The 72,089-nt window shown below is 36.4% G+C and overlaps 4 protein-coding genes and 1 long non-coding RNA gene across 5 annotated transcripts; 3 read left to right on the plus strand and 2 right to left on the minus strand.

Moving 5' to 3' along the window:
- The first annotated feature begins 8,650 nt into the window (after positions 1-8,650).
- Positions 8,651-15,555, plus strand: LOC110895223 (probable plastidic glucose transporter 1). Its single transcript, XM_022142502.2, has 11 exons — positions 8,651-8,877; positions 8,978-9,083; positions 9,384-9,584; positions 9,877-10,089; positions 10,206-10,299; positions 12,557-12,713; positions 12,809-12,955; positions 13,496-13,569; positions 14,052-14,140; positions 14,250-14,364; positions 15,079-15,555. The coding sequence occupies exons 1-11, from the start codon at positions 8,685-8,687 to the stop codon at positions 15,271-15,273; spliced, it is 1,584 nt and encodes a 527-aa protein (XP_021998194.1). The 5' UTR covers positions 8,651-8,684; the 3' UTR covers positions 15,274-15,555.
- A 1,933-nt stretch (positions 15,556-17,488) lies between these two features.
- Positions 17,489-23,489, plus strand: LOC110895224 (S-adenosylmethionine uptake transporter). Its single transcript, XM_022142504.2, has 10 exons — positions 17,489-17,934; positions 18,016-18,169; positions 19,841-20,015; positions 20,555-20,670; positions 20,817-20,876; positions 20,978-21,107; positions 21,198-21,264; positions 22,212-22,283; positions 22,381-22,446; positions 23,122-23,489. The coding sequence occupies exons 1-10, from the start codon at positions 17,737-17,739 to the stop codon at positions 23,254-23,256; spliced, it is 1,173 nt and encodes a 390-aa protein (XP_021998196.1). The 5' UTR covers positions 17,489-17,736; the 3' UTR covers positions 23,257-23,489.
- Positions 23,490-26,866: 3,377 nt separating this feature from the next.
- On the plus strand, positions 26,867-31,685 carry LOC110895225 (nucleobase-ascorbate transporter 1). Its single transcript, XM_022142505.2, has 14 exons — positions 26,867-27,109; positions 27,901-27,998; positions 28,092-28,268; positions 28,364-28,464; positions 28,596-28,671; positions 28,896-28,955; positions 29,058-29,245; positions 29,765-29,861; positions 29,966-30,052; positions 30,152-30,210; positions 30,289-30,380; positions 30,816-30,893; positions 30,982-31,139; positions 31,224-31,685. The coding sequence occupies exons 1-14, from the start codon at positions 27,034-27,036 to the stop codon at positions 31,434-31,436; spliced, it is 1,560 nt and encodes a 519-aa protein (XP_021998197.1). The 5' UTR covers positions 26,867-27,033; the 3' UTR covers positions 31,437-31,685.
- A 3,768-nt stretch (positions 31,686-35,453) lies between these two features.
- On the minus strand, positions 35,454-41,509 carry LOC118484959. The gene is made up of 6 exons (XR_004875225.1): positions 40,457-41,509; positions 40,253-40,334; positions 40,076-40,120; positions 39,903-39,975; positions 36,487-36,536; positions 35,454-35,657 (listed from the first exon to the last, which is right to left on the minus strand). It is a non-coding gene; the product is annotated as an uncharacterized LOC118484959 (long non-coding RNA).
- Positions 41,510-42,599: 1,090 nt separating this feature from the next.
- Positions 42,600-43,317, minus strand: LOC110893034. The gene is made up of 2 exons (XM_022140157.1): positions 43,146-43,317; positions 42,600-43,078 (listed from the first exon to the last, which is right to left on the minus strand). Exons 1-2 carry the CDS (start codon positions 43,315-43,317, stop codon positions 42,600-42,602), a joined length of 651 nt encoding a protein of 216 aa, XP_021995849.1.
- Positions 43,318-72,089: the final 28,772 nt, after the last annotated feature.

Raw genomic sequence — 72,089 nt, forward strand, 5'->3', positions numbered from 1 at the left:
CATTATTTATATATAATCCATTTTAGTTATAACATTTATAGCATTTTGATAAAATCAGTAACATTATCATAACAATATATATAAGTAAAATCAATATTTATTTTACTCATTTATTTGTCATATATTTTTTTAATATAAAAATATGAAACATAATATTCTTTTTATAAAATGCCTTGTTATTTAATAATCTATAAATTCCCCATATTTAACAAATACTCAAAATTAATAGGGTGGATCTCTTGTGCAACGACACTTGGAACGATCCTCATATTCTCTTTCCAAGAAATACGCAACGCACTCCAAGGTGAGTATACATGACCCATTTTCTATTTTCCACTTTTGGGTGCAATATGTATTCTATATCAAACATCACAATCACATCAAACATTTTTGCACACTCTATCCTTACTCTATGTGATACATTTTAATCATGTTAGACATGTTATGCTAATGTAAACTCTCATGACTATGTGTTCATTAACTTCGTACAAGCCTCCCCTAACAATGGTAGCGCTATAGGTTGAGAAACGCCCCTCCTGTTCTATGAGCAGGTATTGTTAGGTTAAACTATGTCAATCTACTCAAACTCGTTTGGGTACACTTTAATTGCGTTAAACTTTGGTTTGGGCACATAGAGTAACATCGTTTCGAGTATATACTGTTAACATGGTATTGTATTCACATTTGGATATGAGCAACATTTTAAACACGTACTATGCTATGTATGAAAACTTGTATACTCGCCAACATGTTTTTGTTGACTTTATTTTAATACATATTGCAGGTTGAATGTTCAAGAATCAAGAAACAAGCTAGGATGGCTTTAGAAACCCATTTTAGCATTTTAGTTAATGATTGAATTTATGTTTGTTTATTTGAGACAATGTACCTTACCTTAGAAATTAATAAAATGATTTAATATATATTGTCACATTTAGTGTTATGTTGTTTTGAGCAATTTGTACGTCTCATCCCGATGTTTCTGCCATCGGTTGGGGTGTGACAGATTGGTATCAGAGCCATAACTATAGGGAATTAGGTAGGATTGCCTTACTTCTCCATAGTCTATAGTAGGAGTACTCTGATACCAGATTGGTATCAGAGCCATAACTATAGGGAATTAGGAATGCCTTGCCTAGTCTATAGTTTAGGAGCTTTCTCACTATGTGTTGCTTAAAACAACTTCCTTTCTATCTCCTGTGATTCCCTCTATTCACTTGGACTTTTAATATACATGCCTTTCCTAAGGCTAACACAATACACACTTGGAGGCTTTGAAGACACTCTTACAACACAATCGAAATGACTTATCAAGATAGGGGTGATTCCCACACTTGGTGATGATTTTCACTCAGCTATATTTTGATTTTTGCACGAAATCTAACCTCAAGTTAGGAGTGATATCCAAACCTTGTTGGGAGTTTTCCATTTCATATTCTAGTGGACCCTTATCTTTTGATAAGTACCAACCACGTTAGGGTACGATGTTATCAAGTTAGAGGTGATACTCGCATCTTGTTTAACTAGTCCCACTCCTCGATTTTCGCTCTCGCCAAAGTCTCGATTTCTCAATCGATTAAGGATGTGTAGTAACTGGAAGGGTTAGGTACCGGTAGTCGGGACGTCCTGTCTAGGTTTGGCATTCGTATAAATCCATTAAGGACCCGTTGCCTACCTGGGGACCATCGATGAGAGTACTAATACCTATTAGGCCAAAGCACGTCTCCTTAATTCGAGAAGGCCTTCGATTCACTTTGGAAGTGTCATATGTTACGTTTCCGTGGCAATCCATGTTTTATGTTAAATCTCTTTTATGTTATCTCAATTTCTATGTGATTTTACTTTGAACGTCTCATTCATTTCTAGCTAGGAAGTCACAATTTACACTATTGTCGCGTTCTAAAATAAATAATGATACCCTCTCGTGAACAAATTAAATTTATTATGCTTTCACTATACATATTGTACTATGTGAAAATCTATGACATTTCATTCTATGTGAACAATAAGGTGAAATACCATGTGCTATGTGATGCATTCATGAAACCAATTTTCCTAAATAAAAATCCTATGATCAAAGTCTCATTTTATAAACCTTTAGATATAATCTTTTCAAAAGTTTCATCTTGATTTCGAGGACGAAATCTCCTAAAGTAGGGGAGACTGTAACGCCTCGCGTTTTTGAACTTTCTATTTATAGCTTGTCGACTTATACTTTCCTATTTTAGACAATTGTACTCTCGTTTATTCCCAAATTTCATTCCGAGACTTGAATCCTAATGAAAAATGCATGATTTTGTTCATATTTGTGTTTATATGCTATGTTATGTTATTACACGTTGAAACACGTTGAAACTATGTTAAGCACGTAAAAACAGTGAAATTCCATCTAAATCTCAGCTCTTAAATCCATCATTGCCAAGAGATTACCCTAAACCGAACAAAAATCGGGAATTCATACGTTGATTCGGTAAACATCCAGAAATATTGGGCTAAATCAAATAATTATAATATTTATTATCCATTAAAATAAATAAGTATAGTATTTAAAAAAAATATTATTTTATTGAATCTTAGTTAGTTTAAACTAACTTAGTTAACAAAGCCTTTTGTAACTTTGAACTTAACCTGGTTAAGTCTAACCAGGTCAGCAAATACAAAGGAAACCACTAACTGAGTTAGAAAACTCAGTTAGTCTGGTTAAGTCAAAAAAATAACAAAAAAGGGGGTCTCCTGGGTGAGAACCGCCCTCTTTAGGATTCGAACCCGCGCACCTACTGCCAAACAAGAGTGTCTTAACCAGTTTATCCTCCTTTCCGGAGCTGATAAACTTGGTTTCTAATTTTGTTTACACTCACTTTCGAATTCAAAATCTAATCCATATAACCGCCAAAACAAGAAACGTGATTCGGTCAAACCTTCCATCTTTCTTCTCCGGCCAGCTGTTAAATCCCGATCTACCAAAATAACGATATCAATCACAATCATTCCATATATTCGGTTCAATCACCGGTTGGTTTCCTTAATTACCCGACCCAAACCGTTCCTATATAAACCCGACGTCCCTCAACCTTTCGATCACACTCACCACCGAAAACCACCACCACCTTTCTCTCCTCTCACCCATCTCGGAACACCCTCGCCGGAAAGGAAGCTGACGTCGTCGGAGGGACTGACTCGCCGGAGAACGAGGACCGCCGGAAAAACTGCAACTCCGGTTACCCCTTCCCCTTCTTCTCTTCTTATATTTTTTTCTTTTTTTCTTTGTTACTGTAATATTACTATTATTATTAATAATATTATTATTATTATAATTCAGATATAATAATTATTATTAATATTAATTAAACAAGTTTAATAAACAATCATATTTATTATTATATTTTTTTTTTCTGAATTATTGTTCAAATAAAATCAGATTTGTTATTTTTTAAATCAGAAATATTAATTAAATCAGAATTTATATTTTTAGAATTATTATTATTAAATCAGTTATATTTAACAATATTACTATAATAATTCCGATTATTAATGTTAATATTAATATTATTAAAACAGATTTATTTATATTTTAAATCTGAAATATTATTAAAAATCAGAATTATTAATTAGCATAATTTTTATTTTTATTATTTAAATCTGAATTATAATTCTTTAATTATTCAGAATTATTCTTTCATTTTCAAAAATCAGAATTTTTATTTTCACAATTAACATTTTAAATATATATATATATATGTATATATATAAAAGCAGAATTTTGCTTTATATATTTTCAGAATTTTTATGTAACAAATATATTTTATTTAGACTATAAATATTATCAGATTTATTATTATTTATCTATAATATTTATATATATGTATTAGAAATCATTATTTATATATAATCCATTTTAGTTATAACATTTATAACATTTTGATAAAATCAGTAACATTATCATAACAATATATATAAGTAAAATCAATATTTATTTTACTCATTTATTTGTCATATATTTTTTTAATATAAAAATATGAAACATAATATTCTTTTTATAAAATGCCTTGTTATTTAATAATCTATAAATTCCCCATATTTAACAAATACTCAAAATTAATAGGGTAGATCTCTTGTGCAACGACACTTGGAACGATCCTCATATTCTCTTTCCAAGAAATACGCAACGCACTCCAAGGTGAGTATACATGACCCATTTTCTATTTTCCACTTTTGGGTGCAATATGTATTCTATATCAAACATCACAATCACATCAAACATTTTTGCACACTCTATCCTTACTCTATGTGATACATTTTAATCATGTTAGACATGTTATGCTAATGTAAACTCTCATGACTATGTGTTCATTAACTTCGTACAAGCCTCCCCTAACAATGGTAGCGCTATAGGTTGAGAAACGCCCTTCCTGTTCTATGAGCAGGTATTGTTAGGTTAAACTATGTCAACCTACTCAAACTCGTTTGGGTACACTTTAATTGCGTTAAACTTTGGTTTGGGCACATAGAGTAACATCGTTTCGAGTATATACTGTTAACATGGTATTGTATTCACATTTGGATATGAGCAACATTTTAAACACGTACTATGCTATGTATGAAAACTTGTATACTCGCCAACATGTTTTTGTTGACTTTATTTTAATATATATTGCAGGTTGAATGTTCAAGAATCAAGAAACAAGCTAGGATGGCTTTAGAAACCCATTTTAGCATTTTAGTTAATGATTGAATTTATGTTTGTTTATTTGAGACAATGTACCTTACCTTAGAAATTAATAAAATGATTTAATATATATTGTCACATTTAGTGTTATGTTGTTTTGAGCAATTTGTACGTCTCATCCCGATGTTTCCGCCATCGGTTGGGGTGTGACAACAACAGAATATTATGAGTGGCATACTTCGTCCGCAACTTTCTCACCTCCTTCATTTTCCTGCTCCAATTTGTTAAAGGGCGACAACAGAATATGAGGGCCGTTCAAAGTGTTAGATGGCGACAACAGAATGTGAGTGGCATTCTTCTCTTTCTTCATCCCATTCATCGTTCGTTTCTTCGTCTACTTTCTTTCGCTTTTTCGGTATCTTACCGGTTTGCGATCTTGTTACTCTCTTTGTTGCTGCAAATAAAACAGGTTTAACACATGTTACTTAATTTCATTAAAATAAAACAGGTTACCTAATATGTTTTTGATAAAATAAAGTCAGGTTTAATATATGTTACCTATTTTTATAAAAATAAGACAAGTTTAACACTTGTTAGATAACTTGGAAAAAATATGAGAGCTTAACACATGTTAACTAATCTGATAAAAATAATACAGGTTTAACACGTGTTACATAATTTGATAAAAATAAGATAGGTGTAACACATGTTACACTAACATGTTTACCTGATAGGAGAGGTTTAACACATGGTAATAAGACGGGTTTAACACACGTTTACATCATTTGATAAAAATGAGACAGGTTTAACACATGTTACACTAATATGTTTACCTAATCAGGGAGGTTTAACACATGGTACCCTAATAAGAAGGTTTAACATATGTTACGCTAATATGTTTATATGCTTTTGAGTCCGTTGACTTGTACCCTAATATCAGACAGGTTTAACACATGTTACGCTAATATATTTATATGCTTTTAAGCCCTTAGACTTGTACCCTAATATCAAAGGTTTACCTAATTTGTTTTTGACAGAAAACAAGGCAGGTCTAACACATGTTACCTAATATGTTTTCGATAAAAATATAAGACATGTTTAACACATGTTTTTGACAGAAAACAAGACGGGTTTAACACATGTTACAAATCAATAGTTTTAACGTGCAGTTGGCAAGTTGGCAATCCAAAAATAATAATAATAAATAACCCGAGGCTGTTTCTACTCAAAATAATTAACACTTTCTAGTCACATTCAAAACAAAAATCACCATCGATCGAACCAAAAAACACGTACCGATTGGAAAAAAAACATAAAAACCAACATTAACACTTTTTAGTCTCATTCAAAACAAAAATCACCACCGATCAAATCACACACCGATCGGACCAAAACACCTACCGATCGGAAAAAACAGAAAACCCAACATTTATCTAATCAAAACACCTACCGATCGGAAAAAAGCAAAAATCATCACCGATCAAAACACCTCCTGATAAAAAATCGAACCAAACTTACTTGCTTCTGCACTTGCTTCTTGCTTTCTTCCATTTCCGGCAACTTTTACCAAATGATCACAACTGAAATGTTTATCTCATATCTAGTGATTTAGATTCACAGTCGCACCTTGTTTTTATTTTTCTTTTGCAATTCACTGTAGCACCTTTTTCCGGTGCCCCTTTTCTTCTCCGGTCAGATCATCTTCTCCGGTGCTCCTTTTCTTCTCCGGTCAGATCATCTTCTCCGGTGCCCCTTTTCCGGTCAGATCATCTTCTCCGGTGCTCCTTTTCTTCTCCGGTCAGATCATCTTCTCCGGTGCCCCTTTTCCGGTCAGATCATCTTCTCCGATCAGATCATCTTCTCCGGTGCCCCTTTTCTTCTCCGGTCAGATCATCTTCTCCGGTGGGTTTTGGGAAGATCGATTGTTTGAGAGAGAAAGAGATGAATTTGGGTTGAGTCTTTTGAAATGTTTGAAATGAGGTTGGGGTATTTGATTAGTTCTTATAGATATTTGTGCACCTCCTTTAATGCATGTCAAATCACATAATATTATAATATATATAATGTACTACAATTATGGTTAATTTTACCTAAATACCCTTCAAATACTTTTGTTGACCTCATCATTCTATTAAATTTAATTAAAAAAGGCTTCAAAATTTATGAGCCATTGGATGATCTTGATCAATGGTTATAGATTGGGTTTCCTAGGTTTTCTTAGCACAAATAAGTTTTCTATACATCCTTCCCCTATATATATATATATAGGGGGCTGCTAGAATGAAAACCACCTCGAGTTGTAAGAACCGCGAGAACTACACCCCACGGGTGGGCGTTCACCACGATTTTTTTTACAACTAGATGTGTAAATTATAAACACAGCCTAAAAAAAAAATTTAAACGCCGCGGCCGAGGGGGTAGTTTTTTACACCACAAGTTTGGTGTTTTTAATTTTTTTTTCTTTTTTCTTTTTTTTTTCACCAAACTTGTGGTGTAAAAAACTACCCCCCGGCCGCGGCGTTTAAATTTTTTTTTACGGCTGTGTTTATAATTTACACGTCTAGTTGTAAAAAAAAATCGTGGTGAACGCCCACCCGTGGGGTGTAGTTCTCGCGGTTCTTACAACTCGAGGTGGTTTTCATTCTAGCGGCTCCATATATATATATATATATATATATATATATATATCAAACTACAAGCCTAAATACATGTAAATAATAATCACTTTTTTTTTGTAATATATTATATTTATATAAAAATAAAATATATTATAAGTAAAGTAATTCGAGCTAAGCCGAGCCGAGCTACCAAGCGAGCCAAACCGAGCCAATTTGGCTCGTCATGAGCCGAGTCGAGCTAGACTCACTTTCTAACCAAGCCATATTAAGTGAGCTTTTTCCGAGCTAAATTCGAGCGAGCTTTAAACGGGCTACGAACCGCGAGCTTTTTGAACAGCCCTAGTCTCAAAGTGTTATATGTCACCCCAATATATTGGTTTCCATTCTAGAAATGGGAATTTACGAAAATGGTTAAGAATAAAGTTGACTTTCCAAAATAGCCAGTTCATGCGTCATTGGAACAGAGCATCATCACTCTTATGCGTCCTGATTCTTAAATGGACACGTGTGAAAGTTGGGAATTTTATACATGTGGGACCCACCATCTACCACCCCACCCTAGCCCCTACACCCCCACATCACCCCTACACCCTAGCCTCCAGCTCTGTCTCCTGTGTCTCTTTCAGTCCCTGTTAATAAACCCACACATCTTTAAATAATCTCCATGGATAAAGACCCATCTTTCTCACTCACACACATTTTCAACATAGAGACACAAGGAGAGAAATGAAGAAGGCGGAGATGGAGGGTGGCCGGTCGGCCAACTACGACGGTGGCACGACGGATCTCCACCCCCAAATCCCAACCGCCGCCATGGTTGCTAGAAAAACGATCTGAAATCAAGCCCCCTAGTTGCAGGTGTCGGAGACGAAGCTGGAGGCGTCTGCAACTCGCTGGAGACGGAGCCGGAGGCGTCTGCAACTCGCCGGAGACAGAGTCGGAGGTATCTGTAACTTGCCGGAGATGACTGCAACTTTCAGACGCATCCCGGCACTTCCAGACGTATCCCGCGCATCTGAAAATTAAAGACGCAACAAGGGGCTCTGCGGACGAATAAACTACCTTGGGATCTGTGATGCGCTGTTCTAAGAGCGCATGAGATGACCATTTTAGCAAGTGAGTTCGGTCTTTTGGCATTCTTGTAATTTCCCCTTCTAGAAACTCTAGAAACTGACAAGTTGATTATTCCTAATTTAAGGGCATGTTTGGCTAAGCTTTTTGAAACAACTTATTGACTTATTGGCTTTTTGAAAAGTCATAAGCTTCAAAAAGTCTGTTTGGATTGAGGGTGTATGTGAGGAGAAAAATGACTTTTCCAAAAAGTCACTCGATCCTGACTTTTCAAAAAGTCATAAGTCACTCATGAAAAGCTAAGCCAAACATGGCCTAAATTTGATCCGATGCTTGCAACCGCCACCGTAAGCCACCGGTGGATCACTCCATTCTCCGGCATCCGTACGGCTCCGCCATTGACTTCTGCTAACCCCTCACTTTACCGACCACTTCGTCTACCTACCTCCTCACCGCAGATCGATTTCAAGGCTTATTGCACCAACAAATCACAGCTTCCTGAAGTCATCAATTCTACTTCAGGTTTCATCTTCCGTTTGATTCAAATGCGTTAGGTTTTTAATCACAACACTTCATATCTTTGTATTACATCGACAGATAACGGTTATCTCGTTTTTTTTAGTAACGAAAGAAGAGATTAATCAAAACGACGACGTCGGATGGCTACCTGCATTTCCTCATATACTAGTTGCTTCCATGTCGAATTTCCTTTTCGGTTTTCATATAGGGTAAATTGCTTTCAACTTATGAATATTGTGTGAAGATCTGTGATCAATTGCACATGAACAATAATTATTGTGCTACTTCACTTTGTTGTAGTGTAAAAGTACTCTAGTTCAAAAACTATAGCATGATATATTTGTACGATTCTCACGTTAAGAGCTGTTTGTATTTGATCCTAACATGCAATAGATAATTGATTGAATTTGGAACACAGGCCAACATTTTCAAATACTAGATCTATTTTTCTTGTCTGGAATTGTAATTCTAGGGCAAAATTTTGAATATAGTTTAACTGTGTGATGCAGTTTGATGAATGGTCCAATATTGTCTATTGCCAAAGAGCTAGGGTTTGAAGGGAATTCGATTCTTGAAGGGTTTGTGGTGAGCATATTTATTGCGGGTGCGTTTTTGGGAAGTGCAGGTGCAGGTTATGTGGTTGATAAACTTGGTTTTAGGAGAACACTTCAGGTCGACACATTACCGCTGATTCTTGGTGCCATTTTAAGGTATCTTTGGCTTGATTTTATACCGCTTGTTGTGAAATAACAAATTGTTAACAGTCCATTTTAGTGTTTCTAGTGTTATGTTTGTTATATGATTGCAGTTACATGTGTGCACACTACTTTAATGTAATAACACGGTATGATATATTTTACCCTACAGAGTACAGTCGAAGGAAAAACAAACGGACCTCTGCTAACTTATAGCTTAATCGAACAAGTGAAAAAAACTTCACTGCATAATGTCACTCAATTTCAGTTAAGCTTACTTGATACGGTTAAATGATCCTTTTGACAGTGCACAAGCCAACTCTTTGGACCAGCTATTGTGGGGACGGTTTTTCGTGGGTCTTGGTATTGGAGCAAATGCGGTTCTTGTCCCTATTTATATATCAGAGGTCGCACCAACAAAATACCGGGGTTCATTGGGGAGCGTGTGTCAAATTGGCACATGTACGGGAATCATAGCCTCACTCTGTTTAGGAGTTTTCTCAGAAAGTGATCCTCATTGGTAAACTCTTCCCTTTTTTTCATGCTTACCTGGAATTGACTTCAATTTTGTTAATCCGTATTATTGGTAAAATCGTGAAAAAAATTTTAACAAGTTATTGAACTTTGTTTTGACAGGTGGAGAACAATGCTTTATATTGCAAGTGTGCCTGGTTTTATTATAGCATCCGGTATGCAGTTTGCTGTAGACAGTCCCCGCTGGCTATGCAAAGTAAGGATCCGAGTATAACTTTGGTAGAACAGTCTGTTGGTTTAATCAAATTAGTCTTTGGGGCTGTTTGTTTACCTCTTAATGAGGCTCTTAATGATTCTGACCTCTTACTGGTTCAACACTTAATGGTTCAGACTGTTTGTTTCGCGAGCAGATGTCTGAATGGTTTAGACATTTGCCTCTGAATGGTTAAGCATTATACAGAGTCTAAATGGTTAAAACCTCTAATCTGAATTGGTCAGACATTTGCCTCTGAACGAGTAAGCATTATACTGGCTCTTAATGGTTCAGACCTCCTCTTACTGGTTCAGCACTTAATGGTTCAGACCTCTTACTGGTTTAACACTTAACCATTCAGATGTTGCCAAACAACCCCTTTATCTCTATTTAATTAATTGATATTGATCCGGATATTCTACTTTTGACTTTCTTCATTAGAACTGTTAGATGAGTCCGTAGAAGTTGTTATGATAATTAGTTTTGGTTATTTCTTTCTAGAATATAGACCTTGCAGTTTACATGTGTGGCTATAAATCATAGGCTCGTGCAACGAATTCCATCCAATTTCCAACCAAACATGTCATCACTTGAACAAAGATTTTAATTCTAACGTATTCTACGATCCAATTCCATTAACTTGCAGCCAACAACATGCACCCCAAATGCCTATATGGTATCTGAGAGCAAGATCGAATCCACAAAGTCATTGAAGAGTTGATTACTAAATACGTTAATTTAGCAGCTTCTGTGAGAGTGGCACTTCTGACTTAACTCCACCAAGATGTGACCCTCGGCGATGTATGCTAGATTTGGAGGCATGCCACTAATGGGTAATAATGCAAAGGTATCCAACAAAAAGAGTGGATCTACATAATCTTACTTTGTTAGATGAAGTTCGAGGCAGAATACCGAGGTCCTAGCCCTTTCCAAGTGTGCAAGAAGCATTCTCAAAAATCTGCCATGATGTAATTCCTGAACAGAAGTCATATATCAGACACAAGGTAATTCTTGCAATCATCCCTGGTGTGACCAATCTAAAATCCAACATCAGAAAGGAAAAGTATTGGAGGCTGCATGGTAAACAAGTCAAGCCATCAGGCCATATTGTGGTCACTGAAAACTATCCGTTTTGACATCAAGTGGATGGGTGATTTACAAACATCCAATCTGCATGAGCAGGAAGTAGCATTTCTGTTGTGTCCCAGACCGGTCACGTAGCTACGGCCTTGGTGTGAAATTCGAAACATGTGAGTGGATTGTTGACTCTGGAGCTATGTACCATGTGTCTAGAGACATCAATGTCTTCAACAAACTCAGTCCCAACAGGACCCCACAGTCGACACTATTGATGAGATTCAATCTATGTAGTTAATATCAGTGGGATATCGGCCCTCTACAAAATATTGGTGTCAAATATCGGTCCGTAATACCGGTTTCGATATTGACCATTATTTTGGATGCCTTGGTTGATGTGGACTCGGAGGAAGATTCATGGCTAATGATTAGATCATGTTTCAAAGATTGGCACTTTTGACTTTTAACTTTTGATATTACCATTAATATTATATATGTTTTACGTTTTATGTATGTATATATATATATATATTAATTCTGCATGATATTAAAATTACCGTTATCCCACCGCAATAACCTATTTCTCAAATATCGGCCCTTGACCGATATTTGATTTTGGACCGCATTAACTGCATAGGATTCAATCAGAGGTAACAGGTATAGGTTCAGTTACTATATCAAAAGATCACTCTTGACTTAGTTCTTTATGTTCCAAATCCCACCTGTAATTTGGTTTTCAGTTAAACTTATAAATGATCTCAACTCCATTATTATTATTCTAACCCCTACATTATATTAATTTCAAGACTCAACTCTTAATCTTTAAGACCGAAACCACAATAGAGCTGCCACCAAGGAACTCGATTAGTGCGGGATCTACTTCCAAGTTCCAACCGACCGTAATACATGTTAAGGACCATATTCATATAGCACTTTAGATTTGAGCACCTAAATTTCTTGTACTTGAAAAGGTTGTTTCCAAATTTGATCATTAAATATTTAATTCTCTTTCAGTGTAAAATCTGTTAGTGTGCAAAACATAGTCGAAAGTCTTATCCTCCTTAACCATGCAAAAAGAACATCTCAGGGTCTAGATATTTCTGCATTTGAATAATTAAATTCTTTAACTTCTTACTACAACAATTTCAGGATGTTGTATTCATTGATTGTGTTGTTTCTGAAGGCTGGGAGGCTTAACGATGCCAAACAAGTTATCGCTAATCTGTGGGGGCCGTCTGAAGTTGAGAAAAGTATCGAAGAATTTCAATCTGTTCTTAAGAATGACGGTGGTGACTTGGACAGCAGTTGGTCCGAACTTCTAGAAGAACCTCATTCTAGAGGTGTGTTATTAGTGACCATGAAATCCTGTTTTAAGGGTGGGTCTGAATCAGATTCACATTCACCTAACTTGTCTCCAATGGTTTGTACTTTGTAGTTGCTTTGATTGGAGGTTCTCTATTTGTACTGCAACAATTTGCTGGCATCAACGCGGTCCTTTATTTTTCCTCGTTGACTTTCAAAGACGCTGGGATTACAAACGGTGCATTGGCAAGCTTATATGTCGGACTTACCAATTTTGCAGGTCTATAATGTGATAGTAGAGTAAAATGTCATTTTTGTCCTTGAGGTTTGGCCAGTTTTGCGACTTTCGTCCAAAGGTTTGTTTTTCCGCTTCTGGATCCAAAAGGTTTGTAATCTTGCCATTTTCATCCGACTCGTTAACTCCATCCATTTTTTCCGTTAAGTTAAGGGTATCTTCGTCTTTTTTTATTTAGTAAGGGTATTTTGAATACTTTTACATTATGCTAAATGCTTGTACAGTTTGTACATCAAGTGAAAAAGACCGAATTGCCTTTTAAGTTAACAAAAAAGACGAAAATAGCCCTGACTTAGCTGAAAAAAATGGATGGAGTTAACGAGCCGGATGAAAATGGCAAGATATCAAATATTTTGGATCCAGATACGGAAAAACAAACCTTTGGACGAAAGTCGCAAAACTGGCCAAACCTCAGGGACGAAAATGACATTTTACTCATGATAATATTAACTAACTACGCAATTCTTGGTTCACACATGCATGAAATCAACTGTATCTAATTTATATTACATTTATGGTGTACAGGTGCACTTTGTGCTTTATACTTGGTTGATAGGGAAGGAAGGCTGAAGCTTATAATCGGAAGTTATCTAGGAATGGTAAGATGTAATAAATTATCTTCTTAAACATAATATTAACGTTTTAATTAAAACTAGTGGGTTACCACCGGCGCTCCACAACGGGTGGCTAAACATGTCATTATAAAATTTGAGGGGCTAAAGTTGTTTTAGTTAAGGGGCTAAACATGTCATGATAAAAGTTGAGGGGCTAAAGTTGTTTGACTTTGATGTAGTTAAGTGGCTAAACATGTCATTATTAAAGTTGAGGGGCTAAAGTTATGTATTATTAAAGTTGAGGGGCTAAAGTTATGTATTATTAAAGTTGAGGGACTAAAGTTGTTTTAGTTAAGGGGCTAAACATGTCATTACCAAAGTTGAGAGGCTAAACATGTCATTATTAAAGTTGAGGGGCTAAAGTTGGTTAATGCCAAAGTTGAGGGGCCAAAGTTGGTTGATGTGATAAAATAGCATATTTATAGTATATATAATGAAATTACTGAAACTGTTGCTTGCCTGTACAGGCAATAGCGATGTTTCTTGTTGTATATGCTATCAGCTTTCCTATAGATGAAGAGCTTCGTAGCAACTTGTCTATTCTCGGGACTATCTTGTAAGCTGAACCTTTGATACTTAAGATCATCACTTACTTTTAGAGTTTATTTGGAAAAATATTACTAAAAATGGCATCTCTAATATTATAAAATATTTATAAATGTAAGGTATATGCTGACTTTTGCAATTGGAGCTGGTCCAGTCACCGGTGTCATCATACCTGAGCTTAGCAGCAGCAGAACACGCGGGAAGATCATGAGCTTCAGTTTTTCAGTTCACTGGGTATCGATCATATTTTTTTTAGATTTCTTGGGAACTAGATATTCGATTTACCTCTGATATCAAATCATAAGGCCACCAGCCTGGTGTAAGCTGCGTTTTATCAGGTCCCACTAATTAGCAGGGTATTGGTGGGTTTTCCATAACGGGTTCTCACGCTTATCAAATAAAAGAAATGAGTATAACCCTGGATCTAAACTTCTATAAAAAAAGAGTAAAATGTCATTTTCGTCCCTGAGGTTTGACCAGTTTTGCGCCTTTCGTCCAAAAGTTTGTTTTTCCGCATCTGGATCCAAAAGGTTTGAAATCTTACCATTTTCATCCGGCTCGGTTAACTCCGTCCATTTTTCTCCGTAAAGTCATGGATATTTCCGTCTTTTTTATAAACTTAAAGGGCAATTCGGTCTTTTTCACCTTATGTACAAGCATTTGGCATAGTGTACAAGTGTTCAAAATACCCTTAACGAAGAAAAAAGACAAAACTACCCTGACTTGACTTAACAAAGAAAAATGGATGGAGTCAACGAGCCGGATGAAAATGACAAGATTCCAAACCTTTTGGATCCAGATACGGAAAAACAAACCTTTGGACGAAACTCGCAAAACTGACCAAACCTCAGGGACGAAAATGACATTTTACTCAAAAAAATTATTGCATATTTTTTTTTTTTGAATGTTGAGATTAACCAGCAATTCTGAGTTGAGATTTTAATTCAGGTGTGTAATTTCTTGGTGGGGCTATTCTTCCTTAAGCTGACTGAGAAATTTGGTGTTGCACCGGTTTATGGGAGCTTTGGTGCAGTTTCTATATTGGCCGCACTATTCTCTTATTCATTCTTAGTTGAAACTAAAGGGCGGTCTCTTGAAGAAATCGAGTTGTCGCTAAACTCTAATTTCGCCAAACGTGATTAGAGTAAGTTCTCTTAACTTAGGTCCAAGGAACCAAATAGCACGTCTGTATAGTTCAATATATAATATTTAAGATAGATTTGCTTCCATATTCATTGTGTAGATGTACATATAAACAATAAAGCCTGTTCTGTTGTGTAGATGTACATATAAACAATAAAGCCTGTTCTGTAGGTTTGACAAGGGCTTTTGTTTGTAAATGTTGCAATTTGATCTCTTATTTATGTTGAGTTCAGACGCATATTGTACCGGGTTATTTGTATATTTCATGTTAAATTTTAATTACATATCATTACAGTATCTGGGATTTGTGATATCTTATATTCTTATGCAATGGAGTCAACAACCTAAGTGAGAGTTGAACAATAGTACTATCACCCTTAAAGAATGATGTGGTTGCAGAGCATTGTGTTGCGACAAATGAGTCGTTGCACTTCTAAATTTGTGCTACGGACACCTAGAATGATCCTGGAACATTCTCACCTGACTACAACGTGAGAGTAAGTAAATTGTTTGTGGTGAGTAAAGCAGAGCAAGTTAATGAGTGAGGGTATTGAATGTACTTACCTTCCAAGAGTTATATTTATGGTCTTGGTTGGAACATTATAGTCTTGGTTGTAATATTTATGACAAGTACTTTTAGCAAACACCAACACCGACACAATCTATTGTCCTTTTAGGATTATATGTGTTTTTGCATTTTGTTTGAATATGGTTACATGTGTACACAAACATTTTACAATGGTAAGTCAAACATGTGAAGTTGGACGCACTGTTTTAACGAGTAACAGACTCTGTTATATACATGCACATCTCGGACTGTTGTATACACATGCACATCAAAACTCACTGTAAATTCAAACCGTTGTAAACTCGGACACACCATTTTACTACGCCGTTATAAAGTTGCATGTAAAACCATTGGAACATTGGATTAAACTTGTAATGTTTGGTGTAGTGGTCATCAAATACATTTGCTTTGCAGACCGTTTCGATTCAAGGCCAGGGATGTTCATGAGTTGGGATTTGGTTTTCTCAATTCATATATTTTCTCGGTCGAAATTGAAAGTGAATTGAATTCGTGGTGCAGTGATAAGCACCGGATTCCCCAGTAGGAAAAGTACCATATGTGACTCTTGATTTCACTACTTCCTACCATACATCTTGAAAGTCATGTGCTAGCGTAAGGTGCAAATTATTTAATCTCACTGGCCAGTAGGGTATTGGCGGGGTCCATGAGTTTTCAAGTAATAGGTTCTCATGATTAAAAAAAGGAACCGGAAACCAAATTTGAATTCGGTTTGGTTTCAAACCGAAAAGCCCTCTTTTTATCAAGAAGGGTGTTCATCACTTTCGCTTTCAGGTTCCTCGGGTTGTTCTGTTCGGTTTTCTTGGTTTTGTAATAGTATGCATACATGAATTTAGTTTCCTCGATTTAATCGAATCAAACTAATTGAAACCAAAACCGATTGCCAAATTCGTTTCAGTTTATAACTACTCTGTTTGTCGTAAAGGATCTAATTACAAGCTGGTAAGCGGGCAACAAGCTGCACAACGACCCCCTTTTGAATGGTACTGAAAACAAAGCTATGGTTCTTCAGCACCAATGAGTTACTGTGCATGACCCAACAGCTTCGGAGGCAAGAGACCCGAATGTATCAAAAGCAAAGGGAATGAAAACGTGTTGATTTTCAGCACAGACTTTCTCATGCTTAGAAACTTTCCCTAATTCGTCTTCAACAGGTGGGCCAACAACGAATTTGTTGTCCCTGAGCCCCACAAGGGAGGACACTCCTGTTAGGTCCACACAAGCATGTTCCCCCGTCCATCCAAACACAAGAATATCTGATGGCCGAAGAGTAGATCCTGCTCGTTTTAACACATCACGGAGGACATCCCTGACTAAATCATGTCTGTATTTAATATTTAACTCCTGTAACCTCCTTGTAATGAGGCGCATGTTCACCAAAATTATCCAAACAAACTTCACGGCAAACAGAACATGGCTCATCAACTGAGAACTTGGGTATCAGTAAACGATACTTAAGAATGGCTCGATACTCCATTGCTCTGACAAGAGGATAGGTCAAACTTCTCTTCCAAACTACGGACGATTTTACTATACTCGCCAAAGGATCATGGGCTTTAGGGGAGGTGCCCTTATTAGCGAACCCATCAAGATCAATATTAGGAAAGGAACCTGTGCAAACAGCCTAATGCACACCCAAAATCAGAATCCAACCCATCAACACCACAATCCTGCAAAATGGACCCGAATAGCCAGCTCAGTTGACCGTTGGCATGTCACCACCACTCACACCTTCCCATCATTGACCGATACTAGTGGTTGTCGTCTTCTCCCTCTCTCTCTCTCCCTCCCTCTGCAAATTAGCACCATCTTTTTTCTTACAAGACTCTCATTCACATAGTCCTGAAGACCTAGGGTTTCTCTTTCATGCAAAACCAATGGATTCCACATCTACTGATGGTAGAGAACACGAACAGGATCGAGAACGAGAACTTTCTCACGTAGTAGAACTTGTAGCATCTCCCGAACCTTCCGATTCAGTTTCAGAAGATCAGATAACGCCTCTCTTGATCCAATCAGATAAGCCTAAAATCAATATATTCACTGTCTCCTACCCTAGGCGTAAGTCTAACAAGGTATTCCTCAAACCCTAGCCTATAGGTCAACTATTTCGGTACTGATTAACTGTTAGTTGATGAGTTAATTGACCAACACAGGACCAGATTGCAAGGTTAGTTGAAACGGAGACGTCGCCGGTTTGGCAGTTTGTTGTTTGGGTTTGGGGTGGATCTAGGTATTCTGGCTTGTTGTGTATGGTATCATCGGCTGTAATATATTGTGTAATGGAAGTTCTTCTGGATGTTTGCTCTGGTTAGTGATTTTCATTTTTGTAAACTGTCTGTTTGCTCATTCATGTCATGTTCCATCTTGAATTAAGTATCTCACACATTTTTTTTCATGCCAAACTGTTGTTATATATTATTCTCTTATCATCCATGTGGCCGTGTTTTCGTTCTTTGTTTACTTATGATGGACCGTTTTATGTACAGTTGTATACTCAGCTATGCAGTTATAGCAGTCCAAAATCGAATAGCGGTCAAGGTCCGCTATATGATATATAGGTTATAGCGATGATATAGCGGTAATTTTTATACCATGCATAATTTATGTATTTTTATATATATATAAATATATCTTTGAAAAATATTAATAGTAATATCAAAATTCATAGTAATATCATTCCATTATCAAAAACCTGTTGCAAATCTAACATAATTTAAGAATTAACACAATCAAACACCTACCTGTGTTACTGTGTTGCCTCATTCTACTGCGTTACTGCTATAACCGCTATATAGGTTTCCAAATAGCGGAACCGCTATAGGCCACCGCTAGTGGCGAAGCTTGACCCGAATGACCGGGGGGGGGGGAGGGGGAGCGAAAAGTTCCGGGGCTCGGGCGCGCCCTCCCGCTCCTTCTATACTTCGCCCCTGGCCACCGCTATTTGGACCGCTACACACCCTGAGGTCCGCTATAGCACCGCTATTGACTGCTTAGATACTCAGTTACCGACATAGTCACACTCCATTAAACTAAACAACATTCCATGTGCTATTTGTCTAATTACTCAAGATTTCATGGGTGAGAGGTACCTGATAGCTTGGTTTAAAAAAGCGCGAAGCACTCCGAAGCGTTTTGGTTCCAAAAGCTTTAAGCGAAGCTTCAAGCGCGAAGCGAGAGCTTCACGTATACGAAGCGCTCAAAATTAAAAAAAAGTATATATATATATATATTGTACACATCAATATGACCTATTCTACTTGTTAATCAATAACAAACACAAAAACATGATTAAAAAACACACCTAACACATAAAAAACATAGTTAAAACATAAATTAAAGTCGAAACACACTTAGGGTAAAGAAACAGGCCTCATTTAACCCTATTTAAAGACCGTTGGGCTTAAAAAATGGCCCAAATGTGACCTGATTGGGCTGAAGCGTCGCTTCAAACCATCATCGCTTCGCGCTTAAAGCTCGCTTCACAGCGCTTCACGTAATGTAACGCTTCAGACCAAAAAAAGCGATGTTTCCAGCGCTTCACGCTTAAAGCTCGCTTTAAGCGCGCTTTTTTAAACACAGCCTGATAGTAGATAATAAATAATGTGGACGTGGTACTGGTAACAGTAAGGCGTAAGTGTGCTAAGAGGTTATTAGCACGGGAGAACAAAAATCTCGAAAAACCAAAAAAGGTTGTGTACATTGATGTATTTTGAAAAGAACATTTATTTTGAAATAGAAGTGCTCTCAACACCAAGGTGATATCTTCATAGCCAAGTTCTAACGTGTCTGAACGCCAAAAGACGTAAACTTGCTAGTTTATTTTTGTCAGTTGTGTGCTAAAATATTATAGTGCTTTAAGTTAATTAAGTATAGCATTTTCTAAAAGCAAAGCCACCCATACTTAAGTATGGTATTAGGTTAGTTTGGCCTCCAGTTGATCCGGCTTATATTTTATATATTTTGTTTTTGTAATGGCAGCTCAATCACTTCCTCTTTTTGAGGTAGCATTTACAAGATGTGTAATTATCTCAATATTATCGTTTATGTGGTTAAGAAGAAGTGGAGAACCAATATTTGGACCTACAAATGTCAGGAATCTTTTAGTTTCAAGGGCTCTTACTGGATGTGTATCTTTGTTAGCTTTCATTTACTGGTAAGTCTTCCTTCTGAACCTGCTGCAGTTGAAACATTAACCCTTAACATTGTGAATAACTGCCCGTTTTACCAATATGTGTTCTTGTTCATGGGTTTATTCTGTTTGTGTCAAATCATTTGTGCCTTTTGGCATTTATGGATCACATTCAAATCTGAAATCTATACGCATATGATTGAATTTCTACATTTCTATGCTCATTGTAATCTATTTTGTGAACGTATCATGTTTGTGTACTTGCCCATTGATGTTTTCTGGATTTTTGCAAATCAAATCAGACTTCTAGTATGCGAGACGTTATTAAAAAATACTAAAAAATTGATCATACATAACAATTTTTATATCGTTAATTCTTAAACAACACACTTATAAAACGTACTTAGCCTTAAACATAAAAAGTAACTAATAAGTTATAACATAGAGATTTTAGTATGGTATTTGCCTTGCTGTGACCTAAGGCTATCCCAAACATGTGTTTAAGCATTCGTCCCAAAGTACGATTACGTCTCTTAATTTCACGGTGAAATGTTTCTTTGCAGTATTCAGAGACTACCTATGTCTCAAGCTATGATATTAAGCTTTACAACTCCACTAATGGCCTCAGTTGCAGCACGCTTCATTTTGAACGAGAATCTGAAAATTGCAGATGTAGCAGGTACGTTAACAATCGTACATATGAAACTATCGTTTCCGTTTGACATTTAGTACTTCTTGTACCAGATAGTTCCATATACTTCATCTATCTTCCATTTCTTGAACAGTTGCAAATAATTATTTTCATGATTGATATCTGATTTTCAGGTATTGCTTTCAGTTTCTTTGGGGTCCTCTTTCTTCTTGGATCACCTACCAGCATACAAGGTACAGAAGTGCAGTAATATATCGATATAGATTAGAGTTGACCTTTTTAACAAGTTTGACCTATGCAAATTTTCTATGATATCTGTTTCTTTTCTGTGCAGGAGTATCAGTGGAAGCTAAAACTAAAGGTGTGCATGTTTTTGCGGTTTTGATTGGTTTAGTGTCGGCATTGGCTGGTGGAGTGAGTTACTGCTATTTAAGAGCAGCAGCAAAGGCTTCTGACCAACCTGTGTAAGTATGGCTTTCTCATTCTGCTGTTTTTTTAATATTTATTTCGCAAGTTAAATATATTTTTTAAAATATTTTCGTTTTTTCTTTCAGGGGCACTATATTTTCGTTTGGCCTACTCTCTACTGCTGCAGTGGCCATATGCATGATAATCTCCCAAGTAAGACCGTAATTTGTTAATATCAGTTCAGCTGAATTTGATTATATTTGAAATTTTGAATGTGGTCGTTGTACCTAATTACCAGACGTAGCCAACGAGATAAACGATACCTTGTTGGCTTATTGTAGTCATCTCCAAATACAAGCATTATTGAATTTTATAAAGACATTATCTATTAATATAACAAAAGGTGTCTTGAGAATAGTACCTAAGAGCTAAGACACAACCTGTATTTTTTATTGTTTTTCTTTGCCAAATTTACAACAATGCCATCCAACCCATTTTTTTGTGTATTCAACCCTTCAACTTTTAGCATTGCCACTTACACCCTCGAGTTTTACGTGCTTATATTTATGTACGTGGGTCAAAATGTCAAATATACGTTTTCATGCTTATTTTTATGTACGTTTGTGGTTGGTCTACGTTTTGTTCGGAAACGAGTCGGGTCAACTATAATACGTTTTCACTAGGTGGTATAAATTCGAGTTACTTTACGTTTCGACTCCGCTGGAACGCGAGGTACCATTCTTTAACGTAAAAAACACTATTTTCTTACGTGCTTGATTTTAAGTACGTTTCGGTATAAATCCAAGTTGGTTCTCGGTAATGAGTCAGGTCAAATATAATACGTTTTCATGCTTATTTTCATGTGCGTTTTCAGTTGGTCTACGTTTTGACGTAAGTTTTGTTCAAAACGAGTCGGGTCAATTATTTTGACTTTCGAGTTACTTTAAGTTTTGACGCGGCAGATCAAAATACTAGTTATTTATATTTACTGGTTTTCTATATATATATAAAGCATGTCTAGTACTCACTCAAATGTCAAATATAGTCAAATCAATCCGTAAAACCAATATATTTTTCATTTTCTATTCATTCCTGGAGATGAAGGTTTATTTGATTATTTCTAGTGTTCATTAATGTATCCATTTAATATTTTTTTTCAGGACTTTGTGCTGCCTAGCTTCTATTCTTTTGTTCTTATGATTTTTCTCAGCATATTGGCCTTTTTTGCTGAGGTGAGCTTCTGAACTTACGCCAAATAATATGCAATTTGTTATTGTCGTCATCTACTAGTCAAATTTTAATCTGAAAAAAAACAATATTTTGCTGCAGTTATTTCTGGCACGTGGGCTTCAGCTTGAGAAAACCAGCAAAGTTGCAAATATTCAATACCTTGAGGTAACATCTCTCGTTGCTTTTTGTTTATACGAGCCATTCTACTCATGTTAGCAAATTTGGTTAACAATTTGAACCCGTGCTAAAAGATACACAGAAATTGTCATAATACACTGGCGACCCCATGACAGCAAGAATATTTTTCAGAGTGATAAAAGATAGTCCCTTAAGGGTTTTTTTTTTTTTTTTTTTTTTTGTACTTTTTACTTTGTCAAGTTTATTAGAATGTCAAAAGCATATGGGAGGCGTTAGGAAATCCTGAAAAATAATGGAAATTGATTTACAAAAAATCTAGAGAACATAAAGAACTTATTCTTAATAGATAAAGGTGCATGTTGTACCCTTTTCTAGTATGCATCTGCCTTTTGTTTGGAGCCAAAACAGTCAGTTTTAGAAAAGTAGCAAATTGATTCTTATTTCATCTTGTGAATTTCTATACTAAATACATATAAAGAAAGGTAGCACCTTCTATAAAAGAAAACGCTTCAGACCGCATTAAGAGACACATCCTAATTTGACAAAAGTTGCATTATACAAGTATATTCATACGCCCCACTAGTGGCATGCGCATATAATGTATATATGTGTGAGCCCTCGCGCGCGCGGGGGGGATGGGATTTACTGAGTATGATGATGATATAGACGGGGTTGAATTGTATCATAATACGTTGCTTGTAGGTTGCATTATACCAGTTATGGGGCATGGGATCATTGCGATACACGCTGTCATTCGGTAAAGTTGTTGGATGTATTCTTGTTTTTGTTTCAGCTTGTTGTACCATGTATTTTGGACCAGAAAAAGAAATGGAGTAAGATGTGCATGGCCTCTTCATGTTTTCAGGCATGCACCCATTTCTGTTTTTGCATTCCAACATGTAATTTTGAAATTGTTTATAATTTTAAATATTATAGTTTTCAACAAACAAAATATCATTCACATACTTGTAAGCTATTGGTTATACTGTTGTCATTTATGTTGGTCACAATTTTATTTCTTTCTTTCAGTTTAACATGTATATTAAATTGAAGAAATGTGATGTAATTGATATGGTTATGTAAGTGGTAATTGTTTTTGTTAAGTTATGTAAATATAAAAACATAAAAAATCATTAAACTAACCCGTGATTCAGTCATGAATACCTAGATAAATTCACTTGTAATTGAGCTCGAGCTAGTTTGCTACGTAAGCTTCGAGTTCAAGTTTTGAAGAATTACATATAAAATGACCGAATTGCTTCTCGTTCACAATTTAATGCTAGTTTTAATGATTACCGTACACTATAAGTCATAAAAACGAAATCTGATTGACAACAATTTAAATGATGTTATGTATTTTTAGCGGTTTCTTCTCATTTACGGAAGGCAAACATAAGGGTGTAAGGGGCACTCCCCTAAGAGGGGAGTCCCCTCTCTTACGCTTACGCCCCACCAATCTTCGTGTGCCACGTCAACTCCCCTCTTAAACTCCCCTAACACCCTAAATTGATGGCGGCACTCCCCTCTTAGGTGACTTGGTTTTTTATTTTTATTTATTTTTGTTTTTTATTTGTTGAAATTATGCATGTTTATAAAAAAATATTAATAAAAATTAAATAAAATTTAACAAAAGACATTTCAAAGTAGAAAATAAAAATAAAAATTAAATTCAAACTAGAAAATTAAAGTTACATTCAAACTAGAAAATAAAAATTACATTAAAACTAGAAAATAAAAATTTTAGAAATCGCATGGCCACCCGTACTTGTTAGCGATGTCGCGCTTTCGGGTGAGGATGAATGGCAACATATTTGGCGGAGCATCGTCGTGCGGCTTGAGGAACGTTTTCATATCTCGATCGTAATTGTAGTTTTTCATCGTCTCGCGTTGTTCCGATATCAGCTCGCGAGCCTCCGACTCTTTTTTCTTCCTCAATTCGATCGCCTCCAATTCCATCGCGTGCTTCGCTTCTTTCATGGCGGTGTACTCTTTAAATTGTGCCGCCAACTCGGCCGAGCTTCCCTCGGACGATGTCGCTTGACGCTTGTCTCGCCGTTGTGGTCTTTGTGGCGAGGGGTCTTCATTCATATCCGGTATCGAAGGGTCCACGTCAACGGGCTTTCTTTTATGTGCCGAACCTTCACCTTCCTCACCCAACAATGGGACTTGGGCCCATTTGTCGTGTTTTCGAACGACCTCCCACGCCTCGACATGTTGAAAACCGTTCGGAAATCTCTCTTTAAATTCTTTTAAAGCGACTTTCATCACGTCGAGATCCTTACATCCCCTTCCTCGTGTGCGATCCTACATATTATAAAATAATAAGTGTTAAAAAAATATGAACTTAGTAAATAAAATTAAAAAATATACAATGTTAAAAAAAAATATAATTTTTACCGCTTGTTGGTATAGGCCGTTGAAAAAGTTTATTTTCGTCAACATCGGGTTCCATTTAGACCGTACTTGATGCACGTCCGGTTACTTCCACCGACGGTGGCGTTAGAATGATCTAAAATCTTACGCCAAAAACTATCGCGGTTTTGTTGATTGCCCTTCTTTTTGTTGGTAGAGCAATGTACCCACGCCTTCGCCAATGCCTCTTCTTGGACCTTTGTCCATTTTTCGCTCACCGTTTTTCCCTTTTTATCACGAGCGTCATCTTCTTCGTTGCCCACGTCTTCATCCACATTATATTCATCGTCCTCGTTCTCGTCCTCGTCGCCCAAATTTTGAGTTTCGGGCACTACCTCATCGTCCTCGTCGTCGTAAATAGGTAGAGGACGTTCGACATTTCCTCGTGTAGATGGAACTTGTGGGACACGAAAAGCATATGGGTCGAAGGCGGGGGATTGAGGAGGAGCGTCCATTGATAACAAATTTTGAAAATAGCCGAAATTGGCTTGAAGGTTGGGTGGTTGGGTGTTGTAAAAGAAGAGGTGTGAAGGTTGTTGGAAAAAAACGGGGGTTGTGAAGTGTATCCGAAAGGGGGTTGTGGTTGTGCACTTGCACCGCTCGAACCACCACGAGACGGTTGCGAGCCCCGTCCCTTAGTTTTTTTCTTGGCTTCGCGGGGTTGGTTCTCCATTGCTCGGTTTGAAGTGGGTGTGGTTTGAGAGTATAAAAAATGAGTGAAGTGGGTGTGGTTGGAGAGTATAAAAAATGTGTGAAATTGTTGTGGTTTGAGAGTATAAAAATTGAGTGAATGGTGTGGTTATTTATATATGTTTAAAAAGTAATTTTTTTTTTAAAATTCGACCGTTAAAATAATGACCGTTCCTCAAAAATCGTGCCCTTTCAACGCGATGAATACACACCGAAACCATTCCCCGAATCGGGTCCCCGCGTTGATGGCGGCGGTGTTCCCGATCAGGGTTAGGGGTCACCGCATGCACTCCCCGAGTGTGCCCGGATACCCTAAATTGTACATATTTATTACTAGTTTGAAGGTGGGTCGGCAAACATTAATTTAGGGTATCCAATTCATCTCTACAGTACATATTCAACCCCTTAAAATTATTGACGGTGAAATAAATGAAGCAGTTAAAATTTAATTCTGTTTTGTACTGTCAATTACAAAGTTGTGATTTTAATAACCTTTCTTCTTATTTTAGCATAGAAAAATAGATTATGAAGATTTTTATATACGCTTCTGCATCTTTTACGCTTTCATCAACCATTCATTTTGAAGTTATAAGATTAGTATTCATGTCAAATAATTTTAGTAAAATTATTTTACCTATGTAGTCATGAACAAATTTTGTGTATATGTATTTTATTTCCGTAAATCATAAAAAAAAGAGTACAGTCCTGACCCTTTTGGCCTTTAACTTATTTTTATCATTTAGCATGCAGAGTTTTCTAAAGTACATGAAGCTTTTTAGAGAATCTAATATTTTTAAAGGTATAAAATGATGATGTATTTACATTTAAAACGTAAGATATGTTTTACATATGTAAAGTAGATACACTAACTATTTTCATGTATTTATTAAAGTAGATACACAAACTCTTTTCATGTTTTTATGTCTTTACAGATTTCGCTTTTTTTTATGTGTTATTAATATTAACGAATAAGTATAAGATAAGTAAATCGGTATTGGTACCATACCGTACCATATCGTATAGTATCAATATGAAAACTTATCTAGAACAAGATCAAATATCGGTATTGGTACCATACTGTATCATAACGTATAGTATCAATATGGTACCATACCGTACGTAGTGCCGATGCTATAGTTCAGCTAAATTTAAAATCGAATTATATTTCTATTTGATCCAAAATGTCTCATTTTATAATGTATCAAGTTATAATCTTAAAATCATCATATTAATTAGGTTATTTTAATTTAAAAATTATATTGAACCTCCAAAATGTGAGCATGTTCTGTTTCACACAGAACCCACATTCCACATTACTCTCTCTCTCTCTCTCTCTCTCTCTCTCTCTCTCTCTCTCTCTAACTTTTGATTTCTGTTTCCACCTTTTTCCATCATTGTGCTTTTTACTTTCTTCTCAATCTTCTTCTTCTTCTTCATTCTTCACATTTATCTATTGAATTCTTATTCTATACTACTACTGTTTGTTGCACTTGTTCACTGAAGCTTCATTCAATGGCGGACATAAGTCACCCACCAATGGAACAACTCCAAGATTTGGAATATTGTATTGATTCCAACCCACCATGGCGTATGTATCCCACCTTTCTTTCTCTCTTTAATCTACACAAAACAAAATGTTTTCACAGGGTTTTGAGTTTTATATTAGTTGCAGGGTTTTAGCTACCGAAACAGAGCATTCTAATTTGATTTTTCCAAATTGTATTGTAGACTTTTGTTTTTTATTGACAAATTGTGGCCATTGGAATGAGGATTTTTGTGATTTATTTATAAACTATGATTAGGCATAATCCGTTTACATGCACCATAACTGTAAACATTTTCGTTTGCTCTCTTGGTAATAGAATAATCTACCAATTTTTCTAGTTTTTAGCTATTAAATAGTAAGAAATGTATTTAAAAATGCTACGGCATCCATAATGGGCATTACAGGGGCGTGTGAGAGGGTTTGATAACGCCCTCAACACCACCTCCGAGCGTCATGAAGAATGAAGAGGGAGGAGCATTTCTAGAATAATGCCCAAAGTGGAAATAAAAATGGAAAGTAATGGATGAAATGGCGTTAACCGTTACACATTCTTTTGAAAGGGGAGTTATGATGCTGATGTGGCGAAAGATGCCCATTAGGAGGCATTAACCATTGCGCATTGTCTAATGAGTATTAACAAACTAACGCCTACTGGGCCGGGTATGAATGTAGCTTTCCAAGTATAGGACCCGGATTACCGATACTCATCCTCATCCCATTGCCATACCTTCATTGTTCATCTATCAGATTATTAAATATGATAACAGATAATAAACTCGGCTAACAATATTTCATCTCTGAAGTTTATTGATTACCTGCAAACTGATTTGCAGCCGAAACCGTTTTATTAGCATTTCAAAACTACATTCTCATGCTTGGAACAACCGTAATGATCCCATCTCTACTAGTCCCCTACATGGGTGGATCGAATGTAAGCATGTCGAATTTCGCATTCTTGTTTTTATACAATTTTCATATCATATTTTATAAAAAAAAAATCATTTTGTTGTATAAATTTCGGCAGAGAGACAAAGCTTGTGTTATACAAACTTTGCTATTTGTATCTGGTCTGAACACACTTCTTCAAACACTATTTGGAACCCGATTGCCTGCTGTTGTTGGAGGCTCATTTGCATATGTTATGCCCATACTTTACATTATAAACGATTCGTCTTTGCAACGAATCACCGACCGTCATGATGTATGTGTTTCTTTCTTGTATATTAATTTCAAAAGACTGGAGTTATAGTTGAGCGTTTGGGAAATGATGTATGTGTCGAACTGTTTTTTTCGCAGAGATTTATACATACAATGAGAGCTATTCAAGGGGCATTAATCGTTGCTTCTAGCATTCAAATTGTAGCCGGTTATAGCCAGCTTTGGGGCCTCTTTTCACGGTATAGTTATTTATCGTGCTTACAAAACACTCGCAATTTGTTTTAAGGGACCCGTTTTGGACATGAATCCTCCTATTGTATCTTTCTTAACTAACTTTTGTTTTCTAATTTGAGTTTCGTTCTTTTTGTAGTTTTTTTAGCCCTCTCGGTATGGCGCCTGCTATAGGATTGGTTGGTTTGGGTCTCTTTCAACGAGGGTTTCCTATGGTATGCTCTTATTCTTTCACCTTTGGTCATCCTAATGCTTTGACTTCCATAGATGCAAAAATAGAAGCATACTTTCCTGTAAAGAATTTTCCTGTGGCTTGATATAAGCGTGAAAATCGTAACGTTTGACATTGCGTGTGGCGCTTGGTATATTATTACTATTTTTCATTTATCTCATCCTTTGGTAATGTGTATTCGTTGTTTTTTTTTTTTTTTAATTTTAGGTTGGAAATTGTGTGGAAATCGGGTTACCGATGCTACTTCTAGTCATTGGAGTGTCACAGGTGAATTTCCTTTTTGGAGGATAACTTTCAAGTTATTGAATTAAATGATTTCCTTTTCTGCTATGTGACATTTACTAATGTAACGTTTTGATCATATTGTAGTATTTAAAGCACACGAAACTACTAAAAGACATTCCCGTTTTTGAGCGGTTTCCTTTGTTGATATGCATCTCAATTATCTGGATCTATTCGATCATACTAACGGCTAGCGGGACCTACCGGAATAGACCTGAGCCAACTCAAACAAGTTGTCGTACAGACAAAGCATATATCATATCCACTGCCCCATGGTTAGTTAGCTACTCATATAAAGCCGAGTAAGATGTCATTTTCGTCTCTGAGGTTTGGCCAGTTTTGCGACTTTTGTCCAAAGGTTTGTTTTTTTTGCATCTGGATCCAAAAGGTTTGAAATCTTTCCATTTTCATCCAGCTCGTTAACTCCATCCATTTTTCTCCATTAAGTCAAAGATATTTTTGTCTTTTTATTAAACTTAAAGGGCAATTCGGTCTTTTTCACTTTATGAACAAGCAATTAAAATACCACTGACCGAATCCGTTAAACTGAATTGCCCTTTAAGTTAACAAAAAAGATGGAAATACCCCTGACTTAATGGAGAAAATGGATGGAGTTAACGAACCGGATGAAAATGGAAAGATTTCATACGTTTTGGATCCAGATGCGGAAAAACAAACCTTTGGACGAAAGTCGCAAAACTAACCAAATCTCAGGGACGAATATGAAATTTTACTCTATAAGGCCATTAAACATAACATTATCTCTATGCATTTGTGAACTTTTACCTTTTCAGGTTCATGTTCCCATACCCTTTACAGTGGGGTCCACCTACCTTTTCGGCCGGTCATGCGTTCGCGATGATGTCATCGGTTCTTGTGTCAATGGCTGAGGTACAACAAATGTGATGTTTAATATGATGTTTTATAGTTGTAACTGTTTAAAATTGTTTAAAAACAGATTCTTTCTTATTGTTGAAAAGATTGTTATATGACAGTCAACCGGTGCATACATAGCTGCTTCACGGTTGGCAATCGCAACCCCGCCACCTGCATACGTGCTTAGCAGAGGCATCGGCTGGCAGGTTGGTTTGTATACTTGTAAAGTTAAAAACTTGTGTCAAAAAGACGTATTTACCCTTGACGGTTACAATGTAGTTATCTTTGTGATTTGTTTTGGTCAGGGTATAGGTGTACTTCTAGATGGTCTTTACGGAACTGGAACTGGATCCACTGTGTCAGTGTAAGAACCTTAATGGGACACACCATTGTAAACTCTTTTATACGTAAAAACTTAACAGGACCCACCATTGTATTTCAGGGAAAACGTCGGTCTTCTTGGATTAACCCGAGTTGGGAGTCGAAGAGTTGTTCAGATTTCTGCCGGTTTCATGATTTTCTTCTCCATTTTAGGTTGGTTTTCATACGAATCTTGACAATATGTGTATCTGTGTATGTAACATATAGAGGTGCACGAATCGGTTAATTTCCCTAACCGGTTTAGTTAACTGGTTTAGTAGGTTATTTTCAATTTTTTTCTTTAACCGGTTATTACTTTAACTGGTTCGGTTATTCACATTAACCGGTTATTTCCGGTTACTTAACCGGTTATTAGTGTACCAGTTATTAACAGGTTACGACTTACGGTTAACAAACCAATTTTTTTGCCCACTTTCATGCATGGTACATAAGTGTGATAGGCGAAACTACACTTTTCGTCCTTAATTTTCAGAAATTACAATTTTAGTCCCTGTCATGGATGGGCGTTACTTTTTAAAATGACCATTTTACCACTTTATACAAAACAAAAAATATATGTATATCATGTATTTATATATTTTTTTCCAGGGAAATTTGGAGCGGTATTTGCATCGATACCCTTTCCCATATTCGCAGCATTGTATTGTGTTCTCTTTGGCCTTGTAGGTATGTGATTAAACTTCCGCAAATTATTTGTAGCGTAACCAATCTTTATTTTTTCGGTTTTTAGATTCTTATGTATGAATGGTTGTAGGTGCTGTCGGATTATCGTTTCTTCAATTCACTAACATTAATTCTATGAGAAACCTCATCATAATCGGGCTTTCCCTTTTTCTTGGAATCTCGATTCCTCAGTATTTTAACGAGTATGTAACTATACAACACGGGCTTGTTCGTACCAATGCTAGTTGGGTGAGTCATGTAACTTTAGACCCTAGTACATAAATGGATCTTGTGACATTTATGGTAAAATAAGTTATTATATTTTTTTTGCAGTTTAATGCATTCTTGAATACCGTATTCGCGTCGCCACCGATGGTAGGGTTGATCGTGGCGGTGTTTCTTGACAATACGATAGACGTGGTGGATTCAAAGAAAGATAGAGGGATGCCATGGTGGGTGAAGTTCAGAACATTTAAAGGGGATAACAGGAATGAAGAATTCTATACTTTGCCATTTAATTTAAACAGGTTTTTTCCGCCTACATAGAAAGAGGGGTTGATTGAAAAGAGAAGTTAGTTACTAACTACCATTTTGAATTTATTTTATGGGTAAAGGGGTTGCTTCATTTTGGACTGATTAATTAGGGTTCTTTTGGGGGGCTTAAGTTGAGAACAAAGATTATTGTGCTGGTCCATTAGATATTTTGTGTAGGAGCAGGGTATAAATATTTGAAATGAATGTAAAGCTTTGGATCATTGATTCATTTTGAGGTTTATAAACTAATAAAAGGAAAATAGATTGTTCTTGTATGTTTGTAGAATATATATATGCATATCGTGTGTAGATTTTGTATTTAAGTTTACTTGGATAACTTTCTGAATCGTGGATGTTTCACTATCAGATTAAAGTATTTCATGGATATAGAAAATACAAAATCAATAATAGTATAAGACAGAAAGGTTTTGCGCAAAGAAGGATATGTTCTTTCATGTGAAACACAAAGCGTTAATTTTGTATGTTGAACAAACCAAATAAATTTATTTTTATGGGGTCGAACCATCACAATTAGGGCTGTAAACGAACCAAACGTTCAGCGAACAGTTCGTGAACACATTTATTTCCTTAACAAACGAACACGAACAAGGCCTTGTTCGTGTTCGTGTTCGTTCGGTTCGTTTACAGCCTAATCACAATGGTTGGGGTAAAATGTTGCAACTCCTCGTTAAAGAGTGCAGGAATTGTTTGCCAATAATGAGAACCTCATTTGCCACAACTACAAATTTTCATTACTAATAAAGTTGTCACTTATGCACATTTGCAAATTGCAACTGATCTGTTTTGGGATTGATCGAAGACATATTACATATGTCTCAACATTTACAAAATTACCGCTCAATGACCAAGCATTCTTAACTTAAACCCCAAAATTGTGGCCATCTGACGTATGGTACAACAGCCAGAAATATCATACACCGCTTTGATTTGCCAAAACTTAGGCGTATATCCCCATTTATAACAAAGGCTTTTGTCTCGCCCTAAATGAAATACATTAATTACGCTGTGCCCCGGCCCCACAACATTAGGGTCATCCCCTTCATCCTATGCTTTGCTGACCACAGCCCGGGCTGGCTTTTTGGGAAGCCCGTCTGTATCATGCTCACGGACCGGTTGGCCTGCCGGCAGTAGCGGGAATTAACCCGTTCCCTGTAGAAAGACTTGGTAGGGATGCTTAACGTTAGTTTACAACTTGATTCCAGTTAGCTTAACCAGTACTAAGTGAATGTCTTTAAAACACCAAATTGGCGATGTATTAAAGGTTTAATTCAGTTCCGTATCGTGTTATATGATAAGAATCACTTGGCTATTAAGAATCACTTGGCTATTACTTGAGTAGTTTCATGAATGTATCAAGTGGTGGAAGACTTGCATTTCTCTTGGGAGATGCAGGTTCAACTCCCACTTGGAGCCAAACGAGTTTTACCAATAATTTCACAGTCGTGCTTACAGGCAGGAGGGTTACCATGTTTTCCCCGGAATTGGTGGTAGACTCAGGTTACCCTTGAAGTACTCTGTTTAGTCTAGTGGGTGTCAGAACTATATTAAACTGATTCTAGTTTAACCTTAACCAATTTATATCAGCATTTTACATCGACATATTTATCAGTCAACATTAAGTGCATGTCTTTAACACCAAAGTTGGTGATGCATTTAAGGTTCAAATCAGTTTTAATAGTGTTATAGGATTAGAATCAGAGTTTTTTTTGGGCAGAAATAGGGGGTTTGAACCCCCAAAAGAGTGCCTAGGTGGCCTGGAACTTTTTGAGTGTTCATAGTTAAGTCTCTGTTTGAAACCACATCTTTCCAAATATTCAGAATGAAACAGGATCATTGGGTCTACAAATATTAAGATTTCATACTATTCATTCTGCGTTCACTATTGATATCATTCAACAAGCTAGCCTACTATGACTCAAAGTCTTTGTAAATGCATACTATTAGTCTGCATGATTCAAATAATAAATAAAAACAAAGCTCCTTCCAACATCTTTTTGCAGCAAATCACGTGAGGTTTAAACGATGAAAGATGGGTCATTGGCTAAAACACAAAAGAACTCGGTAACTTTGTAATATCAACAATTCATTCAGCAACTTTTCAATAACATGTGGGATCAATCAGCGAATTTTTTATGTTCTGTATTCAACAACTTTTCAATAACACGTGAATGAAAGGTATGAATATGAACAGTGAAGTTAGTAAATAGAAGTTCTGTTTCAGCAACTTTTCAATAACAGTGAAGTTATTAAACATATTGGTTCAAAACAGCGAAGTTCTGTTATGTATTGGTTCAAAACAGCGAAGTTCTTAATGTAGTGGTTTCAAACAGCGAGGTTCTTAATGTAGTGGTTTCAATCAGCGAGGTTCAGGACAAGATCAGACTTCGCAGAAAACCTGCAGCTTTTTGCAGAAAATGGGTGGAACCTTGCTGTTTCAAACAGCTTAACTATGAACACTCAAAAAGTTCCACACCACCTAAAGGCACTCTTTTGTGGCTGAAACCCCCTATTTCTGCAAAAAAAAACTCTTAGAATCACTTGCCTATTATTCGAGTAGTTTCATTGAGTCATGTCTTTGATGTTAACATCTTTCAAACTTTAAAGACATAAACCAATAAGATAGTTGTATCAACTAGTTTATATTCCCTAAACATGTTTTACTTTCTTTTAACACCAAAATAAGCCAAGTCAAACCACCAACATTTAATCCTAAAAATCATTAAAAAAAATCCATCACAAACTGAAAACAGTTTCAAACTCATAACAAATTATATTCAAATATTAGCCACAACATGGAATAACAAAGTCCCTGTTAAAATCAGGAAAAGCATGAAAAACAAGTGTGGCTACAAATATAAATATAGCTTATGAATAATGTTAAGTACTGCCGGTATTTATCTAAACAGCACTTGACCGTCCATAAGCACAAAATCAATTATAAACACAAATATTAAAATGTTTTCTCACGGCCAATCTGAAAGATCATAGCAGATTCTGCTTAACTTCGACGATGGAATGTGACGAACGCATTCTCCGGCGAACGGTAACCTCCTCCCAATGAATGAAGAGATGATCAACCGATGTATATGCCGGAAAAAGCTCCATTTACGACGATTTATTGGATCTTACGAAAATTGAGATTTCGTTCCAATTTGTATCGTCGATGTCTAAAGCAATTTATAAAAGAAAGTAACAGAAAAATAATGGATCTGTGAATCAACAGTGCATATGTTCAAGTGTTATGCAGAATTAATAAACCTAATTTGGTGGATGAAGAAGATATTGGCACGTAAAGCTTTATAAAGAAGCAGGGATCATAAAAACCCTAATTTGGGGATGAGAATACTAGCGTCGGTCGAGGGTATAGAGTGAAATCCTACCCAATAATATTATGTTATGTTAACTTCTCATTCCACTCTTCATTTTGTACTTAATCACAAGCTATGGTCAAACACCCCTTAATTAGAAAAAAAAAAAAAAACTTGATTGGTTGAGCCTCTCTCTCTCCTCTCTCCTCTCAGACTAGAAGGTATGGTTCGGCTCATCCCCACGGGGATGAGCCTCCACGTAGGCGGCTAGTGGGGGATGAGCCTCCATGAAAGATGGAGGGGGATGGAGGATGGGGCCCCACCACATATTTTTTTTATTGTTTAACTAGCCTAAGATCCCGCGAGTTTCGCGGGTGGCTTAACACAAACATATAATATCTACCGGCATTGAAGCCCATGTATATCATCATTTTTTTTCTAGGCCTTTCCAAACTTAGGCTTCATGTCTAAGGGTTAAAACAGGTCCCAAACAGACAATACACGACCCTAATCGGTACAAACCCAAAACCGAACAGAGTTATAGAAAAAAAATTACGTTACTGATCATAAAAAAACTGTACGCATGAACTTATTATGGACACCTGAAGTTGAAGATTAAAATACAACTAAGCATCATACTATAGATGTAACAAAACCAAAAAGATAAGTAAATGAAGGAAATATGTTTTTTCTGGTTTGAAATATAAATTGAAGTGTTTAACAAAATAATATGCTTTTGAAGTATTGACAAAGAACATTATACATGTAAGATGTTCATAATGAAATTCTCAGGTTTGAAATATAAATAATATGCTTTTGAAGTGTTTAACAAAATAATATGTTTTTTCTCAGGTTCTCACTCATGCACTTTTGCTTTGTCCATCAATGCTTGAATGTACCTAGGCTATAACATGAGATATAGACAATCATCAATATCAGATAAAGGCCTAAAAATATTTTAATATTTACATTTTCGACATAGTACTAAATATGTTCAATCAATCCAAGCAATGCAAAAAAAAAAAAAAAAAACAATAAAGATTTCACTTCAAGTAACCAAAATACATTAAAAAGTGGGATAAAGTGTAAACAAGCTAACCCATGATTGCTGTAAAGTGAGGAGACAATAACTAACGATTCAAGTTTTTACACATACCAATAGAATAAGCTTTTTTTTCATACCAGTAACTTATAAGAACTCGACACATAAATGACATCAAGATAGCAGATCTTTTATAAAATATAGAATCATAAGATATGATAGTGGTTCGCTGCCATCTCTGGCATTATTCCAGCTTCGTGAGCAACAAAAGATCTAAATTATGACATGCACGAATTTGTTTGTTAATGTGATAGTTTCGACCCATTTGCTTATGAATAGGTCGTTTGGATCATGTTTTACCTCAAATGGATCAATTCGAAAAACTTAGCTAATCGTCTTAAGTCTAATTTAATACACAAAACTTCTTAAGTTGTTTTTATTCAATGATCAAGAATACTAAAATGATAATACTATTTTTCTACTTATAACTAACATATTACCTATATATAAATATATGTACCAAAGAAATGATACCAACATGTTTGTGGACCAACCTAAACTAAACTGGTCAGTTTAAATTTGAACCCGCTGCAGTAAAACTCGTGTGACTGTTACCTGCACCTCTACTTTTGGGCTCTGACCTAAAATATGTTCAAAGTAATATTGTAAAACATATAATTATAGTACTCACCCGAGCTCGCATAGCAATAGCACAACCCCGACCAACACCAAGTTCTTAACCTTTCCATTTCAAGAAAGAAAAAATGAATTAGAGATATATTCTAATTTAAAAACATTCACACATGACACATTGAAGGAGTTAAACTGTACCTTAATTCTAGCTTCTAAACATTTAAACATTGGAGCATTCTTAAGTATGTAGTCAAACCCCATCATCAAACCCCATCATAATACCCCCCATAATAGGAATCAAATAGTCAAAACTAACCACATTCATATACTTTCTTACAATTAAAATGCATAACGGATCGTGCAGGAAAACCCAAAGTGTCACAATCACGCGCCGGATGTGGTAAATAATATTGAGTTTGGGAGGGGTATATCTGGTAAAACAACGCCATTGGAATCTTTTAACAGTAGTATATATAAACTGAGGTTAGGTTTATCTATCAACTTGCGTAGGTGGAGTTGCAAGTAAAAAACGCAGAATCCATGTTTTTTTTAAGAAAATACTATTCGATCCACCCAAAATAACACGTCTTCAAGCTAAGCCCACTATCAATTGCAATATTGCATGTTCTGAAAGAATAATGAAGCTTCACAAAGTTTCGCAAAGCCTTGAGGAATTGGAGTTTAAATCATTTTACAGTCTTATGAAGAGGATAATGTAACGTGACACAACATTAAGCAATTGCTTTAAGAAAAACTTCAACCATAGTCTATTGCAAGTTCAAGTATAAAACTTAAATAGTAAAACTATTATGGACAGATTATCCCAATCGGCCAAACTAAACCCTAGAAATAACCTTCAAGATCTTGAAAAGGTAAATTAGGCTGAGTAAATTAGATAAAGACTCTCTTTTCTTCACAGACCAATTCAATTTCACCCTCAATAATATCAAATTATTAAAAGATAAAAAAATAAGGTTGAAAATAATTCAAATATCTTTGGATATTCATATAAACCAATTGTCAAGTGGTAAGTTATCTAGGGTTATACATCTATCAAAAGCTAACTTACTGGAAATCCAACAAATCGATCAAAGAGAACGTAAACGATGAGAAGTACCAGCATTGGGTTTTGATCGCTGATGTGGCTGCAATTATTAATTACTAAGGCTAAAGGATGTGGTCATGACACTCATGACCACCATGACCCGCGACATAGACACCATGTCACCCACCTCTAATCCTTCATCCAAAACCACTACTCTAAGGGTGTGGTCTTGACCCAAACCACTATGCCCTTTATTTTTTTAATAAATTTTTGTCTCGTACTTAAAAAACCTGATTGGCTAAGAACTGGACTTGAATATCGACAACATCTATCCTGAGCATGGTATTCTATGTGTGATCGTCTTCACTGTCTGGTGATATTTATCGTATCGGCTAATCTCTGTGCGATCGTGTAACACTCTAAACTCTGAAAACTTAGATAAGATTAATATTCATAATACTAATGATGAATGATGATATTGATAAGAGTAAATTGCCATTTTAGTCCCTAAGTTTGACCAAAAATTTTGTTTTAGTCCAAATAGTTTTTCTTTCAGCCGTTTTCGTCCCTGCCTTTTGTCATTTTTTGCAATTTTCATCCAGCCCACTAACTCCATTCAAAAAAGTCACGGACTAAAACGGTATAAAGAAAAACTATTTGGACTAAAATGACAGGAAAAAAAACTATTTGGACTAAAGTGGTAAATTTGACAGGAAAAAAACTATTGATAATTATTGAAGAAGTAGTAAAATAAGCTTACATCTTAATTATATTCATGTCGTTAGATGAAATCACAAAGAAATTCATAAATATGCGACAAAGTTCATGTAAATTTTGCATCAAAGACAACTACATGGCTATCCAGTATAAAAGTTTAAGAATTCAAAACTGAAGAAGGATATAGAAAGAACAATACCTGTCATGTGGAAAAAATGAACAGAAAAGAAGAAGAGACGATGGCTACACAAAATTTTATTAAAGTTCAAATATAAAACAATCTAAAAAAAACAATCTAACAGTACATTTATGAACAATGAAAGCATAAGCTTAACCAAATTCAGTATTCATGACCCGCAAACCCAAAAAAAAACCTGAGAAACTCGACCCGCAAAACCCTAAAAAATGAGACCCGCTAAACCCAAAAAAAAAAACCCAAAGAGCTTGCCATGTTAAGAAAGTTATTTTGTTTTACTATATTCTTCCATTCAAGAGGTTCTTGTGGAAGTTGGAGTCCCCTCGCATGAAGCGGAATCGCCTCTATTATGCACGGGACTGATCAATACAAACATAACTAATACAATCACAATTTTTCTACTGTGAAGTGTATTTTTGATCCACCCTAAACCTTGAACGACATATCATATTAGTAACACAATCAAGTAAAAAAAGTTAATTAGCATCGAGTTATTGTAACATATAACTGTTCTCAATTATTAATTTAATTAAATAAAGATCTCATTAGTATCTACTTCTTCCCTCATTAATAATGCAATATTGCAATAAGTACTTTTATATCCTCTTTTTTCTCTCCTCATTGAATCACTTATCATCTCAAATTCCTAGAACAGTAGTAAGATTTACGGATCATATCCATATATATTGAAATATAAAGCAAATAAATCATTAAGAATAACACAAGTTATTTTGTATTTCAATAGTGTGAACAGAAATGAGGATGTGACTATAAGTATCATTCATTTGCTAAAACATGCTAGGTGGTAAAGACTTGAGAATGTGGTTGGTGATAGGGATGAGCTTGGTACCAACCGGCACCGAAAATACCGGTACCGAAAATCCCCAAAAATGGGTACTGGTACCGAAAATACCTGGTATGGTACATTTCGGTACCGGTACAAACCGATATTTGAATAAAAAATCCGGTAATTGCCGATGCCGAAAATGCAAAAGGTCAGTAGTACCGAAATTTGAGTCGGTTCGGGAAATTTCGTACTGGTTTCGAACTGGTACCCGGTACCATTTGCTCATCCCTAGTAGGCGAACTTCTAACCCATTTGGCTTCCTTAACCTGTTTTCTTTATAGCAAAACTTCTTTTTATGTTATTACTTTGACTCATTAGAAATAGAATACCACTCAAAATGATCAAATTTCACTTTCCCATGTATGGGTTGAATTCATATCTCCGTTCCTAGCTAATGCCTAACAGTTTACATCCAAATTTCTAACTCAAATCTATCTTTGACTTTCATTTGCTCATAATAAGTTTGACAAACCATGAGCCGGTGAGATTCTAGGGCTTCAAAAAGTTTATGCTTGACAAATGTACCATTTATCCACTCAATATTCATCTAAAATGCCAAACAGCTTATAAGGTATGTGTAATAAGAAAACGTTAATTGATTTAACTTAAAAATTTCATAACAATTATATTGAAAACCCAGTATTAAAAACTAATCAGATGTTAACTTACTTCAATAGCTTGAAACCCTTGCTCAGCAACCCGTTTGATATAACAGATTCTGATAGGCGAATGGACTGAATTCCTGAATCAATAATATCACCATTCACAGACGCTTTAATAATTTCAACAAATCTAAGAACAACACACAACAAATATCTAGATCAAAATGTAGTTGAAGGTACCTGAGGGGAAGGATAGATAATCAAAATACACATTGGTGGCTATTTCTTGAACACACACAAAACAAAAATCTTGATCATCACATAGGAAAGAAGTAATGGTACGCAATTAGCAGGCTGATTACAAAGAAAATTAGATTATAAAAAGCCATGTAGTTTATAAAATGGAGAACTTCTTACCTTTACCATTGCTGGTGTCCGTGTCACATCCACAAACACCTTTATGTCACATACGAACCAACATCTCAATCGTATCAGTCACCTAAAATAACATGTTCTTCAATAATTGATTCATGATAATAATCCTAAATCAAACAATCTATCAAATTAAACAATCTGGTATAGAAAACACATTGAATTAAAGAAGAAACAGAGAAAAATTACCCGTCAAAGAAGCCGGAGGCTGATAACTTCAGAGATATTAACACCCTTGGTTGACGTGGTATGTATCAGTGATGGCACACAATAAGAAAGCGTTAATAGGGACCAAGAATGGAAGAGGTGATTCAAAAAAAAAATATCACATATGAGAGATCTAGGGTTTAATTCTAAAAACCTGAACCGCATTTCTTAACATAAGCTCAAATACGTTTCACAAACATTTTACATTAGCAAATATTAGAATAATTCATCTTTTGTGTATCAATATGTAACACAATTTGTTTCAATTGCATGAAACCTTAATTGAAACAATAACTCTGCAAGTTATGTTGATATAAACAGAAACAAATGCAAAAAAAAAAGAGAGAGAATCAAATACAGGATGAAGATAGATCGCATTAACTCTAGTTGTGACTGACCGATTCCAAGAGGGTTTTAGCCATCTGAAACCAAAACAATGATCTCTACCTACCTAATTGCAATACAGATCTGAATTTCACCTAAATTGTGAAAGAAAAAAAATAACCCTAACTTGTAAATTGAACAAACAGACACCCTAGATTCCCAAATCAAATAAAACCAACACACAAACAAAAATAACAATTCAAACACACATAGTACAATTCACAATCGAACAAAAAGATGGATGTAGGAATCATGAATTAACATTAAACGTACATTAAACACGATTCTTCGGTCGCTAGGGTACTTAAACGTACATTAGCCCTAGAACTCTTCAGGTCAAGAAGATGAAGAGAAAGTTACCTGGGTTGTTTGGTTTGTTCAATAGCCATCATCTAGGTTTTATTCAATAGCCATCAACGCTAACATGAACAAAGAACAATCAATTCGAGCCCAAGACCAATCAAAGAACAATCAATTCGAGCTCTAGATCAAGCCTCAACAAAGAACAATCAATTCTAGGGTTTGAAGAAAACAACAGAAGAGAACCAACAGAAAGATTGATGGTGAAATCAGCTTTGATTAGGGTTTTTGATTGGAATTAAGAAGGAAAGAAAACTGATTTCAAATTTATGGAAAGTGTGTATCGTAATGAAAGAGATGAACACTAAAAGAAGGAAAAAAAGAGTTACCTATTTTGCGATAATGAAAGAAGATTGTAGGAGAAGGAAGCCATCTACGCGTGATTTGGTTTAGGGTTTTAGTTTGAGCGGGATTTTGTGAAATTAGAGGCTGTAAGGAGGACAGGTGGCAATTAAGGGTGTAAGAGGATGACAAGTGGCCTAAGTTTATTTTGTTTTATTAGAAGTAGTAGATTCATTTTATTTGTTTAACTTTTATTTGTTTAAGTTTTATTGTTTATTTTTTATTTGTTTAACTTTATAAAAACTATTCAACATTTAAATAAAAATAAGACATAAAGGAAGATAATAAAATTCATTACATAACATAAATAAAAATTACATAACCTAAAAAAAAAGTACGCTACCTAAAATTTGTAAAAAAAAGACTAGATTTAAAAATTTAAAACAATTACACTACTCGTCTTCGTCTTCGTCTCCGTCACCGTCCACGATGTTAACGTTGTTCCAAATATGTTCTACTAAATCTTGTTGAAGGTTTGCATGCGTGAAGTCGTTTGTTAGCGAGAACGAGTTTAAATCCTGTTGTGGCGGATCAACCGGGACAGTGTTCCCGTAAGATGCATTCTCATCATACTCACAAATCGACCGACCTTCGTCTTCAATAATCATGTTATGGAGCAAAATGCAAGCGTACATACAAAGACGCAACCTTTTCGGTGTGAACGCACGTGCCGGTTGTGCAAGGATGGCCCATTTTTTTGTAAGACACCAAAAGCACGTTCGATGTCTTTTCTTGCAGCTTCTTGACGCTTGGCGAATTTTTTCCTTTTTTCGTCCTCGGGATATGGAATAGTCTTTACAATTGTAGACCAAGACGGATATATCTCGTCAGCAAGATAATACCCACGTCTATACTCAACCCCAGAAACTGTAAAACGTGTGTCCGGACCGGTTCCATTAACAACATCGGTAAAGATCGCCGATTGGTATAACATGTTGAGGTCGTTGAGTGAACCAGGGAGACCAAAGAAAGAATGTCATATCCACAAATCTTGTGATGCCACGGCTTCAAGTATCACAGTTGGATAGCCGTGATCACCTCACGTATATTGGCCGCGCCACGCAGTCGGGCAATTATGCCACCCCCAATGCATACAATCAATGCTACCAAGCATTCCCGGAAACCCGTGCCTTGCTTCATGAGCTTGGTACAACTGTTCAACATCATACGCGTTTGGTTTCCGCAAATATTTTTTGCTATACAGTTTCACCACATTATGGCAAAACCGATACAAACATTCCCGCGTAGTTCTTGCCGACATTTGTAAGTACTCGTCCAAAGCGTCGGCCACTGTCCCGTACGCCAGTTGGCGAATGGCCGCAGTACACTTTTGTAACGTGGTGAACCCTTCATAATTTCGAGCATCAGGTCGTTGCGTGAAAAACAGGTCTAGCCCCGCCAAATCATTAGCAATCCGTGTGAATAAGCGGCGACTCATTCGGAACCTGCGCCTGAAAATGTCGGCGTTGTAAAGTGGTTCATCCGAAAAATAATCGTTCACCAATTTCTCGTGCGCCCCTGTCGTATAAAATATATAAATACGAGTTAAAAAAAATAAGGATAATGAAATTTTGTAATGAAAAACCTTGGCGGTCTCTGTTAATCCGTATTCGTCTGGTAATAACATTTTCAGACGAGAAGTCTTCCTCTTCCTCTTCCTCTTCAATTAGAATCTGTCCCGCCCGTAGCACAGCGTTTGCGAAAAACATCTCCTCTTCGTCATCCGAAGACGAGGGCCACCAAGGATTAGAAGCCATTGTGGATGAAAAGATATTTTTTTTTATAAAAGTGGGGAGAAAATGGTATAAAAGTGAGAGGGTTTTGGGTTGAAAGTGGGGAAATAATGGTGAAAATAGGTGATTTTATAGAAAAAGAAAAAAAATTTTATTAAAGAATGTCGTTTAACAACGGCTAGTTTTCAAAGCAAGTGGATCGGCGGACCCGGCTGTGGGTCGCCGGGTGTGACGGGCCGAGCCCCAGGGGGCGGTGTGGGGGTCCGGCGCCGGGCCTAGCCGGGCATCAGCCGACCCCCATACCTTCTAGTCTCATCACTATCCCCCCCTTTTCGGTGAAAGTTCACCGATTTCCATACCCTCTCTCTTGGTCACCGCACATGTTCAAACATACGGTATAGTCACCGATCGGTGACATACCCTCTCCGCTCAAGTCCCCGAGCTCTATACCCTCACCCTAATCGGATGAAAAAGGCCCATGTGTTGATTTTAGGGCTTGCGAGACCGACTTTAATCAAATTATTTTTATTAATTTATAAAAAATATGGTAAATTGAAAAAATTAAGAGTAAATTACAAGTTTTGTCCTTTATGTATGTCCCAAATTGCAGGCGCTGTCCTTTGTCTTTAAAATTGATGAGTTTTGTCCTTAATGTTTGCAAATCTTGCACGTTATATCCTTTAGGCCTAACCAAGTTAATTTTTTTTGTTAAATCTGATCATGTGCAAGGCACATGAGGGCATTTTTGTAATTTCGTTTTTTAATAAATGGAAACAATATATAATTATTATATGTTATATACATAAGCACACACCCTCTCTCTCCTCAATTAACATAAGAACATCCTGTTTCACGATATATAGTTTGAGTCATCATCTTCCCCAAATATGAACCCTAATTTGCGCATCCTGTTTCACGTCAAATTCGAGTTATATGATCACAATTAACGAATAAAACCTTAGGGCTTTTGAATGGAAAATGAAAACGAGTAGGATGGTGGCTTTCTTACCTAAAATCGGTGCACAGATTACAACGGTGGCTCGCCGGAAAAGGTTGCAGCGGCGGCAATGACAACAGAGAAAGAGAGGTAAGAGCGGTGGCTTTCTTACCTAAATACCCCCTAAGCAACCACCGGCGTAAACACAAAAAAACCCTTGAAACCCTCCTTCTTTCTCCTCTGAACCAACCACAGGAGGAACACAGCTCGCGAGCAAGGTTAACATGAAGACGAAGCTGATTAACAGTAACAACTTGATTTTGAGTGAACCGGCAGCGGAGATCGCCGTCTGCCGGAACTTCTGAACCGTCCGGCGGCTAATTAACATTCATCTCTCTCGAAATTAACCCTAATCTTGAATAATCGAGCAAATCTTGAATAACCCTAATCTGCAACAACACCAGATTCAACCTACACGACCTCTCTAAATCGACAAATCTTGAATAACCCCCAACAAAGAAGGACGGCGAATCACAGGGGTGGGGATGATGGTTGCAGGGGTGAGGATGATGGTTGCAGGGGTGGGGGCGATGGTTGCAGGGGTGAGGATGATGGTTGCAGGGGTGGGGATGATGGTTGCAGGGGTGAGGATGATGGTTGCAGGGGTGGGGATGATGGTTGCAGAGGTGAGGATGGTGGTTGCGGTGGTAGAGAGAGAGGGAGGTGTAGAGAGAGAGTTGTAGATAGAGGGAGAGAGAGTGAAGATCTGATTGATATATACTTGTATATGTATATAAATAATAGTAATAATAATAGTATTTTTTTAAATATATTTTGTTTTAATTTTTTAAATAATAATACTAAATATATAAGTAAAAAGACAAAAATACCCTTTGGTGAGCAGATTTAACAAAAAAAAATTAACTGGGTTAGGCCTAAAGGACATAACGTGCAAGATTTGCAAACATTAAGGACAAAACTCATCAATTTTAAAGACAAAGGACAACGCCTGCAATTTGGGATATACATAAATGACAAAACTTGTAATTTACTCAAAAATTAATATAGATAAGGAGAGATTGCATATATTGGTCTTGATTTATTATAGAGTTTACGAATGTTGTTTCACTTTATCCTGAGTTAGAAAACAAAAGAAAGTTGACTATTCAACCTCTTGAGTCTAGTTATCGTATATGCTCCTCCCAGTAGGGCTTATTTTCTTTCTTTAAAGAGGTCCATTCTTACCTATTTTTATTTTTAAAGAAGCTCAAAATAACCTAAAATATCATGATTGAGTTTTTGTTGTAAACCCTACATTATTCATTCAACTAATTTAACATGAATTCTCATACATATTCGTGTTCGCATGAATCATCAGTTTCTTAATGTTATACATAGTTTAAAAACATACTTTTAAGCTCACATAGTCACATTTAGGTAAATGTACACTTAGATCCTCCAAAGATAATACAACCTCAATTCTTTTATAACTGTAGACACGTCCCACTAATAGAAACCATTATATATATATATCATCATTTTTTTTCATATACTACAAAATATATTTCACATTCATTTATGGCATCAAATTTTAGTGGCGGATTTAGAAAATTCTTATAGGGGTAAAGTTTAAAAAAAAGGTAACGAAATTAAAAAAAAACGTCAAAAAAGTCAATTTTTTCCAAAATCTACACTACCGCCAGAGCGTCATGGGGTAGCGGAGGCTACCCCTTATTGTAAGGCAGGTCCGCCCCTATCAAATTTAATCAAAAATACTTTATTTTAGCTCATTATCTCTTAAGGGGAAGGTTCATTTGAAAAGAAATTTATGCGAGAAGAAAAAAACAAATGGTACAATTGTAAAAATATAAATACTTTTTTCACTTATCTCATTTATTATCATCTTTGACTAATTAATTAGTCATAAAAACTATCATCCTTCACACTAATGTTTTTTTACTACACATATCAAAAAGTTACTCTACACCTTTTGAAATTTACCCTACATTTGTTGAAATTTATCCTACACAACACGTAATTTATCATATACACATTGTAATTGATCCTACACTTTAAATTATTTTATTTTATTTTTTTGAAAAAATATATATTTTGAAGATAAGTTACAATTTTAATGTAGTTAGCTATTAAAGAGGAATACTACTAATTAATGATTTTTGTAGGTTTACCATATTACCCTTATAGTAACATTGAATACTTATCTACTGCTTCTAATAAAGCAAAACAAGCTTAAGCCACATAGCATTAGCTTAAGCCGTTACTTGCCACGTAGCATTTGGTTAGACCATTTTTTTTGCTTTTTCCGCCAAAACCATCCTCCTTAGCTTCTTTAATACGCTTCACTTCACTCCAAAACCCTAATACCCATCTCCTGTATCCGGTTCTTCCTTCTTCACCGATTGATCTTCGAAAAACATAGGTATGTTATTTTTCTTTTCCCTCTTTGATTTTTCTTTGTCATTGTTAAACACTATCTATTTCTTCCTTAAACCCTAGATATCATCTATCGATCTTTAATATGTTATTTGCAATCTCCTGAACCCTAGATTTCTTCATCTTCAATCGCGAGTGGAAGCAACCAGTCCTTATTATGCGGCGTATAATGTATGTATCCGTGTTTTCAATTTTCTTTTTGCGGCGTTGTTGGTGTCTGGAAGACCTAGCCGCCGCCTCTTCTTAGGTTTCAGTGATTTCTAACTTATGCATTCATCAATACCTATATTCATTTCTTGAGTGCTTCTGTGATATTTTTCAAGATTTGGTGCTTTTTGAAAGATGGGATCCATCACTGTCTTCTCCAAACGATTCAACAACAATTCTTCAAATATCGATTCATGTTTGATAATGTCGTTTCCTGTTTGATGTTCTCTATCATATGTTCATCTTTAGGTTTTCCGATTAAATTCACGTATTGAAGTAGATTTTGAGCAATTGTCAGAGGTGACGTTGTTTGCTGACACTATTACAGTTCAACAATTGGGAGTGATGATTTGGCATACCAGAAAGGTTATAGTACACATTATTGTTTAAGCTTAAGCAATGTTTCATCCATCATTCTCTATTTAAATCCTTAAAATTGTGATGTCTTTGTTGACAACAGGTCCTTTAGAGAGCTGGTCATTCTTCCAATCGATTGCAAGCAGGTTCGTTTTCCATATATTTGGTGTTATTTTGAGTCTTCTTTATCGTTCTTTAGGTAAATTGTTTTGACTGATTATTTCAAAATTTGAATTTTTGAAATTTATATCAATTATGGATACTTATCAAAGTTGTCTAAATTGTAACGTATTTCCAAATTTATCAAGATAACTTATATTAAAGTTTTAATTGCTTCCAAATTTTGTGTTAGTTTCCATAATTTTCGACAATCACATTAATTTCAAGTTTGTCAGAATTTGTTCTTCTTCTTTTTTTGTAGATCATTCCACTTATTCTGCAGGTATGTAAACTAGATTATATTGTTATGTATTTTAAATGCTTAATCGCACTTTTTTAATCATTTTTCTGTATTTTTTGTGATTGATTTTTTTTAACAATCATTTAGATATTGATTGTATTATGAATATATTAACCTTATTGGTTTTGAATTTAAGTTTGAATAATATTTAACTATTTAGGTAAATTGTTTTGACTGATTATTTCAAAATTTGAATTTTTGAAATTTATATCAATTATGGATACTTATCAAAGTTGTCTAAATTGTAACGTATTTCCAAATTTATCAAGATAACTTATATTAAAGTTTTAATTGCTTCCAAATTTTGTGTTAGTTTCCATAATTTTCGACAATCACATTAATTTTTAAGTTTCTCATAATTTGTTCTTCTTCTTTTTTTGTATATCATTCCACATATTCTACAGATATGTAAACTAGATTAGATTGTTATGTATTCTAAATGCTTAATCGCACTTTTTTTTAATCATTTTTCTGTATTTTTGTGATTGTTTTTTTTTTTTCACAATCATTTAGATATTGATTATATTATGAATATATTAACCTTATTGGTTTTGAATTTAGGTTTGAATAATATTTTACTATTTAGGTAAATTGTTTTGACTGATTATTTCAAAATTTGAATTTTTGAAATTTATATAAATTATGTATACTTATCAAAGTTGTATAAATTGTAACGTATTTCCAAATTTATCAAGATAACTTATATTAAAGTTTTAATTGCTTTCAAATTTTGTGTTAGTTTCCATAATTTTCGACAATCACATTAATTTTAAAGTTTCTCAGAATTTGTTCTTCTTCTTTTTTTTGTAGATCATTCGACTTATTCTGTAGGTATGTAAACTAGATTAGATTGTTATGCATTTTAAATGCTTAATCGCACTTTTTTTAATCATTTTTCTGTATTTTTTGTGATTGGTTTTTTTTCACAATCATTTAGATATTGATTATATTATGAATATATTAACCTCATTTGTTTTGAATTTAAGTTTGAATAATATTTAGCTATTTAGGTAAATTGTTTTGACTGATTATTTCAAAATTTGAATTTTTGAAATTTATATCAATTATGGATACTTATCAAAGTTGTCTAAATTGTAACGTATTTCCAAATTTATCAAGATAACTTCTATTAAAGTTTTAATTGCTTCCAAATTTTGTGTTAGTTTCCATAATTTTTTACAATCACATTAATTTTCAAGTTTCTCAGAATTTGTTCTTCTTCTTTTTTTATAGATCATTCCACTAGATTAGATTCTTATGTATTTTAAATGCTTAATTGCACTTTTTTTAAATCATTTTTCTGTATTTTTGTCTTGCTGATGATGATTTAAAATTTTTGAATCTAATCTTATTAATGGATCTGTTTTTGATGCCTTTGAAAGAGTGATGCTCTTACTGATTTTTTTATTTTATTTTTGTTTTTTCATGATAAACCCTAATTTTTATGCAATTGCAGGAGTCTGAATCTTTCTTCGAACACAAGAGGTAAGTTTAATGTTATCGTTTTTTTGGTGTTTTTTTATCCGGTATAATGATAGTTTTCATCATTTATGCTAATCTCTATATTTTTTTTTCTTTACCCAAAAAAAAATAATCTCTATAATTTTTAAGTTATTTTGTTTTGTTTTTTTTTTTTTGGCAAATCAAACTATGATATTTTTTGAAATTTGAAAATCTTTGTTTTTTTACTAATAAATTTTGTATTATATTAATATGTATTAATGATTCTTTTGTTTTGTTTATTTATTTTTTCATGGTTAACCCTAAATTTTATGCCATTGCCGGACTATTAAACTTCGTCGGACATGTTAATCAAAAATTTTAGTTGTATTGTTTTTTTTTCTATTTTTTATCCGGTATAATGTTTGGTTTCATACTTTATGCTCATTTAATTTTGGCTGTGTTTTTTAGTTACTAATAAATTTGGTATTGTATTAATTTCCGGAAAATTTGTAGTGTTTCTATAAATAAATTCATTTACGTTTTTTGAAACCCCCCCTTTTGTTTGTTTTATATTTTTTCCCTCTTTTATGAGTTTATTTCTATGTCGGTTGGTTTTGCTTGGCAATGTTAGACTTTCCTAATAAGTTTGCTTGATTTACGGGATTGGATATTAGTGATTTGATTTTCAGATTTTAAATTTTAAATTTTGAAGTCAATCATTATTTTAAATTAAAATTTTGAAGTAAACCATTATTGTGTTTGATTTTAAATTTTCAATTTCAAAGTCAATTATTATTCTAAATTTAAATTTGAAAGTTTGCCATTAATGTGTTTGATTTTAAATTTCGAATCTGTAAATTGAATTTAAATTTGAAAAATTAAACTTTCCTAATAAGTTTGCTTGATTTACGGGATTAGATATTAGTGATTTGATTTTCAGATTTTAAATTTTAAATCTTGAAGTCAATTATTATTTTAAATTTAAATTTTGAAGTAAACCATTATTGTGTTTGATTTTAAATTTTGAACGCTTTGAAATCTTGATGTTTTTTTATGAGATGCTTTGACTATATTATTTTTAATTTTAGGGATGGTTCGAGTCTTCTTCGACTATTATTTTTGTACTCGAGTTGCATATCTAATTCAAATTGTGTTTTGTAATTTTAGGTGATGAGCTTCTTTCAGACTCCTTCCCCTACAAGGAACTCTTGAATGGGATCCTATGAGAAGTTGAAAGAAAGGTATATCTTGCACCGTTCTTTATCTATATCTATATATCTATATATCTTAAATGGGATCCTATGGGAAATTGATCTCTATTCGATTCACTGATGTATATTCTTCTCCTCACCATTTTGTTCCATTAATTAACTCATGTGTGCTCTTATGTTTGATACCCGATCTTATTCCAGTGATTACTATCCGCTTGAGTAACCCAATATGAGTCTGATTTTTTTCGTTAACGATTCAGGTAAACTTTCCCGATTTGGGTTTTCTGCAAGGCTAATCATCTAAATTAATTTGTTATTTTTATGGTTTACATCCTAAACCCCAGTTTTACAGTATCTCATGATAATCTTTCTTCGTTTTTAGAATCTGATCAAATTATGAAGAAATGTGTTTAAGCTACGACAAGGTGTGTATAGCATTATGATTGATATTATAAAAAAAATAACTATAACAGTTTCTCTTCCTGTAATTTTGTATAGCATTATTTATAAAATGATTACAGGTATGCTAAAAAAAAATATAAAAGCTGCTCTTCCTGTCTTTTGTTCGCTTCACGTATCTTCGCTAAATCAATATGTTGGAAGGTTTGTGTATGTAGAATTAGTCTGGATACGCCCACGAAAAAAATGCCGATTTATATTGTATTTCTCATGACAGTATGAAGGCTATGGTTAAGGATAAATGATAAGATCTTCAAAGGGGTCGATGCTTTTCAAACTAAAATAGTGCAAGACATTAAGGAGGCTACTCTCTGGTGAATGATTAACAGATCGATATGCGTCAATCTCTCAATCTGGTCCACTTTCTCTGGTTTAGACTTTGGTTAGTGTATGTGTATAGATAATTTTTTTTAAAGTGATTGGATGTGTAATGGGGTAAGAGTATTTTGTATGTATCTTAGTGTGTTTTTTTGGAAGCTTAATTGTTGTTTGTATGCCTCTTTTGGTGATTAATAAAGTTTGGTTTACTGAAAGAAAAAAAAACGCAATTTCAACCGTTTTTACCTAACGGGTGATTTGCTTTATATTTATCTCTAATTGCTCAAGTAGGTAAACTTTGAAAAATTGTTTAAAGACGGACTTATGATTAGTTTGTTTGTATTTATTTTATGTATAGATGTCAAAAGATATTTAGAGGATAACCTGTTATTAACTCGATTAAAACAGGTTGTGATGAAATGAGTCTTTTTTTAAAAATAGGTCTTTTCAAAATTGGTGAGGCTGTGGTATAAATGAAGCTTTTCAAAATCATATTAGATATTACACACTCAGAATAATAATATTGAGAGTTGAATGTATGTGACCCTATAAATATAGAGGTGTACTTTACTTTAATTTTTTTTCTATTATAGAAATTGCAATGTGATGGTATTTTTGTTGTTTCCTCTATTATTTTCTCTATATAATATAGAATAGAGGTTCCAATGTAAATGCTCTAAATATAGACGTTTACTTTACATTCTTGCTTTTGTATGTTTTTATGGCTCTTTACAACAAGAAAAAGTTTAAGAAACCAATTAAAAATTTATGATGGAGAAAAGGAAAAGATGATACTTTAGATGTTAAAGTGTTATTTTTATACTTTTATTTGTTATAAATTAAATTTTCCTACCCGGAAAATTTCCGGGTTATAACCTTATTTTTTTCTATAACAGTAAAAGGGATTTATAGCAAATCAAGTGTTGGAGGGTAGCCAAACAGTTGATATCTCTAAGAACCCGTTTGAGTTGTTCTTACACTTAAGTAAGAATCTATTTTTTTTTCAAATTAATTTCATGTATATAAAACAGTAATTAACTCTTTTGAGTTAATTATTGTTTCGTCCTGTGGTTTGTTAAAAATCACTATTTCAGTCCATTAGTTTAAAAATTGCGATTTCAGTCCGTGTGGTTTCACTTTCGTGACCATTTTCAGTCCCTATGGTTTCACTTTCATAACTATTTGAATCCATTTATTCTGTAAGTACAGGGACTGAAATGGTTACGAGGTGGACTGAAATGGTTACGAAAGTGAAACCACAAGGACTGAAATCGTAATTTTTAAACTAATGGACTGAAATAGTGATTTTTGACAAACTATAGGGACGAAAACAGTAATTAACTCTTTTTAATAATTTAGCAATAGAGCTTTAAATTCTAAGTCGTCCTGATTGGAATTGATAATGTCAGAGGATGAATGCGATAGTGGAGTTAAAGAAGACATCATGAAAACATCATAAAGGTTTAGTTGACAAAAACTTAATTTGTAACGAACATTATGTAGATGTACTATTGGGACGTGCTCAACTGTCTCAAAATATTAGGCTTAACAAATCACACTTTAAGGCCTCTACGTTTAAATTATTTTATGTGTTTAGTTGGTGTTTAGCCACCCGCGAATCTCGCGGGGTCTTAGGCTAGTATTAAATGAAATAAAATAAAGCATTCTTATTGGTTTAAATTTATTCTTTTTTCTTCTTACAAAAAGTTTCTTCTCATTTGAACTCTCCATTATCTCTTAAAACCATTAACTATTAAATATAGACTAGACACGAGTAGAATTTAATGCAAAAAACCCTAAAGTTACTCAAAAGTGTAGGAATATTTATATAAAAATATGTATATTTTAGACCACATCAAATATCTCACACTTAAATCTTTTTCGTCCCTGAAAAAGCTTTGCAATAGAATCATAATCAACATAGATTATTTATTAAAGATATAACAACGTTTTCACTAAGATTACCAGTATTGTGATCCACTTAAATTCAACTGCCAACCCATGAGACCCCTTTCATGCTTATTTTTTATGTTGAAGTTAACATTCCATCTAAAGGTCTCATACTTAGGGTTCACAAATCCACCTAATCACATATCAAAGAAAAATATTAAAAAAACCCACCACTTTATATAAAAAAAATCCTTATGTATTTAAAATTTAATTTTGATGGATGATATTTATGAGTTTTAGCAATTTTTTTTCTTATGTTTAACTCAGAGGGCGTATCCATCAAGTCGTTATCCCGATGGACAACACCATTAACCTCACATAAGCACATACGCTATTCATTCAGCAAATTAACATGAATTCTCATAAGTATTCATGTTCGCATGATTCATTAGTTTCTTAATATTATACATAGTTTAAAACATACTTTCAGCTCACATTTAGGTAAATGCGAAGTAACCCTTGGAAGCAACCGTGTTTTATGTCAATACATAATTTTCTAGGTAGTTTTTTTTTTTTTTTTTTTTTTTTTTGAGAACTGGCGGAATTTTATAAAGAAAAGCTTAAGCAAAGTGCTCAAGCAAATAGTACAAAGCAACCAAAAAACAAATTACAAGAGTACACCACAACACATTAGAGATTAAAAGACAACCATTTGTTCCAGTCTAAGTCGGAAAGGCCTGCACGATTCTTGATCCAGGTATACAAGATAGCTTTGATGTCTGTCACCAGTTTCTGCATCGAGGGTTGCTTTTGTTTGAAAATAAAGTCGTTCCTCATCAGCCATATGCACCAACACGTTGCCGCCACAACCGCGTATATCGACCTTTTAACATTCTTTTGACATTTGTGCGAGTGAATGAATTCTAGTAGTTGCACAATACTCAAAGTATATCTTGGGAGAGGTAGTTTCATCCATTGGAAAATCACCGTCAAGACCTCCTGAGCCGTATCACATGTTACCAATAGATGGTTAACCGTTTCCGTTTCATTGCTACAAAAGACACAGGATGTAGAAGGGAGCCGAATGTGACGCAAATGGAGGGCTTCTCTAGTAGCGATTCTGTCGAGTACCACCCTCCAAAGGAAGCAATTCACTTTTTTAGGGATCCAATGTAACCATTTAAGAGCCTTTGTTTCGTTCAGGGTATCGATGTGGTCTAGCTCTGATCTGAGGTTATTGACTTTAAAGTCCGCTATCTCCGAGCCCGATTTCCAAAGCCAAACATCGGGTTTCAGCTGTATAATTACCTGGTTTATTGAGGTTGTGCATTCCACCCATTCCGCTAAGCGTTCGTCGTTTGGAAGACTATGATTGCTGCCCCAAAACCATTCAGCTTTGCCTTGATTTAACTTGTAACGATCCACCACTTTGCAGCCTTTATCACTTTCAAGTGCATATAAGCTAGGAAAGCGGTGTCTCAGTGTTTCAGAACCCGCCCATATGTCCATCCAAAATAGGGTCTTATCTCCCTTCCCGATGATCGGAGTGAGTCTTTGTTGAACATTAATTGACTGGTTACCCGATATCCGACCCGTATTTATAATCGACTTCCACACTCCACCAATGGAATTCTTCAGTGGTATGTAAGACTGACATCTTGCACCACCATGAATGGCTGAAATGACTGATGCCCACAACGAAGAAGGCTCGTTTTTATAACGCACAGCCCATTTGATCAACAGAGATTTATTCATCGATGCCAAACTACCTATCCCTAGTCCCCCTTTATTTTTTGGTGCGACAACTTTGAACCATGGGACCCAACTAACCTTATTTTTCTCCAAACATCCACCCCAAAGGAACTTACGACGAATTTTTTCCAGATGCTTTAATACATGGTTTGGTGCCGAGAAAAGTGAGAGATAATAGGTGGGTAAGTTCCCTAAAACCGCTTCAATCAGAGTTACTCTACCACCGAAAGATAGAGTACGAGCTTTCCATAGAGTGAGTTTCTCCTCAAATCTATCAATTATTGGCTTCCAGTTTTTTATCAAACCCATATTCAAACCAACCGGGAGACCCAGATAGATAAAAGGTAGCATACCCATGTTGCATTGGAGGATGCCAGCTTTTTGTTCGACTGTATCTGTAGGCACTCCCACACCGAATAGTTGGCTTTTGTTAAAATTTACCTTTAGACCAGAGGCTAAATTGAAACATCTCAATAACCTAGAAAGATTATGAATGTTTGAGTCCGACCATTCTCCTACAAACAGAACATCGTCTGCGTAAAGTAGGTGAGAAATGGAAGGGCCATTGTTTGGCATTTTGCATCCTTTGAAGATACCTTGTGCATTTGCAGTGACCGTGGCCACGTATAGTGCCTCCATAGCCAGGATAAAAAGTAAAGGGGATAGAGGATCACCTTGACGGACCCCACGTTCCATCTTGAACTCGAGAGAAGGTGAACCGTTGATTAGAACCGAGGATCTCGCAGACGTCAGAATACCCGAAATCCATTTCCGCCAAAGCGCTGGAAACCCCATTTGTGATAAAGTTTTATCTAAGAAACGCCAACTGATAGAGTCAAAAGCCTTTTCGAAATCCACTTTGAACAACATCAATTTGTTTTTCGATTTCTTGCACCAGGAGATTAGTTCATTGATTATTAGAGGCCCCTCCAAAATACTACGCCCTTCGATATATGCACTTTGGGTGTCGCTAACCAAATCCCCTATCACCTTCTTTAGTCTTTTGGCTAACAGTTTTGAGATAAGTTTCGAGATGCAATCGATCAGGTTAATGGGTCGAAATTCTGATATGGATTGGGGGTTTTTAGATTTGGGCACCAGAGTAATAAAACTTGAGTTGCAACCCTGATTCAACTTACCGTGAACGTAGAAATGATCCACAAGGTAAACAAAATCAGCTTCTAGGATATTCCAGAATCGTTTTATAAAACTGAAAGTGAAACCATCCGGGCCTGGAGTTTTATCACCCCCACAATCCCATACAGCTTCCTTAATCTCCTCTTTTGCAAAACGTTTTACTAACATGGCCGATTGATCCGAGGTGAGTACCTTGAAACCGTTGTTGCAGAATGCCGGTCTATTATGATTCTCCTCCTTGAAAAGCTGTTCAAAATGAGATTTGATTTCCTCTTTAAGAGATTCAGGTTCCGATACCCATATACCATTGAAATTCAATCCATTGATTCTATTATGCTTTTGATGACCTTTGTTTACACCAAGGAAGAAGGAAGAGTTTTCATCACCTTCCATTAACCATTTGACTTTTGCCCTTTGTTTGAGATCTTCAAGTTTATTTTCTTCTAGCTCAGTCAGTGTTTTAGCCCATATCTCCCTGTTGGCAACTTCTTCTAATGAGAGACTCGCTGGTTCAGCTTTAAGATCAAGAGCTTCTATTTTGTTACCCAACTCACAAATAATTTTACTGTCACGGGCTTTAAGTTTCCTGCACCACGGTTTGATTGCAATTTTGACAGCGTTCAGTCGATGGCTAACCAGCTTATCCGGAGGGTACCTTTGTTGAATGCTTCTGTATGAATCCGCTACCATGTTGTATAGGCTTTCTTCATTCAACCAGGAGTTAAAAAACCGAAAGGGGGGAGGGCCGAACGTTACTTCGGAGCATTTTAGCAATAACGGGCGGTGATCCGATCTGAACCTGGGTAAACCAGTGAGTTTTGCGGCTGGCCACATGGACAAGAATGAATGACATACCAATTGTAACGCCCTGCTTTTTCATACTTTCCATAATTAGAAAGCTCGCCTTGTAATACTATTTTTGGAAATCTTGTATTATTGTAGTCGTCTTTTCGTTGTAAAATCCGAGACTTGGATCATAAATAAAATTCGTATTTCTTTAAATTCACCATCTACATATTCATACATGTTCATACGTTCGAATTCATTGTACATCGAATCCTTATTTGTAATTCATACTTATACTTATTCACGATGCATGTCCATGCTTGTCCTTATATTGTTGATACCTCAAAACCCCTAATAATATGCTTATTTATACAACGGTTAATCATCTAATATGTGACATATACTTGTCACTTACAAACATGTTACATACTTGTACATTACACTTTTTACCTAGTTAAATCATGTTTTATTTCATATTTCACCTTGTTACAAGTTAGGGGAAACATTGTTGCATATTATTACACAACTTAATTAACAAAATTACTCATTATAATGTTTTAAAAAATAAAAAAATAAAGAAATATGGCAGCCCCAATTCAGCAAAATTCAGCCCCATATAGTTGGGTTTTGTGGGCTAGTTTCAAGGTGTAACCCCTTCTAAACACTTCCAAAGCCCAACCCATTGAAACCCTAATCCTTCCCCCTATAAATACCACTTATAACCAGCCTCCCTACCACTTTTGTAACACCAAAAACTCTCAAAACATCCTCCAAACCGTAGCTGAAAGCAAAGGTTCGAGCAGATTGACACCCTTTCACGAAAATGAGCATAACTCACTCAATTCTTATCCGATTCACTTGATTCTTTTTCCTACTTGCTTGGATAATCATGGGGTTCGATTCCTAGACTTCTCCTTGGAGAAATCAGACCTGGAAATGCCCCGAAATAGTCCATAAACTTTCTGTTTGATTTTTATGTTCTTCAAAACTTGTTTAAACCTATGCAACTTGTGTCTAACACATCTCATGCCTATGTCCTAATGCTTACAACTTATCCCATGGTTGGTTAAGCTTAAAAACAAGGTTGAGACATTTGAAATCAGAGGATTAAACCTCATAAACTTGGTGTTTTGTCTAGGGTTTCAACCCACAAATCATGTCAAACATAGTCTTTGATACATGAGTGATTATGGAACAACTTGGGTTGTCCAAACATACAATCCTCACATGATTTGATGATTTTGTAGGATCGGATTCTGACCCGAACGAGTCAATCAGAGGAGTTTGATCAGATACAGGTGCGGAAAACAAGTACCTGATGTAGAAACAGCTAGATATTCTTTTAATTCTCTTTTCTGATTAATTTGACAGTGTTTACACGCAATTCTCACACCGGCAGCACCTCGGTATGGAAATCTGGAAGTTGTTACAAATGAAATGAACATCAAGCCTATTTATACTACACTAGGACCGCTCGTAGTGACAGTCATAAAAGCGGTTCATACAAAAAACTGTAAAAGCGATCCACACATGTTGCCGAATAAGCGATTCATCATATTGACATAAAAGCGATTCACATGCTGACCATAAAAGCGATCCTCTTGATTATTTTGTCTTTAGTAAACCTTCATCATGAACCTCATTGGACCTTATAACCAAAGCTTCTCATTGGACCTTTTAGTGGCTATCTTTCATTGGACCTCCAAGGAATTTGTCTTATATAAATGTTATAATTCTTGAACTTTCAAACGGTTACATCCTTTATGAGATAAGATGATGTATTGATGATGTATTGATGATGTAATCATATGATGTCATCATCCAAGATGATGACATCATGTTCGTCTCATAACCGTAACGAATCCGAGACTCGATATTAAGACATAGTCGACAGATGACTGCACCAACAGACTCCCCCTCAGATGTTGACGAGTCTTAAGTGTCGAGTCTTCAACGACTTCAGTCTTTAACAGTGAAAGCATCCTCAAATCTTTCTCTTCTCTTTTCATTATCATCAACAGAATCCTCACGAACAATCTCTATTCGGATGTCTTCAGACTCTCCCTTTCGAAATGCTGGGATCGCAGTCTGGCATGTTGTAATCACAAAGTCTTCAGGTATCGGAACCTGGTTCTTTATCTCTTTGAAACCTGCACATCCTCTACCCAAAAATAAATCTCCCGATGATAATTATGAAAATATCTAATGAATCATTCGCAGAAATTATAAAAACACAGAATGATTTTACAATTTGAAGAACCACTTGGAGATATATATCATTTTTGTTTTCAAAACAAACACACTCTCCCAAACCATTTGTTCATCATGTTTAGCACTCGGAATTTTGAACATCAACTTTTCAATACCAGTTGTCGAAAATCTTTTTGAATTTTTCAAAAATTTATGCTAAAACACACTGAAAATCTTTTTGGATTTTTGACATAAGAAATATGTAATGCAGTAAAGAAATATTTACAAACGATATTTTTGTGAGTTCGTGTAAGAGAATCATATCAGCTTTTGAGACAAATCACCAACACCGTTAAGCTTCATTTCATTTTAAGTTCTAAATAATTCACCTAGATTGTCAGTATGTTTGTCCACTTAAATTTTCACACAAAGTTCAACTGATCCGAGATACGATATTAATGTCTTAAGAACTTAAACTTATTCGTGTGTCCCACTACTTGAATATACTCCCGTATCCAGATCCCAATATTCAGTCTTACAGGTGAGTATACCACAGATGATATCTGTTCAGGGGTTAAATGCGAGGGCCGTGAGAGCTCAGGTCGATACTTCCGTATACGCAGAGAGATGACGGCTTCGACTTTTCGGTGTGTCCCCTTTAGAGGATCTTTTAATTTCAACAGCAGCGACTATCAATTTTATTGTTTCATCAGCTTGCTGAGGGCGACGCTTATGTTTCAAAGCGTTTGCGGAAAGCATTATCCGGGGACTAGGTCAGTACTTCCATACAGCAGAAGTCCCGGGATAATACTCCAGATATCACTGAGCATAAAGACCTAGTATCTCAGAATAAGGGACCTTTCAAACAAGATTTCAGGGGTTACCTATATATCCAAGTTTGCGTTAACCCACAGAACAAGCAAGTTTGAATTTTAGGTTTATATCTCGTCACAATCTACTAAATGTGTAAAAACCTACTGGCATATCCGCAGTGAGATTGTTTATCACATTTTAACTTTCCAAATCTTTAGCATGTTGTGACAGCCTACTGATGTACTATCATTTCCTCTTTTCACAACGAAACTCATTTTTCATTTTATCATGTTTTTGTATTTTTCAAATTTTCTAATGTTTTTGGATTTTCTGAAATTTCCCTACTCCCCCTAAAATGCAAACACATTTCAAAGGAAATTTGAAAATAACTAGATTCTTGACCCACTTGAAAACATAGAAAACAACACAAACTGTACAGAAACATGACAACTAATATCAAATCGCCCCAATTCTCCATTCACTAGGCATAAACAATCTGAACTCCCCCTTTCACAAACCATTTTCTCATTTAGATTTCAAAACACTGAAGTTTGTTTTAATCAAAATGATTTTTCCGGAAAATGTGTTTGTTTTTACCACTTGTAAGTTTACCACTTGGTTAAGTACGGGGATATAGTTCATCATCTTGTCAGTTTATCAAATGTAGTAAATCAAGTACAACTCAATGTCCCTGATTTACCGTTTTGCAATCAAGCAACCTGTACCACTTGTAAAATAACCATACAATACCACTTGTATGTATGTACAAAATGCCGATTCCTGCTTCGCACTTACCAACCTGGAAGCTCCAGCGTAGTCATTCAACCTGTAAAGTTTTAACAATTTTAAGAATTTTTCATACAAACTCAAAATACATGAATAATGCCGATTCCTGATCCACGATTACAAACTTGGGATCTCCGGCATAGTCAGGTTTTTCAAGCAAAGAAAATGTCCACCCAAGCCTGACCAGCCTTGGGTGATTTCAATTCAGATTTTGTTGGGGTGTAAGTTGCTTTCTTTGTAGCGTAGAAGTCTTTTACCCCTTTCACCTTCCTATCAACCATTTTACCGAAAATTTTCTTTACATTCCCATTAAAAGCTTTCTCAACATCAAAATTATCCTTTTCAGAATAATCCTGATTTGAGACTTCAGTGTTTCCAACTTTTCTTTTAAAATTCTCAGTCCTCAATGGTGGAAAGTTCTCGTCATCCATTGAAGGAACTGAGTTTTCATCACTCTCATCAAACTGTGGCTCCTCTGATTTTGTGGAATCAGATTCATCGCCAGATTTTACCTCAGATTTCTTAACAACCCATTTTTGGTTGTCAAGTTTCACACTTCGCCTGTAAAATCTCTTCGAACATTCACCAACTTCAAATGTTGAATTTTTTGAAAATTTTAAATTGTTCAGTTGGTGGTTCGGTTTTATCAACTACAACTTGTTTCAATTTTCGAGAAACTCCCTGTTTTGTGTTCGTCGCTTTTGGACAGTTCCATGCAATGTGACCGGCTTCATTGCATCGGAAACAGGTTCTGGTTTCTTTCTTCACATAAGCTCCATTCTTTTTCTTCTCGGCAAGAAATTCTTGATTAGATTGTTTCCAGAATGAGCACTTCTTCTCCTCTTCTGAGCTTATACCTGAAACAAATTTTGTATTTGTTTTAGAAAATTTTCCATTTTTATAGTTTTCTGGTGGAGTAAAACCAAGTCCTTTCTTTTTGTAGCTACGATTTTGGTTTGGTTTCTTTTGAAAACCCGAACCAGAATTGTAACCTTTTTTCTTGTTTAGACGTTGTTGAACTCTTGAGGTGTAAAATTTAGGTTTTACAATAAGATTTTCATCTTTTATTTCAGAAATATTAATTTCTTTTAGTTTGAAAACCTTTTTAATCATTTCTGATTTAACACCTCTTATTGGAAACTCTTTATCAAAATATAATTTGTCAGAACCATTCAAAGTATATGCAACTTCAAACGTTTCATCATTCAAATTAGATTTTGATAGCAAAAATTCTTTACTATAAACCCGTTTTCCCGATGATTTAGAACTCTTTTCAGACGAACTCGAACTCCTGACTGACTGACACGAACTTTCGGACTCGGACTTTGACTTTGACTCCTCATCCTTATCCAACACCTGATCGACCACTCGTTTTATCAGTTTGGACTCATGATCTGTGTCGGACGCTGTGAACGTGACGTCAATATTGTCTGGTAAAACATCGGTTATCTCGGATTCTAACTTAATATTGACCGCCTGTTTTAGTTCTTCCTCGTTAGGTTTTCTAGGCGAGTACCCTTCCCAAATCGGAGGCGGACACTTATTATAACAGACACCCTGTTTCTTACCAGTATCCTTCTTCTTCTTTGGCTGTTCATCTTTAAACGCCTCGAAACCTTCAACCGTTGGATAAATTCTATCCATTACGTAGTCACAACCTTTGTAACTTTGCAGTAATCTTCTGATTCTTTCATTCTCAGATGCTTCATTCTCCAACTCTTTTTTCAACTTTGCACATTCTTCGATGTACATGTTGATCTCTTTTTGCTTTGTGATGTGTGCTAAACAGATTATAAAAATTAACTAAGTTAGACTCTCTAAGCTAGACACTACAAAGCTTTAAATTTATAAAACAGACTCTCTAAACCTAAACCACACAACCGGCAAGTGTACCGGTCAATGTAGTATAACCTAAGCAAGTCCGAGTATCGAACCACAAGACTCTATGTATCACGCAAACTAGACTCTGACAGACGCTGACAGACACGACTTAACTTGTTTTAATTGTTTGGGGGGGGGGGGTTACTGAAAACTAATGAAATCTATATTAAACTACTAAATTAACTAGAATTAGACTAGAGACGAATAAAGACTGAGAACTTTTCTTATATGAGAACACGACCACCTAGACAAGAATCCTGGATTGTTTTTAAGAGATTACCAATTAAGTTAAATGCACGAGTTATGGAACCGGGATCTTAAACTACTAAACCTATTAAGAACCAACGAGGCCCCTCGACCCTTCTCAAGGAGAAACCTGTGGAGCTACCTAGGCTGTTAATCTTACCGGTTATTAGATTCCTTCCCAGGTTGTCTAATTATTGTGTAAGTACCCTAATGTTGACCTATTCTTTCCCAATCCTAGATCTAGGGTAGTTTGAAGTAATAGATTTGACTTGGTAGACTAATAAGACCGACAGGTAAACCAAGACATAACCTTTCCCAAGGCCTATCTAAAGCAATTCGCCGGGTAAGACCTACCAATAGCCCCTCACTTCCCAGTTATTAGGACTAGTAGAACACTAAGACCTAGCAGATTATTATTAGTTACTTCTAGAGATGATCGGCCGATTTTCCCTAAAGAATTAAGATCTATTACGTGATATAGACACTCACCAAGATCTAAACCCTAGCATGACTCTATGTTGTGATATAGACCGTCACTAAGAATCATACGAAGCAAATAACAATAATAAACCGAATCAAAGCACGCATACACATCAAATCATTAAATCAAACCTTTTACAAGACACAATCAATCCATAAACATCGTGCAAATAACGAAAAAGGTAAAATCTTTATACTAATCCATTCATCATAGTCTAGGTGGTTTATGAAATTAGCCAAGCATCTTAATAAAGGAAAACAAAACAAAGATGTCTAAAACAGAATTCATTGTAACAGAGTTCAACAAAAGTAATCGATAAAACAAGGGATTAGAAAACCCGATTGATTCTTCGATTCTTCAATCTCGACTCGTACCAATGATTCCCTTGCCTTCCAATCTCCGATTGCCGTCCAAGAATGCTCTCCGAATGCTTCCAAGTCTCCAAAATTCGTAACTAGGGTTTCAGTTCAGTTTTTTTGGCATAAAAGTCCAACCCTAATTCGAAAAGTCAAAATTGGTCAAAATAGAGACCCTCGCGTGACGCGAGGGTGGCATGGCGTCACGCGGCGCCTCCAGGCTGGATTTCTTGATTTTTTTTATTATTTTCCGATTTCCAGCTTCTCCGACGCGCGTACGAATCCCGTTTTTCTTCCGAACTGCTCGTTTTTACTCATTTTTCAACACTTTAAGCTACGGGACCTGAAATCAAAGCTTAACGTCAGCAGTATCATAGTTCTAACCTAAAACAGACTCAAAACGACTGAAAACTGACCAAAATATACACTATAAACATATGTACTTTTCAGTACATCAAACATCCCCACACTTACTCTTTTTTCGTCCTCGAAAAAGAATTATGCAACGGAATCAGAAACAAACAATTACTCGGGTTAAAAATATAGGTATAATTAATTAAAACCAAGATTTACGTTAGCCACGATTGCGAATATACTTATCCCTTTAAACCCGAATCCAATCCTAAACCCTTATCATGTAAATTTAGTTTAAGTGCGGTCAGTCTACCTAGGGTCTCACACTAGAATCTACAGTCCACCTACTCCCAACTCAAGCTTATAGGGCTAAAAGAACGATTATTTGACCAATTCCTAACCGTTTTATACCAAGAAAAAGAGAGCTTGAAATCAAATCTAATTTTTCTCATTTTTTTTTCAAGCTTGTTTTTTTTTTCATTCGTGAGACTAGACGATGCTTTCCCTAACCCAGCGGTATTCCGACTGTAGAGTCGCTATCCCCAATCACAGATTACATAGGTTTCGGTACTTTTATTCGGCAAGTCGATTTCACACATCCCAGAGGCATTCCGGCTGTAGAGTCGCTATCCCCAACTCGGATTACATAGGCCTGTGTTACTCTCATTTAGTTTCTAGCTCACTTTTATTCTATTTTTTTTTTCTTTTTTCAGCGAGATATGATAAAAAACTCTAACTATCTTAGCTTATAACAGCGCCCCTTATACTATTTTTGCCGGTTTTAGTTTACCATATTTCCCAGGCGAGAACCCACTAGCAGACCGACAATTAAGGTATATTAACTCAAAGGGACTTAGAACCAAAACCCGGGCCTATCCACATATCCCAAACTAGACGCAAACTCAGTTTATTATAATCTCATATTATTATTATTTCAACCCGAGCAAAAATTTGTTTTTTCTATCATTTTCCGTTTTAATTGCAAACTTCTTTTATTTCGAAAGACATTTTCTGTTTTTTTTTTCAATTTTTTTTTTGAAGTTTTCAATTTTTTTTTTGAAAGAAAAAGAAAAACAATAAAGAAATAGCCGTATAGCATTTCGTTCGCGGCTAATTTCGAAAAAATGGGTTACCGTTTACAATGGCGTAAGTTACACATCATTCCACCCGAATGGAGATTGAGTACGGGCAAAAAGTTGTGAACTTGTACATGCATATAAGTAAACCCGACACTAGACTCAAACTACTATCCTAAAACACTTCTAGACTCACGACTCGAACGAACTACGACTCAATGTACACTATCTCCTCCCGGCACTTTAATTGTCCTCAATTAAGCATAAGTGCCAAAATATCCCCACACTTGAGGCGAAAACACGTGAGAGTTGGACATTTTAAACCTTGACATAACATTGGTAGCAACAAAATCGGTTAAGAAAACTAATTTGATTTGCAAAAATCAGTTCAAAAACTTATTTTTTTTAGCAAAAATCCATAGTTATACCCAAACAAACCCGCAAAGCTTAAACATGATGCCTAGTGGTCCAAACATACCCCACAAGTGTCAAACAACCTCAAGCAAACCAACCCGAACCACCCACATACCACTAATATGACAAGAAGGAGCAAAAATTGTAACTTTAAGACCCTACACAAATCCTAACACCAAGACAAGACTGACCCGACACTAAAACAAAGCAATAAAGCTACCTACTAGTGAGAAATTACAAGAAACATACCTTGGAATCGGATTGAACAAGAAAAATGAAGTCTTGAACTTTTTGCACACGAATTTGCCCAAAATCGTGAAAATGGGGTGAGAAATCGGGTGAAATAGATGGCTAAGATTGTGGGGAACGTGATTGTGGTGATTTTGGAAGAAGAATGGAGTGATTTGGTGAAGAAACGAGTGAGTTATGGTGATTTAGGTGAAATTCGCGTTTTAGGGTTTGGAAAAGGGGAAAAAGGAGATCTGCAGCGAACAGGGTCAGTTTAAACGTTTTGAAAAGGTTCACATAGGTGTCGCGCAACGCGTAGGGGGGCCCTAAGGCCTCGCGTAACGCGGCGGTCCACTTTTTAATTTCTTTTGACCCTTTACCCCTCGCGTGACGCGAAGGGCCTAGGCGTCGCGCGAGGGTCCGTTTTTGGCAGAGAGTTGCGTGCAATTTCCAGTTCCATGCCTTAGAAATTTTTTCAAAACTTTTTTCAACCCAACCAAAAACCTCAAAAATGTTTCTAAGTGTCTAAAACACTTACCTGGGACCTCTTTTCTCGTGCCTTCTCCGTTCCGTCGCGATGATGAAACCTGCAAAATTCTCAACGACACAAAACACAAACCGAAAAACTACAGAAAAACGCGTTAAAACACATGAAAAACTCAAACGAAGACTCTTATACAAAGGATACAAAACGTACACTTGGGTTTTCACCCAAAACACTAATTGGTGGCTTTAGGTGGGATTTCGAGAGGAGTGACCTCCCTCTCATCCTTGTTTATTGCTCCTCCAAGATAGTGCTTCAAACGATGGCCGTTCACCTTCCAACTACGGCCATCCTTTTCATCCATGATCTCCACCGCTCCATACGGAAACACGTAATGAACCATAAAAGGTCCCGACCACTTTGAAACTTACCCACAAAAAGCTTCAACCGTGAGTTGTAAAGAAGCACTTTGTCGCCTTTGCTAAACTCCTTCACTTTCCGCAACCTCTTATCATGCAAAATCTTCGTTTTCTCCTTTATGCCCAACGATCGAGCATATGCCGTATCTCTAAGCTCCTCAAGCTCGTGAATTTGGAAGAAACGCTTCCTAGCGGCTTCGGTCATATCTAGGTTAACGGTTTTCAAAGCCCAAAGCGCCCTATGCTCTAACTCGACGGGGAGATGACAAGCTTTCCCGTAGACGATCATGAAAGGTGTAGTTCCTAACGGGGTCTTGTAGGCGGTTCTAAACGCCCACAATGCATCGTCTAGCTTGTCGGTCCAATCTTTTCTATTCTTACCAACGGTTTTCTCTAGGATTCGTTTAATACCGCGATTCGCATTCTCCACTTGTCCACTCGTTTGTGGATGGTATGCGGTAGATAAACGATGAGTGACACCGTAGCGTGCAAGCAACTTCTCCATCAATGCATTGCAAAAATGAGTGCCACGGTCACTAATTAAGGCTTTAGGAGTACCGAATCGTGAAAAGAGCTTTTTAAGGAAATTCAAAACAACTCGGGCTTCGTTTGTGGGAAGAGCTTGAGCCTCAACCCATTTGGAAACGTAATCGATGGCCACAAGTATGTAACGGTTTCCTTTGGAATTTGGGAAGGGTCCCATGAAATCGATGCCCCAAACATCAAAAACCTCTACTACTTGTATTGGATTTTGAGGCATCTCATCTTTGGCAGAAATGTTGCCGGTTCGCTGACATGCATCACACATCTTCACGAACTCTTCGGCATCTCTAAGAACGGTAGGCCAATAGAAACCACAATCAAATACCTTTTGGGCGGTGGTGTGGGCACCATGATGCCCTCCCGTAAGGCCTTCATGCACATGCTTGATAATGTTCCAACCCTCCTCTCTCGACACACAACGTCTAAGGACTCGATCTCCTCCTATCCTAAAAAGAAACGGATCATCCCAAACATATTTCTTCGCCTCACTAAACAATCTCTTCCTTTGTTGATGCGACATCCCTTTCACAACATTGCCACTAGAGAGATAATTTGCTAAATCGCAAAACCATGGCAATCCCTCTTTTTCGGCCTCAATAAACTCTATAGACTCGTGAGGGAACGTATCTCCAATCTCCTCCTCACGAATCTCTTCCCTCTTGGGATCCTCTAGCCTCGATAAGTGGTCGGCCGCTACGTTCTCGGCCCCTTTCTTGTCCCTAATCTCAATATCAAACTCACTAAGCAAAAGAATCCACCGGATGAGTCGGGGTTTAGCGTCTTTCTTTTGGAAAAGAAAACGCAGCGCGGAATGATCGGTGAAAACTATGGTCTTGGACAAAACGAGGTATGAGCGGAATTTATCAAAGGCGAAAACTACGGCTAAAAGTTCTTTCTCTGTGGTAGTGTAGTTTTCTTGAGCATCATTGAGTGTTTTGCTTGCATAGTAGATGGGGTGGAAGTGCTTATCCTTTCTTTGTCCTAAAACCGCTCCAACGGCATAGTCACTCGCATCGCACATGAGCTCAAAGGGCAAGCTCCAGTCGGGCGAGATAAGAATAGGTGCACTAACCAACTGTTCCTTCAAAAAGTTGAAGGCTCTAAGACACTCCTCGTCAAAGACGAATGGAACATCTTTCTCTAGCAAGCGGGTCATGGGGCGGGTGATTTTCGAAAAATCCCTAATGAAACGTCTATAGAAGCCCGCGTGCCCTAGAAAACTCCTAATCGACTTAACACTCGTGGGTGGAGGCAACCTACTAATGGTATCTATTTTCGCACGATCTACCTCTATACCCGCTCTAGAAATCTTATGCCCTAACACTATACCTTCCGTCACCATGAAGTGACACTTCTCCCAGTTTAGCATAAGCTTCGTCTCTACACATCGCTTTAACATTCTCTCCAAGTTCCTCAAACATACCTCAAAAGAATCACCATAAACCGAAAAATCATCCATGAAAACCTCCATGGAATTCTCTAGCATATCCTGAAATATGGCGACCATACAACGCTGAAAGGTAGCCGGAGCGTTACATAACCCGAATGGCATGCGTCGGTACGCATAGGTGCCGTAAGGGCATGTGAAAGTGGTTTTATCCTGATCCTCCGGTGCAATGGGGATCTGGAAGTAACCGGAAAAGCCGTCTAAGAAACAATAGAATTGTTGACCGGCTAAACGCTCCAACATTTGATCTATGAAAGGCAGTGGGAAATGGTCTTTACGGGTGGCATCATTCAACTTTCGGTAGTCGATGCACACGCGCCAACCCGTGACCGTGCGTGAAGGGATAAGCTCGTTCTTTTCGTTCATGACAACGGTCATCCCCCCCTTCTTAGGGACAACCTGAGTGGGACTAACCCAAGGTGAATCGGAAATGGGATATATCATCCCGGCATCTAAGAGTTTAAGGACTTCCTTTTTCACTACATCTTGCATGTTGGGATTAAGCCTCCTTTGGGGTTGCACCACCGGTTTATAATCATCCTCCATGAGTATCCGGTGGGTGCAATAGGAAGGACTTATGCCCTTAATGTCGGACTACCTCCATGCAATGGCCTCTTTGTTGGCCCTCAACACATCTAACAACCTCACTTTCTCACTCTCATCTAACGCGGATGAAATAATGACGGGTAATTCGGAATCTTCCCCTAAGAAGGCATACTCTAAATGAGATGGAAGTACTTTAAGCTCTAGGGGTGGGGGTTGAGTGGTGTCATCACTAACCGCTAACACATCGGGGATTAAAGGAATCCCCTCCTCTTCGACTTCACCTACGCTCTCTAACTTCTCTCCTTCCTTCTCTCCTATCACTAGGTCCGCTCCACTAATGTACTCTAAGCAATGGTCGACACACGAGATAAATGAGTTCAAAAAGTAGACGGAATGGCAAGGACCACTATAGTCATCCGAACCACTCGGGTGGTTCATAGAACGGTCTATCTCAAAAGTAACCCTCTCCTCACCGACTCTAAGGGTGATCTTACCATCGTAGACATCTATGAGAGCTTTAGCGGTGCGTAAGAAAGGACGACCTAAGATAATGGGCACTCTCTCATCCGCTTCCATATCTAGAATTACGAAATCGGTGGGAAACACGAATTTGTCTACCTTAACTAACAAGTTCTCAACTATACCCCTAGGGTACTTAACGGACCGATCGGCTAAAGACAATGTCATTCGGGTAGGTGCAAGCTCTCCTAGGTCTAGTTTCTCATAAAGAGAAAAGGGCATCAAGTTGATACTAGCTCCTAAGTCGGCTAAGGCGCGAGTGTTGGTGTTACTACCGAATAGACAAGGGATAGTGAAAATACCCGGATCGGTAAGCTTCTCGGGAAGCTTATTTAGCATAACGGCGGAACATCCCCCATTCAACGACGTTAGACAACTCTCCTAACTTCTCTTTGTTCCTAAGGAGATCCTTCAAAAACTTAGCGTATTTAGGCATCGATTGAAGTGCCTCTATAAACGGAAGGTTAATCTTCAATTGTTTGAAGATGTCCAAAAATTGCCCATATTCCCTTGAGTATTTTTGGTTCTTAAGGCGTGAGGGAAACGGGACATACGCATGGTTCACTAAGGGTGAAGGTCTAACGTCTATTGGGGTTTTCTCAACTCTCTTCTCACTTTGAGACTCACCGGGCTGTGCGGTACTTGCTGGGCTTAGCCTGTTTTGCACTTTGCCGGGAGCCTCCATTTCGATCTCCTCATCTATCACATCTCCTTCCTCATCAACTACCCTCTCCTCGACTATAGGGTTTCCTACGGTCTTGCCACTACGGGTGGTAATGGCTTTAGCATGGGCATTGGGGTTGGGTTGGGTATTACCCGCAAATTGACCGGGTAACCTCTCTTCTAATTTTCTAGACATATCCCCTACGACTCGTTGAAGGTCTTGGAATGAGGCTTGGTGGTTCTTAAGCATGAGGTCGTGTTCACTAAGGGTCTTTTGGGTAGTTTGGTCCCTCACAACTAGTTGACTCATCATGGACTCCATTCTCTCTAAACTACCCCCTAGATCATAACTTGAACCTTGACTTGTTTGACCTTGGTTATTTGACCCCCCATCCTTGACCTGCCCATTGAACCCTTTGTTGAACTGCCCACCTGAACCCCCACCAAAGAGTGAATTTTGGCCCCTATTTGGGTTTTGAGCCATTTGAAAGCCAGGGGGTCCATTTGAGCGAAAAGTGTTATTATTATTAAAGTTATTATTATTATTACGCCAACCCGACCCAAAATTATTATTATTACCCAAACCGCTAGGTTGACCTCTACCGAACCCTCCTCCTACGTAGTCGACCTGCTCCTCACCAACAAGTAATGGACACGCATTCGTGTCGTGACCCCCTCGACAATACTCACATTTGTCTATCTTAGCCCTAATTTCTTTGAGTTCCCTAGACATGTTTTCCAAAACAGAGGCTAAACTAGGATCCATTGTGACATGGTTCACCCCTCGGGCGGGTGTACTAGCAGTGGTGTGGGAATTACCACTTTGATACCTCTGATCGGATCGTGCTTGGGATTGAGACTGAGCAAATGCCTCAAAACGCTCTCTACACTCAGCTACTGTAAGAATACCCATCATGTGCCCCCCGCATTAGTGTCGAACCTCTCACGAGTCTCTTGGGTGAGACCGTTATAAAATTTCTCACATAAAGCCCAATCAGAAAGACCATGCTGGGAGCAACGAGCACAAAGGTTTTGGAAACGCTCCCAAGCAAGGTAGTAAGGCTCGTCGGGCTCCATGCGAAAAGAGTGGATTTGGTCCCTAAGACGTGCGGCTTTGGCGGGCGGGAAATACTTGTTCAAAAAGGCTTGACGAAGCCCCGCCCAAGTGGTAAAAGTACCGGTTGGTTGAGAGTCCAACCAAGTAGCCGCACGGCCGGCTAATGAAAACGGGAAAAGCTGTAAGTAAGTGGCATCGTTGGGTGCACCGCTAAGGCTAAAGGTAGCTAGCATCCTAGAGAAACGGTTAATGTGGGCCGGGGCGTCCTCATCATCTCGGCCATGGAATTGGATACTATTGGTGATGGCCTGCATGGCGTAAGATGGAATTTGCCATGAATTTTCATTAACTATGGGTGGAACGGTGATGGGTGAGGCGAGGCCGGTGAAATTTTGGGTGGCTTGCTGATGGACGGTTTGCCTAGGGTTGGCCATTGGTTCTAAGTTTTCTGAATTACTAGAGGTACTAGAAGTAGGACTATTGGGTGGGGAAACCTTGGGTGAAGTTTTAGGTGAACGGTTTGGCGAAGGTGGTGGTGTGGGAGGTGGGGTGGGTAATGGGGTGGAATCAAAGTTGGGAAAATGAGAAAAGGATGACGAAGCAACCTGAGGGCCTTGGCCCAACTGAGATGATGACTGCTTGACTGGTGGTGATGGCCCGTGCGAGCGCAGATGTGGCATCCACTACAAGCAAAAACCTGATATAAGAAAAGCAGACCGAAGTTACTACGACTCAAGATGAAAATAAAAGACACAAAACAAAATAAAACACGTAGCACGTATTTGTCACTGAAATCTATCAAAGCTAATGAACGCGATTGCCAAGAGTCCCCGACAACGGTGCCAAAAACTTGATGTGTGCTAAACAGATTATAAAAATTAA

The sequence above is a fragment of the Helianthus annuus genome, chromosome 12 (assembly GCF_002127325.2).
Source record: "Helianthus annuus cultivar XRQ/B chromosome 12, HanXRQr2.0-SUNRISE, whole genome shotgun sequence".
Taxonomy (NCBI): Eukaryota; Viridiplantae; Streptophyta; class Magnoliopsida; order Asterales; family Asteraceae; genus Helianthus; species Helianthus annuus.

Excerpts from the sequence above, each read along its gene's own strand:
- LOC110895223 (XM_022142502.2), top strand. The coding sequence starts at position 8,685 with ATGCTTGCAACCGCCACCGTAAGCCACCGGTGGATCACTCCATTCTCC. Across the intron at positions 9,084-9,383 it reads CTTTTCGGTTTTCATATAGG|TTTGATGAATGGTCCAATAT; the intron begins GTAAATTGCTTT and ends TGTGTGATGCAG. Across the intron at positions 9,585-9,876 it reads ATTCTTGGTGCCATTTTAAG|TGCACAAGCCAACTCTTTGG; the intron begins GTATCTTTGGCT and ends TCCTTTTGACAG.
- LOC110895224 (XM_022142504.2), top strand. The coding sequence starts at position 17,737 with ATGGATTCCACATCTACTGATGGTAGAGAACACGAACAGGATCGAGAA. Across the intron at positions 21,108-21,197 it reads AAGGCTTCTGACCAACCTGT|GGGCACTATATTTTCGTTTG; the intron begins GTAAGTATGGCT and ends TTTTTCTTTCAG. Across the intron at positions 22,447-23,121 it reads CAAATATTCAATACCTTGAG|GTTGCATTATACCAGTTATG; the intron begins GTAACATCTCTC and ends CGTTGCTTGTAG.
- LOC110895225 (XM_022142505.2), top strand. The coding sequence starts at position 27,034 with ATGGCGGACATAAGTCACCCACCAATGGAACAACTCCAAGATTTGGAA. Across the intron at positions 27,110-27,900 it reads TGATTCCAACCCACCATGGC|CCGAAACCGTTTTATTAGCA; the intron begins GTATGTATCCCA and ends ACTGATTTGCAG. Across the intron at positions 30,894-30,981 it reads TGTTCTCTTTGGCCTTGTAG|GTGCTGTCGGATTATCGTTT; the intron begins GTATGTGATTAA and ends GAATGGTTGTAG.
- LOC110893034 (XM_022140157.1), bottom strand. The coding sequence starts at position 43,317 with ATGGCTTCTAATCCTTGGTGGCCCTCGTCTTCGGATGACGAAGAGGAG. Across the intron at positions 43,079-43,145 it reads GATTAACAGAGACCGCCAAG|GGGCGCACGAGAAATTGGTG; the intron begins GTTTTTCATTAC and ends TTTATACGACAG.